At 45.2% G+C, this 72,089-nt stretch overlaps 3 protein-coding genes across 4 annotated transcripts in view; 2 read left to right on the top strand and 1 right to left on the bottom strand.

The window, feature by feature from the left end:
- rcn1 (reticulocalbin 1, EF-hand calcium binding domain) overlaps nt 1–5,193 on the top strand; it is a 16,801-nt gene extending 11,608 nt beyond the window's left edge. Inside the window, exon 6 of the mRNA XM_064988350.1 lies at nt 3,899–5,193. Coding sequence (XP_064844422.1) covers nt 3,899–4,006 — 108 coding nt within the window. The 3' untranslated portion in view covers nt 4,007–5,193. The remainder of the gene's footprint in view (nt 1–3,898) is intronic.
- A 31,472-nt stretch (nt 5,194–36,665) lies between these two features.
- Nucleotides 36,666–52,226, bottom strand: wt1b (WT1 transcription factor b). Of its 2 annotated transcripts, none has more exons than XM_064988329.1 (9): nt 51,385–52,226; nt 45,006–45,128; nt 43,862–43,961; nt 40,448–40,525; nt 39,541–39,649; nt 39,224–39,371; nt 39,014–39,103; nt 38,355–38,447; nt 36,666–37,732 (listed from the first exon to the last, which is right to left on the bottom strand). In XM_064988329.1, the coding sequence occupies exons 1-9, from the start codon at nt 51,812–51,814 to the stop codon at nt 37,611–37,613; spliced, it is 1,293 nt and encodes a 430-aa protein (XP_064844401.1). In that variant the 5' UTR covers nt 51,815–52,226; the 3' UTR covers nt 36,666–37,610. The 2 variants fall into 2 exon arrangements, with proteins under 2 accessions (XP_064844401.1, XP_064844409.1); XM_064988337.1 differs by having other exon boundaries at nt 38,364–38,447.
- A 17,168-nt stretch (nt 52,227–69,394) lies between these two features.
- Nucleotides 69,395–72,089, top strand: part of eif3m (eukaryotic translation initiation factor 3, subunit M) — a 9,827-nt gene continuing 7,132 nt past the window's right edge. The window contains exons 1-5 of the mRNA XM_064988315.1: nt 69,395–69,529; nt 70,371–70,503; nt 70,913–71,051; nt 71,276–71,399; nt 71,790–71,884. Coding sequence (XP_064844387.1) covers nt 69,488–69,529; nt 70,371–70,503; nt 70,913–71,051; nt 71,276–71,399; nt 71,790–71,884 — 533 coding nt within the window. The 5' untranslated portion in view covers nt 69,395–69,487. The remainder of the gene's footprint in view (nt 69,530–70,370; nt 70,504–70,912; nt 71,052–71,275; nt 71,400–71,789; nt 71,885–72,089) is intronic.

Raw genomic sequence — 72,089 nt, 5'->3', positions numbered from 1 at the left:
TAACCAGTATGAGTCAGACCAGGACAAGGTACTGATCCTATAACCTAGTCTACGAGTCAGACCAGGACAAGGTACTGATCCTATAACCTAGTCTGAGTCAGACCAGGACAAGGTTGTGAGGACAGACCAGGGTGATCCTGTGATCCGAGTCAACCTGTCATAGTCTGAGTCAGACCAGGACAGGTAGTGATCCAGGATAACCTAGTCTAGTCTGAGTCAGACCAGGACACGGTACTGAGGTCTGAGTCAGTGATCCTGAGTCAGATAGGACTACTGATCCTGTAACCTAGTCTGAGTCAGACCAGGACAAGGTACTGATCCTATAACCTAGTCTACGAGTCAGACCAGGACAAGGTAGTGATCCTATAACCTAGTCTGAGTCAGACCAGGACAAGGTACTGATCCTGTAACCTAGTCTACGAGTCAGACCAGGACAAGGTAGTGATCCTGTAACCTAGTCTACGAGTCAGACCAGGACAAGGTAGTGATCCTGTAACCTAGTCAACGAGTCAGACCAGGACAAGGTAGTGATCCTGTAACCTAGTCTGAGTCAGACCAGGACACGGTACTGATCCTATAACCTAGTACGAGTCAGACCAGGACAGGACAAGTCAGACCAGGACAAGGTAGTGATCCTATAACCTAGTCTACCTGTCGAGTCAGACCAGGACAAGGTAGTGATCTAGTCTGAGTAACCTAGTGATCTAGAGTCAGACCAGGACAAGGTACTGATCCTGTAACCTAGTCTACGAGTCAGACCAGGACAAGGTATTGATCCTATAACCTAGTATGAGTCAGACCAGGACAAGGTACTGATCCTATAACCTAGTCTACGAGTCAGACCAGGACAAGGTACTGATCCTATAACCTAGTCTGAGTCAGACCAGGACAAGGTTGTGATCCTTTAACCTAGTCTACGAGTCAGACCAGGACAAGGTAGTGATCCTATAACCTAGTCTGAGTCAGACCAGGACAAGGTAGTGATCCTGTAACCTGAGTCAGACCAGGACACGGTCTGATCCTATAACCTAGTCTACGAGTCAGACCAGGACAAGGTAGTGATCCTGACAACGAGTCAGACCAGGACAAGGTAGTGATCCTGTAACCTAGTCTGAGTCAGACCAGGACAAGGTAGTGATCCTGTAACCTAGTCTGAGTCAGACCAGGACAAGGTAGTGATCCTATAACCTAGTCTGAGTCAGACCAGGACAAGGTAGTGATCCTGTAACCTAGTCTGAGTCAGACCAGGACAAGGTAGTGATCCTATAACCTGAGTCAGACCAGGACAGTCTGATCCTGTAACCAGGACAGACCAGGTAGTACTGATCCTGTAACCTAGTCTACGAGTCAGACCAGGACAAGGTAGTGATCCTATAACCTAGTCTGAGTCAGACCAGGACAAGGTACTGATCCTGTAACCTAGTCTACGAGTCAGACCAGGACAAGGTAGTGATCCTGTAACCTAGTCTGAGTCAGACCAGGACACGGTACTGATCCTATAACCTAGTCTACGAGTCAGACCAGGACAAGGTAGTGATCCTGTAACCTAGTCAACGAGTCAGACCAGGACAAGGTAGTGATCCTATAACCTGAGTCAGACCAGGACAAGGTAGTGATCCTGTAACCTAGTCAACGAGTCAGACCAGGACAGGACAAGTCTGAGTAGGTACTGATCCTATAACCTAGTCTACGAGTCAGACCAGGACAAGGTAGTGATCCTGTAACCTAGTCAACGAGTCAGACCAGGACAAGGTAGTGATCCTATAACCTAGTCTACGAGTCAGACCAGGACAAGGTACTGATCCTATAACCTAGTCTGAGTCAGACCAGGACAAGGTAGTGATCCTATAACCTAGTCTACGAGTCAGACCAGGACAAGGTACTGATCCTATAACCTAGTCTGAGTCAGACCAGGACAAGGTAGTGATAACCTAGTCTACGAGTCAGACCAGGACAAGGTAGTGATCCTATAACCTAGTCTACGAGTCAGACCAGGACAAGGTACTGATCCTATAACCTAGTCTGAGTCAGACCAGGACAAGGTAGTGATCCTATAACCTAGTCTAGTCAGACCAGGACAATACTGATCCTATAACCTAGTCTACGAGTCAGACCAGGACAAGGTAGTGATCCTATAACCTAGTCTACGAGTCAGACCAGGACAAGGTACTGATCCTATAACCTAGTCTACGAGTCAGACCAGGACAAGGTAGTGATCCTATAACCTAGTCTACGAGTCAGACCAGGACACGGTACTGATCCTATAACCTAGTCTACGAGTCAGACCAGGACAAGGTAGTGATCCTATAACCTAGCTACGAGTCAGACCAGGACAAGGTACTGATCCTATAACCTAGTCTACGAGTCAGACCAGGACAAGGTAGTGATCCTATAACCTAGTCTACGAGTCAGACCAGGACAAGGTACTGATCCTGTAACCTAGTCTACGAGTCAGACCAGGACAAGGTACTGATCCTGTAACCTAGTCTACGAGTCAGACCAGGACAAGGTAGTGATCCTGTAATCTAGTCTACGAGTCAGACCAGGACAAGGTACTGATCCTGTAACCTAGTCTACGAGTCATACCAGGACAAGGTACTGATCCTATAGCCTAGTCTGAGTCAGACCAGGACAAGGTAGTGATCCTATAACCTAGTCTACGAGTCAGACCAGGACAAGGTACTGATCCTATAACCTAGTCTGAGTCAGACCAGGACAAGGTAGTGATCCTATAACCTAGTCTACGAGTCAGACCAGGACAAGGTACTGATCCTATAACCTAGTCTACGAGTCAGACCAGGACAAGGTAGTGATCCTATAACCTAGTCTACGAGTCAGACCAGGACAAGGTAGTGATCCTATAACCTAGTCTACGAGTCAGACCAGGACAAGGTAGTGATCCTATAACCTAGTCTACGAGTCCTGATCCTATAACCTAGTCTACGAGTCAGACCAGGACAAGGTAGTGATCCTATAACCTAGTCTACGAGTCAGACCAGGACAAGGTACTGATCCTGTAACCTAGTCTACGAGTCAGACCAGGACAAGGTAGTGATCCTATAACCTAGTCTATGAGTCAGACCAGGACAGGTACTGATAACCTAGTCTACGAGTCAGACCAGGACAAGGTACTGATCCTCTAACCTAGTCTGAGTCAGACCAGGACAAGGTAGTGATAACCTAGTCTGTCAGACCAGGACAAGGTACTGATCCTATAACCTAGTCTGAGTCAGACCAGGACAAGGTAGTGATCCTATAACCTAGTCTACGAGTCAGACCAGGACAAGGTACTGATCCTATAACCTAGTCTACGAGTCAGACCAGGACAAGGTAGTGATCCTATAACCTAGTCTACGAGTCAGACCAGGACAAGGTACTGATCCTGTAACCTAGTCTACGAGTCAGACCAGGACAGGGTACTGATCCTATAACCTAGTCTACGAGTCAGACCAGGACAAGGTACTGATCCTGTAACCTAGTCTACGAGTCAGACCAGGACAAGGTAGTGATCCTGTAACCTAGTCTACGAGTCAGACCAGGACACGGTACTGATCCTATAACCTAGTCTACGAGTCAGACCAGGACAAGGTAGTGATCCTATAACCTAGTCTACGAGTCAGACCAGGACAAGGTACTGATCCTGTAACCTAGTCTACGAGTCAGACCAGGACAAGGTACTGATCCTATAACCTAGTCTACAAGTCAGCCCAATATGACAAACGATTGTTTAAGTTTTCACTCCTCTTTACCAATTTTCTGGCTGGTAATATTATGTAGGACACTTTTTTTATAATGTCTTAGCTGTCAAAATGGAGGGATTGAATTTCAAGTGTTAGTTCTTTAGTGGTAGGAGATCTAATCGACTCTTTGTAAACCTGACTGGGTTCTCTCTTCTCAGGACACAATGCTGACCAAGGAGGAGATCCTGGAGAACTGGAACATGTTTGTAGGAAGTCAGGCCACCAACTATGGAGAAGACCTGACCAAGAACCATGATGAACTCTGAGCATAGTTTATTGTTGTGTTTGTGGCAGGGCGGTCGGACCTCAGCTGAGCATCGTCAACCTCGACCACAAACTTGTCTGGTCCTCAGCCTTATCCTGCTAAATGTCATCCGTTGAACACAAACATAGTTCCAACGCTGCAGTAACCCCCCCGAGGGGAGGGGCCAAGGAATAGTCTGTTCCTACCACTGACGGTCCAGGTCCTCCTGAGCGGCTGGACCGGGTTTGGTCCTGTTTCTGACATTTAGGAACAGTGATTGACCACACCCAACCTCCTTGCGACTGCCTTTGACGTTGCTTATCAGCCAGACTCCCATCTGGTTTAGCAGCCTTTTACATCTCTATACACAGATCATCACATCACCATATTTGACCGTTTGATCATTTCCCTTATTGTCTTTTCTTTCAACCTTACATGATTTTAGCAGAGATGAGAACATAGGGTTGATCTTCAGGAATATTTGATTTGATTGTGGTTCCAATGTGAAAACGAAGCACAACCTAGAATACTCTAATTCTATTTATTTAGTCATTTAACTTGAGGAGGTGAAGAAGCCTGGGATGTATAAGAGTTAGACAGAGGTCAATGTGTGTTTACGAAGGCTGCCTACTTGTTGAACTTGTCAGATATCACTACACACGTTGTTTTTATACAGTGGACACATATGTTGTTTTTGTTTTGCTGGCCAGTAAAGACTATTTTATAAATCAGATATTTTGTGTAGTGCTCTTGGATTTGCGAGCTTCCTGTTGTTTTAGGATCTCTTACTAACACCCATCTAAATGATATGCTCTTTGCACGCATCTTTTCCCTATACAGTCTGTGAAAACATTCATTTTAATCACTTTTGCTTAGTTCGCTTGTTTGTTTTATACACTTAAGGCCTGTGTAAAAATGTAATATGAGTTTCATGCAAAATAACCAGGCCATTGTCATGATGAAAATGTAAGTTTAGCCTTTTCGTTGTTATGGGAGTTTTGGAGTGATGTAAAATGACTTGAAACGCAGAAGAGGGGTTCCAGAGTACTGTATGTGTGTCCTCCATTACCTCAAAGCTGCTTCTCATATTGACACTATTGTTCACGTCGTAAGATGGGACTTCCTGTTAGATCACTTCCTCTTGTACCATGCCAAATGTACTCCCTTGTGTATATTCATGTTTTAGAAAAAGAAACCAATTTTCCCATTCTTGTCTAGTTTGTATCTCTATGACGACTCACATATTTTTTTATATGTACCTTTTTTTCTCTGTATGAGAAGTTAAGCCAAGGTTTGTCTCTGTATGAGAAGTTAAGCCAAGGTTTTTCTCTGTATGAGAAGTTAAGCCAAGGTTTGTCTCTGTATGAGAAGTTAAGCCAAGGTTTTTCTCTGTATGAGAAGTTAAGCCAAGGTTTTCTCTGTATGAGAAGTTAAGCCAAGGTTTGTCTCTGTATGAGAAGTTAAGCCAAGGTTTGTCTCTGTATGAGAAGTTAAGCCAAGGTTTTCTCTGTATGAGAAGTTAAGCCAAGGTTTTTCTCTGTATGAGAAGTTAAGCCAAGGTTTGTCTCTGTATGAGAAGTTAAGCCAAGGTTTGTCTCTGTATGAGAAGTTAAGCCAAGGTTTGTCTCTGTATGAGAAGTTAAGCCAAGGTTTGTCTCTGTATGAGAAGTTAAGCCAAGGTTTTTCCAGAACCTAGGAATAAACCTAGAGAGGAACCAGGCTATGAGGGGTGGCCAGTCCTCTTCTGGCTGTGCCAGGTGGAGATTATAACAGAACATGGCCAAGATGTTCAAATGTTCATAAATGACCAGCAGGGTCAAATAATAATAATCACAGTAGCTGTCGAGGGTGCAACAGGTCAGCACCTCAGGAGTAAATGTCAGTTGGCTTTTCATAGCCGATCATTGATAGTATCTCTACCACTCCTGCTGTCTCTAGAGAGTTGAAAACAGCAGGTCTGGGACAGGTAGCACGTCCGGTGAACAGGTCAGGGTTCCATAGCCGCAGGCAGAATAGTTGTAACTGGAGCAGCAGCACGACCAGGTGAACCGGGAACAGAAAGGAGTCATCATGCTAGGTAGTCATGAGGCATGGTCCTAGGGCTCAGGTGCTCTGAGAGAGAAAAAGAAAGAAAGAGAATTAGAGAGAGCATACTTAAATTCACACAGGACACCGGACAGCAGAAATACTCCAGATATAACAGACTGACCCTAGCCCCCCGACACAAACTACTGCAGCATAAATACTGGAGGCTGAGACAGGAAGGGTCAGGAAACACTGTGGCCCCATCCGATAATACCCCCGGACGGGGCCAAACAGGCAAGATATAACCCCACCCACTTTGACAAAGCACAGCCCCCACACCACTGGAGGGATATCTTCCACCACCAACTTACCATCCTGAGACAAGGCCGAGTACAGCCCACAAAGATCTCCGCCACGGCACAACCCAAGGGGGGCGCCAACCCAGACCAGAAGATCTGCTGTTACAAGTTGTTCCATATAGGTCTCTGCTAAGCTCAGTTGTAGGATTGGTACCTCTTGTTTGAGTTTAGGGCCTGGGAAAGGGTACAGTCATAAACACGGTCTGGCAGAGAGCTGGAGAGATTGGGTATCATTTGAAGCAGGACAAACACACAGAGAAACAAACACCAATTTAAACACCTTTCACATCCCACACACAAAATAGGCTTTATGTTTTTTCTGTCTGTGTCTTTCTGTCTGTCTATGTCTGTCTATCTGTCTGTGTCTGTCTGTCTGTGTCTTTCTGTCTGTCTATCTGTCTGTGTCTCTGTCTGTCTGTGTCTGTCTCTCTATCTCTGTCTGTCTGTCTGTCTGTCTGTCTTGTCTGTCTGTGTCTGTCTCTCTGTATCTATCTATCTGTCTCTATCAATCTCTCTGTCTGTCTTTCTGTCTCTGTATCTATCTCTTTCTGTCTGTGTCTGTCTCTCTCTCTTCGTCTCTCTCTGGTGTATAAACACCACTAGCAGTTACCCTCACTCTCACGCTATTTTCTTTCTCTCCTCTTGTTCTTAGTCTTGCTCTCACGCTTTCTATTTCTCTCTGACACAGGCGAGCACTCAGCACAGCTGTGATCAGAGCTTAACAAGTCATTCTATTGTCTTGGATGACTCAAACAGCCTGTCATTTCCCACCATTACAGCTACTGGAGACCTGTTAAGACCCCTATCCCGTAGCTACAGGTGTACCTGTTAAATATCAATCCTTGTGTGTGAGACCGACCAGCTTACTGGCTGCTACTGCTTGGCTACAGGCCAAACGGTCCACGGGGCCACTGACTTGCTAATTGATTTTCCACTACAGGTTGCTGAAGTGTGTGTGTGTGTTTATATACACACAAGCACTGGTGTGCTTGCCGGTTCGTTGGCATGCCTCCACTAATGTTTGTACATCTGTCTATTTGACTGAGTGAGTGTTAAAACACGAGACACGGGTGTTCTGTTGACACTGTCACTGACTAAATGAAACACACACACACTGTTAGCAGGGATCGGGTGAATCTGACTACAGTCGCTCCTGGCTGTTCCAGTGGAACTCTCCAATGTAACTGAGAAAGCCACCCAGCATGGTCTGTCCCCTCTGTCCTCTCATGTGGAATATACGGGTGGAGACGTGTGTCTGTTAGCATGACAAGTGGAGCAGGACCAATGTGATGAAGCTCATTAGGAACTAGAGATGGCTGTGTACTGTGTGTGTTAGGCTGTCATTCTGTTTTAATAGAGGGCCTTGTTGCAGATTCCATGGAACGCCATAGAATAAGAGGTCATCTTGTATGCTAGCATTTCTTACCAGGCACTCTGGAATGGGGATAAGGCACCGAATGTCTTTGAGGTGGTTTAATATTGTGGAAGCTAGGTATCTTAAGGTGGCGGTTTAGTTTTATGTTGTGGAAGCTAGGTGTCTCGAGGTGGCAGTTTAGTTTCATATTGTGGAAGCTAGGTGTCTCGAGGTGGCAGTTTAGTTTCATATTGTGGAAGCTAGGTGTCTCGAGGTGGCGGTTTAGTTTCATATTGTGGAAGCTAGGTGATGGTTTAGTTTCATATTGTGGAAGCTAGGTATCTTAAGGTGGTGGTTTAGTTTAATTTTGTGGAAGCTAGGTGTCTCGAGGTGGCGGTTTAGTTTCAAATTGTGGAAGCTAGGTGTCTCGAGGTGGCGGTTTAGTTTCAAATTGTGGAAGCTAGGTGGAAGCGAGGTGGTGGCTTAGTTTCATATTGTGGAAGCTAGGTGGAATCCTGGTGTCTCGAGGTGGTGGTTTAGTTTCATATTGTGGAAGCTAGGTGTCTCGAGGTGGCGGTTTAGTTTCCTATTTTGGAAGCTAAGTGTCTCGAGGTGGTGGTTTAGTTTAATATTGTGGTAGCTTGGTGTCTCGAGGTGGTTGTTTAGTTTCATATTGTGGAAGCTAGGTGTCTCGGTGTTGGCTTAGTTTCATATTGTGGTAGCTAGGTGACACGGTTAGTTTAATATTGTGGTAGCTAGGTGACACCTTTAGTTTAATATTGTGGTAGCTAGGTGACACAGTTAGTTTAATATTGTGGTAGCTAGGTGATGCGGTTAGTTTAATATTGTGGTAGCTAGGTGATGCCGTTAGTTTAATATTGTGGTAGCTAGGTGATGCCGTTAGTTTAATATTGTGGTAGCTAGGTGATGCCGTTAGTTTAATATTGTGGTAGCTAGGTGATGCCGTTAGTTTAATATTGTGTTATCTAGGTGACTATGTTTTATGCTTGGTATTTTAATTGACATTCCTTTGACATTTTCCAAGTTTAGTGAATCTGTGACCAGCAGTGAATTTGTATATAATCCCATTCTAGTTGGCTGATGTTGAGTATTTCATAAATAACTAACAGGTAAACCATTTCTAGGAATCCCATGTTGTAACCCATGAATAGTGATTCGTTTAGGGATACATTTAAATGTCTGACATTCGACACCGATTTTGAGTAATTGTCTTTTTTAAATAAAAATAAAAACATTTTAGTAATTTAGGAGACACTTAACCCTAACTGCTCCTGTAAATCGCTCTGGATAAGTGCCTTGGTCAAGGACATATCGACAGATTTTTCACCTAGTCGGTTCAGGGATTCAAACCAGCGGCCTTTAGGTTACTGGCCAAACACTCTTAACTGCTAGGCTACCTGCCACCTCTGTGGAATATGGAAATACGAACAAATATAAGTGCCTGGAGTGATATCTGAATGTCCTACTTCCTCTTGGGTCTTCACGAAGAGAGACATTACACTTTATAATGGTTGGTTTTTCTGTGGTTTAGTAAATCATTTGAGGTCTGGAGTCAGGCATTTAAATAATCCCGGTATAAAAATACTAAGTAGTTTAATATGACGATCCACACAACGTGTGTGTGTGAGAGGTTCTTTGGTATATATTCTTTGGTTTCTTTGTACGCTCACCTCGCAGTTATGTTTAACAGCCTGCTGTTTGAAAGCAGGCTGTTAATCATTCACACTGTGTGTGTGTGTACAGGCATGCTCTCAGAGGGCTCTCATATAAGTGTCTTTATGGAACAGCCCCTCTCCAGTGATGATAATGAGCCCTGTGGGTGAGGAGGAGGGGGGAGGGGGGAGGGGTAATGGGCATATTAATGCTGTCAGCCCCTCAAACTCACAAGCACACACTCATTTTTACACACACAAACACAAAGTAAGCCTACATCATACCACTGAAACAGTGATGGTGTTTTCTAAGAAACTGTAGGCTTTTAGATTTGGGGCGAGGGCCAACCAAAGCAGTAAAAAAAGGCTTTTAGATTTGGGGCGAGGGCCAACCAAAGCAGTAACAAAAGGCCTTTAGATTTGGGGCGAGGGCAAACCAAAGCAGTAACAAAAGGCCTTTAGTTTAGGGGCGAGGCCAACCAAAGCAGTAACAAAAGGCCTTTAGATTTGGGGCGAGGGCCAACCAAAGCAATAACAAAAGGCCTTTACTTTTGCGGCGAGGGCCAACCAAAGCAGTAACAAAAGGCCTTTAGTTTTGGGGCGAGGGCCAACCAAAGCAGTAACAAAAGGCCTTTAGTTTTGGGGCGAGGTCCAACCAAAGCAGTAACAAAAGGCCTTTAGTTTAGGGGCGAGGGCCAACCAAAGCAGTAACAAAAGGCCTTTAGTTTTGGGGCGAGGTCCAACCAAAGCAGTAACAAAAGGCCTTTAGATTTGGGGCGAGGGCCAACCAAAGCAGTAACAAAAGGCCTTTAGTTTTGGGGCGAGGTCCAACCAAAGCAGTAACAAAAGGCCTTTAGTTTTGGGCGAGGTCCAACCAAAGCAGTAACAAAAGGCCTTTAGATTTGGGGCGAGGGCCAACCAAAGCAGTAACAAAAGGCCTTTAGTTTTGGGGCGAGGGCCAACCAAAGCAGTAACAAAAGGCCTTTAGTTTTGGGGCGAGGTCCAACCAAAGCAGTAACAAAAGGCCTTTAGATTTGGGGCGAGGTCCAACCAAAGCAGTAACAAAAGGCCTTTAGATTTGGGGCGAGGGCCAACCAAAGCAGTAACAAAAGGCCTTTACTTTTGGGGCGAGGTCCAACCAAAGCAGTAACAAAAGGTCTTTAGTTTAGGGGCGAGGGCCAACCAAAGCAGTAACAAAAGGCCTTTAGTTTTGGGGCGAGGGCCAACCAAAGCAGTAAAAAAGGCCTTTAGATTTGGGGCGAGGTCCAACCAAAGCAGTAACAAAAGGCCTTTAGATTTGGGGCGAGGTCCAACCAAAGCAGTAACAAAAGGCCTTTAGATTTGGGGCGAGGGCCAACCAAAGCAGTAATAAAAGGCCTTTAGTTTTGGGGCGAGGTCCAACCAAAGCAGTAACAAAAGGCCTTTAGTTTTGGGACGAGGGCCAACCAAAGCAGTAACAAAAGGCCTTTAGTTTTGGGGCGAGGTCCAACCAAAGCAGTAACGAAAGGCCTTTAGTTTTGGGGCGAGGGCCAACCAAAGCAGGAACAAAAGGCCTTTAGTTTTGGGGCGAGGGCCAACCAAAGCAGTAACAAAAGGCCTTTAGTTTTGGGGCGAGGTCCAACCAAAGCAGTAACAAAAGGCCTTTAGTTTTGGGGCGAGGTCCAACCAAAGCAGTAACAAAAGGCCTTTAGATTTGGGGCGAGGGCCAACCAAAGCAGGAACAAAAGGCCTTTAGATTTGGGGCGAGGGCCTACCAAAGCAGTAACAAAAGGCCTTTAGATTTGGGGCGAGGGCCAAACAAAGCAGTAACAAAAGGCCTTTAGATTTGGGGCGAGGACCAAACAAAGCAGTAACAAAAGACCTTTAAACCAGTGGAAGACAAATCAGTAACAAAAGCCTTTAGATTTGGAAAATGTGTCTTGAGCCAACCAAAGCAGTAACAAAAGGCCTTTACCATTAGCCACCAATACCATTCCTCTCCTGTCTTTAACAAATCTCTTTTCTTCCCTCTCTCCATCTATTCTCAAAATATTTTTTCTTTCTTTAGGCTGTGGATACCAAAGCCCAGGGTTGTAACAAAAGGTCCTTTAGCTCCTTTGACCCTTCCTCTACCAAAACAGACCCCTATCCTGAACAAAGGCTGGAACTAGTTTAACAGACCCCTATCCTGAACAGAACTAAAAGGCCTTTAGTTTTGGGGCGTTCATAACAACCCCAATCCAGAACAAAGGTCTTTAGAACTACCAAGGTGCACATAACAGACAAAAGGCCCTATCCTGAACAGTAACAAAAGGTTTAGAACTACAGTAACAAAAGGCCTTTAGTTTTGGGGCAAAGGTCATAACAGTAACCCCTATTTAGAACAGAGGTCTAGGACCAAAGCAGTAACAAAAGGCCTTTAGATTTGGGGCGAGGCCAACTCAAAGCATAACAGACCTTTAGTTTTATCCTGAACAAAGGTCTAGAACTACCAAAGCTCATAACAGACCCCTATCCTGAACAGAGTCTGGAACTACCAAGGCAGTAACATAACAGACCCTTTATCCTGAACAGAGGTCTGGAACTACCAAAGCAGTAACAAAAGGCCTTATCCTGAAACAGAGGTCTGCAGAACAAAAGGCCTTTAGATATCCTGAACAGAGGTCTGGAACTACCAAAGCATAACAAAAGACCCCTATCCTGAACAGAGGTCTGGAACTACCAAGGCAGTATACAAAATCCTGAACAGAGGTCTGGTCCAACTACCAAGGTGCTCATAACAACCCTCTATCCTGAACAGAGGTCTGAACAGAGGTGCTCATAACAGACCCCTATCCTGAACAGAGGTCTGGAACTACAAGGTGCTCATAACAGACCCCTATCCTGAACAGAGGTCTGGAACTACCAAGGTGCTCATAACAGACCCCCTATCCTGAACAGAGGTCTGGAACTACCAAGGTGCTCATAACAGACCCCTATCCTGAACAGAGGTCTGGAACTACCAAGGTGCTCATAACAGACCCCTATCCTGAACAGAGGTCTGGAACTACCAAGTGCTCATAACAGACCCCTATCCTGAACAGAGGTCTGGAACTACCAAGGTGCTCATAACAGACCCCTATCCTGAACAGAGGTCTGGAACTACCAAAGGTGCTCATAACAGACCCCTATCCTGAACAGAGGTCTGGAACTACCAAGGTGCTCATAACAGACCCCTATCCTGAACAGAGGTCTGGAACTACCAAGGTGCTCATAACAGACCCCTATCCTGAACAGAGGTCTGGAACTACCAAGGTGCTCATAACAGACCCCTATCCTGAACAGAGGTCTGGAACTACCAAGGTGCTCATAACAGACCCCTATCCTGAACAGAGGTCTGGAACTACCAAGGTGCTCATAACAGACCCCTATCCTGAACAGAGGTCTAGAACTACCAAGGTGCTCATAACAGACCCCTATCCTGAACAGAGGTCTAGAACTACCAAGGTGCTCATAACAGACCCCTATCCTGAACAGAGGTCTGGAACTACCAAGGCGTTCATAACAGACCCCTATCCTGAACAGAGGTCTGGAACTACCAAGGTGCTCATAACAGACCCCTATCCTGAACAGAGGTCTAGAACTACCAAGGTGCTCATAACAGACCCCTATCCTGAACAGAGGTCTAGAACTACCAAGGCGTTCATAACAGACCCCTATCCTGAACAGAGGTCTGGAACTACCAAGGTGCTCATAACAGACCCCTATCCTGAACAGAGGTCTGGAACTACCAAGGTGCTCATAACAGACCCCTATCCTGAACAGAGGTCTAGAACTACCAAGGTGCTCATAACAGACCCCTATCCTGAACAGAGGTCTGGAACTACCAAGACCACACTAACAGACCCCTATCCTGAACAGAGGACATCTGCATATGGTTGAATATAACAGTTACTATCTATCCAGGAACAGAGGACAACTGCATTTGGTTGAATATAACAGTGTTACTATCTGAACTTCCAGGTCTATAGGAATCTGCATAGGTTGAATAACAGACCCCTATCCTGTCTTCCAGGTCTGGAATCTACATATGGTTGAATATAACATTACTATCCTGAACAGAGGTCTAGGAATCTGCATATGGTTGAATATAACAGTTACTATCTGGGTCTTCCAGGTCTATAGGACATCTGCATTTGGTTGAATACCATACAGTATTACTATCTGGGTCTTCCAGGTCTATAAGGACATCTGCATATGGTTGAACTACAGTGTTACTAGGTGGGTCTTCCAGGTCTAACAGACATCTGCATATGGTTGAATATATACGGTATTACTATCTGGGTCTTCCAGGTCTATAGGACATCTGCATATGGTTGAATATATACAGTGTTACTATCTGGGTCTTCCAGGCCTATAGGACATCTGCATATTGTTGAATATATACAGTGTTACTATCTGGATCTTCCAGGTCTATAGGACATCTGCATATGGTTGAATATATACAGTGTTACTATCTGGGTCTTCCAGGTCTATAGGACATCTGCATATGGTTGAATATATACAGTGTTACTATCTGGGTCTTCCAGGTCTATAGGACATCTGCATTTGGTTGAATATATACAGTGTTACTATCTGGGTCTTCCAGGTCTATAGGACATCTGCATATGGTTGAATATATACAGTGTTACTATCTGGGTCTTCCAGGTCTATAGGACATCTGCATATGGTTGAATATATACAGTGTTACTATCTGGGTCTTCCAGGTCTATAGGACATCTGCATATGGTTGAATATATACAGTGTTACTATCTGGATCTTCCAGGTCTATAGGACATCTGCATATGGTTGAATATATACGGTGTTACTATCTGGGTCTTCAAGGTCTATAGGACATCTGCATATGGTTGAATATATACAGTGTTACTGTGTGGGTCTTCCAGGTCTATAGGACATCTGCATATGGTTGAATATTCATATTTAAACTTTATCTGTTTGACTCTTATCCTCAAAGACAGATGCAGTTTGCTGTTGTTGCTCCATTCAGATGTATGTGTGCGTATGTGTGTGTGTGTGTGTGTGTGTGTGTGTGTGTGTGTGTGTGTGTGTGTGTGTGTGTGTGTGTGTGTGTGTGTGTGTGTGTGTGTGTGTGTGTGTGTGTGTGTCAGCGTGCTCTAGTACCCTCAAACTCAACTCTGGACCTGGAAGCCAGTTCCACTGCGTTTTTTCATTGGGTGTAATTAATGATAATGTAGAACAGAACCAGCAGGCTCCAGACCTGGTAGGGTCAGAGTTCAATACCTCTGCTCTGGTATTTGCTTCCTTAAGTATGAACCTTTGCATGTTTTATGTTTTTGACGACAAAGTCTGAAGTGGAGGTTTCAGTCTTTTATATGTCACCTGTGGAGAGATCTCAATACTGAGAGATGTCAGAATGACCCTGTATCTCTCCCTTATAGGACTTTACTCAGAATGACCCGGTATCTCTCCCTTATAGGACTTTACTCAGAATGACCCTGTATCTCTCCCTTATAGGACTTTACTCAGAATGACCCGGTATCTCTCCCTTATAGGACTTTACTCAGAATGACCCGGTATCTCTCCCTTATAGGACTTTACTCAGAATGACCCTGTATCTCTCCCTTATAGGACTTTACTCAGAATGACCCTGTACCTCTCCCTTATAGGACTTTACTCAGAATGACCCTGTATCTCTCCCTTATAGGACTTTACTCAGAATGACCCTGTATCTCTCCCTTATAGGACTTTACTCAGAATGACCCTGTATCTCTCCCTTATAGGACTTTACTCAGAATGACCCTGTATCTCTCCCTTATAGGACTTTACTCAGAATGACCCTGTATCTCTCCCTTATAGGACTTTACTCAGAATGACCCTGTATCTCTCACTTATAGGACTTTACTCAGAATGACCCTGTATCTCTCCCTTATAGGACTTTACTCAGAATGACCCGGTATCTCTCCCTTATAGGACTTTACTCAGAATGACCCTGTATCTCTCCCTTATAGGACTTTACTCACAATGACCCTGTATCTCTCCCTTATAGGACTTTACTCAGAATGACCCTGTATCTCTCCCTTATAGGACTTTACTCAGAATGACCCGGTATCTCTCCCTTATAGGACTTTACTCAGAATGACCCGGTATCTCTCCCTTATAGGACTTTACTCAGAATGACCCGGTATCTCTCCCTTATAGGACTTTACCCAGAATGACCCGGTACCTCTCCCTTATAGGACTTTACTCAGAATGACCCGGTATCTCTCCCTTATAGGACTTTACCCAGAATGACCCTGTATCTCTCCCTTATAGGACTTTACTCAGAATGACCCGGTATCTCTCCCTTATATGACTTTACTCAGAATGACCCTGTATCTCTCCCTTATAGGACTTTACTCAGAATGACCCTGTATCTCTCCCTTATAGGACTTTACTCCATCTAGTGGAGAAGATATGGAAGTGCATCATAGCCTGTCTTACCATTTTTACCCATCTGTACATCATGAGCTTTACACCCCTGCCTATTATGGAATGAGGTCCTTTTGGACCTTCTTCAGAGGGACCTGGGTTCAGTTTCATAAAGCTTCTACCCCACTTATTAATTTATTCCCTCACTAACTCTGTTCTTCATTTATTACATAGGAGGATAACACTGAAACTTTCCTTGCATATGATCTAACTACAGAAGAACATGATGAGGGGAAAGGAGAGAAGACGAGATGAGAGAAGATGAGATGAGAAGATGAGATGAGAGAAGATGAGATGAGAGAAAGCAAGATGAGTAAGGAGAGTAGACGAGATGAGAGAATACGAGATGAAAGGAGAGAAGACGAGATGAGATGAGGAGAAAGGAGAGAAGTTGAGATGAGAGAAGACGAGATGAGATGAGGAGAAAGGAGAGAAGATGAGCTGATAGGAGGGAAAAGGAAAGGAGAGAAGATGAGATGAGAGAAGATGAGATGAGAGAAGGCGAGATGAGAAAGGAGAGAAGACGAGATGAGAGAAGATGAGATGAGAGGAGGAAAAAGGAGAGAAGACGAGATGAGAGGAGGAGAAAGGAGAGGAGACGAGATGATAGAAGATGAGATGAGAGGAGGAGAAAGGAGAGGAGGAGAAAGAAGAGAAGAAGAGATGAGAGAAGACAAGATGTGAGAAAGGAGAGAAGACAAGATGAGAGAAGACATGATGAGAGAAGATGATAAGAGAGGAGAAAGGAGAGAAGGAGAAAGGAGTGAAGAAGAGATGAGAGAAGACGAGATGAGAGGAGAAAGGAGAGGAGGAGAAAGGAGAGAAGACGAGACGAGATGAGATGACGAGATGAGTGTGTTTGTGTGTGTGTGTCTGTTTGTGTGTCTGTTTGTGTGTGTGTGTGTGTGTGTGTGTGTGTGTGTGTGTGTGTGTGTGTGTATCTGTGCACTCTCTCTAGGGACCATCCCATTGTTCCTTTTTTCTCCGACAGACTCACGGTGTTTTCCTCTCCTGTCTTCCCTCCCTCCCCCATCTCTCTTCCATCTCTTCTCCCTGTGTGAGAATGTAACCCTCCCGGGCCGCATCTGAGCTCGGGCCCCCGAAGGCCCTACAGTCCCAAAGCTCCAATCCCCAGCAGCCCCTCAGGTTCCCCACTCTACCATAGGGAATTCCAAGGCCCCCCAGGCCTTCAGACTATGGAGCAGCAGCCCAGCACAGGGGAGCCAGCCCAGAGGGGGAAACGTGTCTGGGAATACAACTAATGCTTCAGTGAGCATGGAGGCAGCTCTTGATAGTGCCTTCTGTTGGTGGAGCTCTGCATGTGTCTGGGCATAATCTGAAGGAGGGCATTTTGCATACACATATGCAGATGTAGGATCTTCATTTGAGACAGTTTGCTACAACATTACATTTTTAATCATTCTGCAGCCACAGGAAATGTGCATTATTATGTGGATTATAATTAATGGACATTTGTGTACGTGTTGATATATTTTTCATAAGGGAAAAAAACGTAATTCAAAATGGAAATTATAAACTTCAGAAGCCTTTTTAACCTCAAAAACACTAAAAGTTTTACAAAGGAAAGTTCTCCTGCAACAGGGTGATCAAATGAAGATCCTCCATCTGTATCTTTGCCTATTTGAGTGGCCTGGTAGTGTAACCATAACTTAGGCTTGTTATACTTGAATGAATGAGCAGCAGAAAATGTCCATCACTCTGAAAACTCCAATGTATTTAACTGATTTGTGTTGATTTATAAACTGGGTGGTTGGAGCCCTGAATGCTGATTGTCTGAGAGCTGTGGTTTATCAGAATGTACACCCCAGGTATGACAAAACACTTATTTTTACTGCCCTAATTACATTGGTAACCAGTTTATAATAGCAATAAGTCACCTCGAGGCTTGTGGTATATGGCCAATATACCACGGCTAAGGGCTGTGTCCAGGCACGCCGTGTGGCGTTGTGCATAAGAACAGCCCTTAGTCGTGGTATATTGGCCGTATACCACGCCCCCTCGGGCCTTATTGCTTAAATATTGTACAACACAAATTCCACCATCTTGTTCCTAATTAAAGAGAAGAAATAACCCATAAATACACGTTACTCTCCACTAGTCCTGTTAGCTCCCTCCCAATACACATTACTCTCCACTGTAGTCCTGTTACCTCCCTCCCAATACACATTACTCTCCACTAGTCCTGTTACTTCCCTCCAAATACACATTACTCTCCACTGTAGTCCTGTTACCTCCCTCCCAATACACATTACTCTCCACTCTTCAGATATCACACAGCCCTCTTCAAATACACACTCTCCACTGTAGTCTGATACCTCCCTCCCAGATATCACACAGCCCTCTACTCTCCACAGTCTTCAGATATCACACAGCCCTCCAGATATCACACACATTACTCTCCACCTCTTCAGATATCACACAGCCCTCTTCAGATATCACACAGCCCTCTTCAGATATCACACAGCCCTCTTCAGATATCACACAGCCCTCTTCAGATATCACACAGCCCTCTTCAGATATCACACAGCCCTCTTCAGATATCACACAGCCCTTTTCAGATATCACACAGCCCTCTTCAGATATCACACAGCCCTCTTCAGATATCACACAGCCCTCTTCAGATATCACACAGCCCTCTTCAGATATCACACAGCCCTCTTTCAGATATCACACAGCCCTCTTCAGATATCACACAGCCCTCTTCAGATATCACACAGCCCTCTTCAGATATCACACAGCCCTCTTCAGATATCACACAGCCCTCTTCAGATATCACACAGCCCTCTTCAGATATCACACAGCCCTCTTCAGATATCACACAGCCCTCTTCAGATATCACACAGCCCTCTTCAGATATCACACAGCCCTCTTCAGATATCACACAGCCCTCTTCAGATATGACACAGCCCTCTTCAGATATCACACAGCCCCTCTTCAGATATCACACAGCCCTCTTCAGATATCACACAGCCCTCTTCAGATATCACACAGCCCTCTTCAGATATCACACAGCCCTCTTCAGATATCACACAGCCCACTTCAGATATCACACAGCCCTCTTCAGATATCACACAGCCCAGATCTTCAGATATCACACCCTCTTCAGCCCTCTTCAGATATCACACAGCCCTCTTCAGATACCACACACAGCCCTCTTCAGATATCACACAGCCCTCTTCAGATATCACACAGCCCTCTTCAGATATCACACAGCCCTCTTCAGATATCACACAGCCCACTTCAGATATCACACAGCCCTTCAGATATCACACAGCCCTCTTCAGATATCACACAGCCCTCTTCAGATATCACACAGCCCTCTTCAGATATCACACAGCCCTCTTCAGATATCACACAGCCCTCTTCAGATATCACACAGCCCTCTTCAGATATCACACAGCCCTCTTCAGATATCACACAGCCCTCTTCAGATATCACACAGCCCTCTTCAGATATCACACAGCCCTCTTCAGATATCACACAGCCCTCTTCAGATATCACACAGCCCTCTTCAGATATCACACAGCCCTCTTCAGATATCACACAGCCCCTCTTCAGATATCACACAGCCCTCTTCAGATATCACACAGCCCTCTTCAGATATCACACAGCCCTCTTCAGATATCACACAGCCCTCTTCAGATCTTCAGATATCACACAGCCCACTTCAGATATCACACAGCCCTCTTCAGATATCACACAGCCCTCTTCAGATGACACAGCCCTCTTCAGATATCACACAGCCCACACAGCCCTCTTCAGATATCACACAGCCCTCTTCAGATATCACACAGCCCTCTTCAGATATCACACAGCCCTCTTCAGATATCACACAGCCCTCTTGGAGATATACACAGACTTCAGATTTCTATTACTCCCACTGCCACTTTTTAGATTTAAGTTTCTAGAATACTTAGATCCAGCCGGTGTCAATTCACACAGTTTCCCAGATATCACACAGCCCTCTTCAGATATCTCCTTACAGCCCTCTTAGATAAGCACTAGGGCCTCTTCAGTACTGTATGCATCAGATTGTCTTGTAGATACCAGCACATTGGATATCATTCAGCCCTCTTGCATTGACAGGCACTCTTCAGATATCACACAGGCCCATACTCTACACAGACAGTGACGCCATATACACAGCCCTCTTCAGATATCAGAGCTTCAGTATCCCTATACACAGCAAATAGACCATTGCCATATATGGATATCACACAGCCCTCTTCAGATTCACACAGCCCTCCTCTCTGTGCACACAGCCCTCTCCCATCAGTCACTTTGAACTGGACTGTGTTTACAGCATGAGTGCTCACAGCAGATTCACTTGATTTGAGATCACAAGATATCAAGAGCTGCATGTATCACACAGCCCTCTTGTGTACATTTCTTCAGATATTCTTTGCTAGTTAGTGAGTTACTAGCCCAATTATAGCTCAGAATTTGTCTGATTCTCTGTAATAATGGTATGTGAAGAATTATGAATTGTATTTATAAATTGGTTTCTTGCCTCAAACAACACAACATTTTCAGTCACCTCCTTGTCAGAAGGACAAGTGGATTAACAGGCTAATGTCAATCCCTACAGTGTTTTTTTCAGAAACGTTTTATGGAATGTAGGCCTACATTGAACACCACACATTGGCTGCTACTGTAGGCTGAACAATAGAACTGCTATTTCCATGTTAAAATGTTATGGGATGCATTTTCTCCATTGTTGTTGATGTTAGACCACTATGATAGGCCTACATTATGATCAAATAACCACAGATGTCACGTTCTGACCTTTATTCACACAGCCCTCACCTTTTTGTCTTTATTTAGTATGGTTCAGGTGGACAGTCTCATGTTTGCCCTCTTTCTATCACATTTTTTCTATTTCTGTGTATCACACAGCCCTGATATGGTTCTCAATCAGAGGCAGCTGTTTATCGATATCACACACCCCTGATTGAGAACCATATTTCAGGTAGCTCTGGGTTTCACTGTTGGTTTGTGGGTGTTTGTTTCCTGTGTCAGTGTTTGTGCCACACAGGACTGTTTCAGTTTATCAGATTCACTTTGTTATTCTTGTATTGTGTCATGTTCAGTTTATACTATTAAAACATGGACACTTCAGTCCACGCTTCAGATTCTTTTTGGTCCGATCCAGCTGCTACACCTCTTCAGAACTCTTCAGAGGAAATCTGTAGTTACAACAGAAGCCTACTTGGCCACTGTTCATAAGCCCTCTTCAGAACACAGCCCTGCTCAGATATCCCCCCACTCAGATTCACACAGTGAAATATGCATTTTTGTCCCCCAGGTTTATCACACATGGAGTTTGGTACCAAACAGTCACAGGCTACAGTAACCTTGCTTTACACCATGCCCTGCTTCTGCTCTCCGAGTGGTTGACAGTCACACAGGCTGTTTGGAGAGGTTATCCAGCTGGATAAACATTTCACAAGGTTAAAGTTTGCGCTCAGCAGACCTGAAATTTGCTCAGTGCCCCAAAAAATTTGAGGGAACATTGGTGATTCAACCTGAAAACAGATTTATAGGCAGTACATGAGCATTTCATAACTACTTCTGACAACAACAGCAAGTTTAACTCTGTAGTATATGGTGCATTCGGCTCCTAAAAGATATTCAGACCGCTTGACTTAAATAGATTGTTTTTTTTCCCACTCATCAAACTACACACATCTTCAGATATGGCCCATAACTGAAATATCACATTTACATAACTAGGTGCCAGGTTTCCTCCAGATATGACGCTTGGCATTCAGGCCAACAGCCCTCTTCAGTTCAACAGCCCTCTTATTTTCATCAGACCACAGAATCTTGTTTCTCATGGTCAGAGTCCCTTTTAGGTCAGCCTTTTGGCAAACTCCATGTGGGCTGTCATATGCCTTTGACTGAGGACACAGGCTTCAATCTGGCCACTCTGCCATTAAGTCCAGCCCTCTGCTGATCCAACACCTCTCTTCCAACAGCATCTGGTCTCCCACACATGGACCAATCACCTACCCTGCTTAGCTTTGAAGGTAAGCCAGCAGTCAGGATGTTCAGCTGGGTGACTGGGCAGATAAAAGCTCTTCAATTTTTGACCACAGTGTTCAGACTGGGACAATGGAGTGGGACATCCACTCAGAAGATCACAATGTTCAGACTGGGACAATGGATTGGGACATCCTCTCAGAAGACCACAGTGTTCAGACTGGGACAATGGAGTGGGACATCCACTCAGAAGATCACAATGTTCAGACTGGGACAATGGAGTGGGACATCCTCTCAGAAGATCACAGTGTTCAGACTGGGACAATGGTCAGTGGGACATCCTCTCAGAATATCACAGTGTTCAGACTGTGGGACATCCCTCACAGATCACAGTGTTCAGACTGGGACAATGTGTGGGACATCTTCTCTCAGACAGTTCATCACAGATGGGGGGTTCACACTGGGACAATGGAGTGGGACATCCTCTCAGAAGATCACAGTGTTCAGACTGGGACAATGGGGTGGGACATCCTCTCAGAAGTGTTCAGACATCACAGTGATCAGACAGATCACAGTGTTCTGGGACAATGGAGTGGGACATCCTCTCAGAAGATCACAGTTCAGACTGTTCAGATATGACTGAAGCCCCACACAGACAATGGAGTGGGACATCAGCTCTCAGAAGACACACAGTGTTCAGACTGGGACAATGGGGTGGGACATCCACTCAGAAGTCAGTCACAGTGTTCAGACTGGGACAAGTCTCCTGCTGGGGAGTGGGACATCCTCTCAGAAGATCACAGTGTTCAGACTGGGACAATGGAGTGGGACAGATATCACCTCAGCCCACCGGCAATGAAGAAACACTCAAACTTTAGCACGCTGTATTATTCTATACAGACACAGAACAAGATACACAGAGTAAAATATCTTCAGATTTCATGTCTTTGGTGTGTTCTGATTTACCCAGCCCATCTGCTCCCCATTGTGTATGTCTTAGTGTGTGTGTGTGTGTGTGTGTGTGTGTGTGTGTGTGCAGGAACACAGGTAGTTGTGTCAGTCAGCCTGTGAAGAACTCTGTGCTCCTCAACCCACTAACATTCCAGTCAACTGGTTCAGTTCTTTAACCTCTGTGTACACCAGGACCTGCTCTGCTCCTCTACCCACTCACATTCAGTCAACTGGTTCAGTTATAACCTCTGCTATACACCAGGACCTGCTCTGCTCCTCAACCCACTCACATTCCAGTCAACTGGTTCAGTTCTTTAACCTCTGATGTACACCAGGACCTGCTCTGCTCCTCAACCCACTCACATTCCAGTCAACTGGTTCAGTTCTTTAACCTCTGATGTACACCAGGACCTGCTCTGCTCCTCAACCCACTCACATTCCAGTCAACTGGTTCAGTTCTTTAACCTCTGATGTACACCAGGACCTGCTCTGCTCCTCAACCCACTCACATTCCAGTCAACTGGTTCAGTTCTTTAACCTCTGATTTACACCAGGACCTGCTCTGCTCCTCAACCCACTCACATTCCAGTCAACTGGTTCAGTTCTTTAACCTCTGATTACACCAGGACCTGCTCTGCTCCTCAACCCACTCACATTCAGTCAACTGGTTCAGTTCTGATTTTAACCTCTGACAGTACTCCAACTGGGGGTGTTCTTTAACCCTCTGAGATACCCACAGGACCATTCCAGTCAACTGGTTCAGTTCTTTAACCTCTGATGTACACCAGGACCTGCTCTGCTCCTCAACCCACTAACATTCCAGTCAACTGGTTCAGTTCTATAACCTCTGATTTACACCAGGACCTGCTCTGCTCCTCAACCCACTAACATTCCAGTCAACTGGTTCAGTTCTTTAACCTCTGATTTACCCACTCTTCAGATATCACCAGGACCTGCTCTGCTCCTCAGCCCACTCACATTCCAGTCAACTGGAGAATAGCTGGATCAATGGAAGAAGGTGTAGGTCCGTGTCTTTTACGGTGTGTGTGATCAGGGCCTTTTGATAGCACTAACCAAGATTTTGCCATGGAGTGTAGAAAAATGTTGCATTTTTAAAGCAAGTTTTTTTTGCAATTCTCACATTTCTGCCATAGGGAGGAGAACAAATGTTACAGTTTTATAACACATTTCATGCAATTATACACATTTTACCATGAATTATGCCATGCTACTTTGATATCTGAGTGAGAATGACTAACCAAATCAACGGGGCCCCCTGGAGGTCAGGGCCCCTGGGCAGTCAGTCTGCTGTGGCCCCGGCTCCAAAAAAACAACATTCGGCCATGATTACTACAAGTTTAGATAGCTGGCTAGACTATCAAACAATTGTGAGCTGATATGGCTAATTCAGTGACTGTCAGTGACTGACACAAGATAAGAACTGATAAACGATGCACAACCACAATTCTAAATTGCACCTGGTGTAGTGTTACCTCTCTGCTCCCCACAGTCAGTCTCCTGCTGGGGGTGTAGTGTTACCTCTCTGCTCCCCACAGTCAGTCTCCTGCCTGCTGGGTCTCTGCTTCAGTCAGTCTCCTGCTGGGGGTGTAGTATACTCTCTGCTCCCCACAGTCAGTCTCCTGCTGGGGGTGTAGTGTTACCTCTGCTCCCCACAGTCAGTCTCCTGCTGGGGTGTAGTGTTACCTCTCTGCTCCCCACAGTCAGTCTCCTGCTGGGGGTGTAGTTACCTCTCTGCTCCCCACATTGCAGTCAGTCTCCTGCTGGGGGTGTAGTGTTACCTCTCTGCTCCCCTCTGCTGCAGTCAGTCTCCTGCTGGGGGTGTAGTCAGCCTGCCTCTCTGCTCCCCACAGTCAGTCTCCTGCTGGGGGTGTAGTGTTACTCTCTGCTCCCCACAGTCAGTCTCCTGCTGGGGGTGTAGTGTTACCTCTCTGCTCCCCACAGTCAGTCTCCTGCTGGGGGTGTAGTGTTACCTCTCTGCTCCCCACAGTCAGTCTCCTGCTGGGGGTGTAGTGTTACCTCTCTGCTCCCCGCAGTCAGTCTCCTGCTGGGGGTGTAGTGTTACCTCTCTGCTCCCCACAGTCAGTCTCCTGCTGGGGGGGTGTAGTGTTACTGGGGGTGTAGTGTTCTCTGCTAACCCCCCACAGTCAGTCTCCTGCTGGGGGTGTAGTGTTATCTCTGCTCCTGCTCCCCACAGTCAGTCTCCTGCTCCCCACAGTCAGGGGGTGTAGTGTTACCTCTCTGCTCCCCACAGTCAGTCTCCTGCTGGGGGTGTAGTGTTACCTCTCTGCTCCCCACTCAGTCTCCTGCAGTCAGTCTCCTCCCCAGCAGTCAGTCTCCTGCTGGGGGTGTAGTGTCCCCAACACCTCCCTGCTCTGCTCCCCACAGTCAGTCTCCTGCTGCTGGGGGTGCTCTCTGCTCCCCACAGTCAGTCTCCTGCTGGGGGTGTAGTGTTCTCTGCTCCCCGCAGTCAGTCTCCTGCTGGGGGTGTAGTGTCCCCCTCTCTGCTCCCCTGCAGTCAGTCTCCTGCTGGGGGTGTAGTGTTACCTCTGCTCCCCACAGTCAGTCTCCTGCACTGTTACTCTCTGCTCCCACAGTCAGTCTCCTGCTGGGGGTGTAGTGTTACATCTCTGCTCCCCACAGTCAGTCTCCTGCTGGGGGTGTAGTGTTACCTCTCTGCTCCCCACAGTCAGTCTCCTGCTGGGGGTGTAGTGTTACCTCTCTGCTCCCCACAGTCAGTCTCCTGCTGGGGGTCAGCTCCCCACAGTCAGTCTCCTCTCTGCTCCCCTGCAGTCAGTCTCCTGCTACAAGTGGACTCTGCTACAAACTCCAGTAAGACTCTCCCACACTCCTCTGTCTTCTTCTGATCTCCCCTCCATACTGAGTACATCCCCACAGAGACAGACCAAAGAGAAGCACTGCTTAATCAGAGTACAGTGGGATTAGCAGAGAGAAAGCCCCCAGGGATATCAACCCAGATCTCACCAGCCCAGGCCCACAATGACTGACCCATGACCCAGACATAGAAGGCCATTTTAATATTTCTAGTTTAGTTTGGCGTGTATCCATGTCCATCTCAGAAAGGATTCAGGGGGTGGAGTTGTCAGTCTCCTGCTGGGGGTGTAAAGTCTCCTGCTGGGGGTGTAGTGTGTGTGTGTGTGTGTGTGTGTGTGCCTGCAGTGTGTGTGCCTGTGTGTGTGCAGTCAGTATGTGTGTGTTTCTGGCTGCACCATGTAATCAGCCTGATGGCCAGTCCTTTTAAGAGGTATTACAACTATAAGTCAGTATATACACTGAGTATACAAAACTTATGAACACCTGCTCTTTCCATGACATTCCACTGACCAGGTCATCATTAATCAGTGTAGATGAAGGGAGGAGACTGGTTAAAGAAGGATTGTTAAGCCCTGAGACATGGATTGTGTCTGTGTGTTATTCAGAGGGTGACTGGGCAAGACAACATATTTAAGTGTCTTTGAACTGGACATGGTCCAGTAGGTGTCAGAGCACACCGGTTTGTACCAGTCACAGAACTGCAATGCTGCTGGGTTTTTCACGCTCAACAGTTTCCTGTGTGTATCTAGAATGGTCCAACCGCCCAAAGGACATCCAGCCAACTCTGACACAACTGTGGGAAGCATTAGAGTCCAAATGGGCCAACATCCCTCATTGGAACTGCAGTGTTACCTCTCTGCTCCCCACAGTCAGCTTGACACAACCCTCTAACATTCCAGTCCAACCCCCGACAAATGGAGCCCTCATCCTTAACCCACATAGAGCCAGTCAACTGGGGGCAGTTCTCATTAACCCACACATAGAGCCATACAGCAGCCCTCTGCTCATTAACCCACACAGATTCATACAACAGCCCTCATCATTAACCCACACAGAGCCATACAGCAGCCCTCATCATTAACCCACACAGAGCCATACAGCAGCCCTCATCATTAACCCACACAGAGCCATACAGCAGCCCTCATCATTAACCCACACAGAGCCATACAGCAGCCCTCATCATTAACCCACACAGAGCCATATGAAGGGGAGGAGCAGCCCTCATCATTAATGATTGTGTATTTTAGAGCCATACAGCAGCCCTCATCATTAACCCACACAGAGCCATACAGCAGCCCTCATCATTAACCCACACAGAGCCATACAGCAGCCCTCATCATTAACCCACACAGAGCCATACAGCAGCCCTCATCATTAACCCACACAGAGCCATACAGCAGCCCTCATCATTAACCCACACAGAGCCATACAGCAGCCCTCATCATTAACCCACACAGAGCCATACAGCAGCCCTCATCATTACAGAGCAGCCCTCATCATTAACCCACCAGAGCCATACAGCAGCCCTCATCATTAACCCACACAGCCATACAGCAGCCCTCATCATTAACCCACACAGAGCCATACAGCAGCCCTCATCATTAACCCACACAGAGCCATACAGCAGCCCTCATCATTAAGCCCCATCACCCACAGAGCCATACAGCAGCCCTCATCATTAACCCACACAGAGCCATACAGCAGCCCTCATCATTAACCCACACAGAGCCATACAGCAGCCCTCATCATTAACCCACACAGAGCCATACAGCAGCCCTCATCATTAACCCACACAGAGCCATACAGCAGCCCTCATCATTAACCCACACAGAGCCATACAGCAGCCCTCATCATTAACCCACACAGAGCCATACAGCAGCCCTCATCATTAACCCACACAGAGCCATACAGCAGCCCTCATCATTAACCCACACAGAGCCATACAGCAGCCCTCATCATTAACCCACACACAGAGCCATACAGCAGCCCTCATCATTAACCCACACAGAGCCATACAGCAGCCCTCATCATTAACCCACACAGAGCCATACAGCAGCCCTCATCATTAACCCACACAGAGTCTCCATACAGCAGCCCTCATCATTAACCCACACAGAGCCATACAGCAGCCCTCATCATTAACCCACACAGAGCCATACAGCAGCCCTCATCATTAACCCACACAGAGCCATACAGCAGCCCTCATCATTAACCCACACAGAGCCATACAGCAGCCCTCATCATTAACCCACACAGAGCCATACAGCAGCCCTCATCATTAACCCACACAGAGCCATACAGCAGCCCTCATCATTAACCCACACAGAGCCATACAGCAGCCCTCATCATTAACCCACATAGAGCCATACAGCAGCCCTCATCATTAACCCACACAGAGCCATACAGCAGCCCTCATCATTAACCCACACAGAGCCATACAGCAGCCCTCATCATTAACCCACACAGAGCCATACAGTCAGCCCTCCATTAGCCAGCAGCCCTCATCATTAACCCACACAGAGCCATACAGCAGCCCTCATCATTAACCCACACAGAGCCATACAGCAGCCCTCATCATTAACCCACACAGAGCCATACAGCAGCCCTCATCATTAACCCACACAGAGCCATACAGCAGCCCTCCATTAACCCACACAGAGCCATACAGCAGCCCTCATCATTAACCCACACAGAGCCATAGAGCCATACAGCAGCCCTCATCATTAACCCACACAGAGCCATACAGCAGCCCTCATCATTAACCCACACAGAGCCATACAGCAGCCCTCATCATTAACCCACACAGAGCCATACAGCAGCCCTCATCATTAACCCACACAGAGCCATACAGCAGCCCTCATCATTAACCCACACAGAGCCATACAGCAGCCCTCATCATTAACCCACACAGAGCCATACAGCAGCCCTCATCATTAACCCACACAGAGCCATACAGCAGCCCTCATCATTAACCCACATCAGAGCCATACAGCAGCCCTCATCATTAACCCACACAGAGCCATACAGCAGCCCTCATCATTAACCCACACAGAGCCATACAGCAGTCCCAGCCCTCATCATTAACCCACACAGAGCCATACAGCAGCCCTCATCATTAACCCACACAGAGCCATACAGCAGCCCTCATCATTAACCCACACAGAGCCATACAGCAGCCCTCATCATTAACCCACACAGCAGCCCTCCATTAACCCACACAGCCATACAGCCCTCATCATTAACCCACACAGAGCCATACAGCAGCCCTCATCATTAACCCACACAGAGCCATACAGCAGCCCTCATCATTAACCCACACAGAGCCATACAGCAGCCCTCATCATTAACCCACACAGAGCCATACAGCAGCCCTCATCATTAACCCACACAGAGCCATACAGCAGCCCTCATCATTAACTGCCACACAGAGCCATACAGCAGCCCTCATCATTAACCCACACAGAGCCATACAGCAGCATCCTCATCATTAACCCACACAGAGCCATACAGCAGCCCTCATCATTAACCCACACAGAGCCATACAGCAGCCCTCATCATTAACCCACACAGAGCCATACAGCAGCCCTCATCATTGCTCCACACAGAGCCATACAGCAGCCCTAGAGCCATCATTAACCCACATAGAGCCATACAGCAGCCCTCATCATTAACCCACACAGAGCCATACAGCAGCCCTCATCATTAACCCACACAGAGCCATACAGCAGCCCTCATCATTAACCCACACAGAGCCATACAGCAGCCCTCATCATTAACCCACACAGAGCCATACAGCAGCCCTCATCATTAACCCTCTCAGAGCCATACAGCAGCCCTCATCATTAACCCACACAGAGCCATACAGCAGCCCTCATCATTAACCCACACAGAGCCCCATCATTAGCCATAGAGCAGCCCTCATCATTAACCCTGCAGAGCCATACAGCAGCCCTCATCATTAACCCACACAGAGCCATACAGCAGCCCTCATCATTAACCCACACAGAGCCATACAGCAGCCCTCATCATTAACCCCACACAGCAGCCCACACAGCAGCCCTCATCATTAACCCACAGAGCCATGCAGCAGCCCTCATCATTAACCCACACAGAGCCATACAGCAGCCCTGCATCATTAACCCACATAGAGCCATACAGCAGCCCTCATCATTAACCCACACAGAGCCATACAGCAGTCCTCATCATTAACCCACACAGAGCCATACAGCAGCCCTCATCATTAACCCACATAGAGCCATACAGCAGCTCCTCATCATTAACCCACACAGAGCCATACAGCAGTCTCCTCATCATTAACCCACACAGAGCCATACAGCAGCCCTCATCATTAACCCACACAGAGCCATACAGCAGCCCTCATCATTAACCCACATAGAGCCATACAGCAGCCCTCATCATTAACCCAGCCACAGAGCATCATTAACCCACTAGAGCAGCAGTCTCCTCATCATTAACCCACACAGAGCCATACAGCAGTCCCTGCTGGGGGTCATTAACCCACACAGAGCCATACAGCAGCCCTCATCATTAACCCACACAGAGCCATACAGCAGCTCCTCATCATTAACCCACACAGAGCCATACAGCAGTCTCCCATCATTAACCCACACAGAGCCATCATTAACCCACACAGAGCCATACAGCAGCCCTCATCATTAACCCACACAGAGCCATACAGCAGCCCTCATCATTAACCCACACAGAGCCATACAGCAGTCCCTCATCATTAACCCACACAGAGCCATACAGCAGCCCTCATCATTAACCCACACAGAGCCATACAGCAGCCCTCATCATTAACCCACACAGAGCCATACAGCAGCCCTCATCATTAACCCACACAGAGCCTGCTGGGGGTGTAGTGTTACAGCAGCCCTCATCATTAACCCTGGGGGTGTAGAGCCATACTCAGCCCTCCCACACAGAGCCATCAGTCAGCCCTCATCATTAACCCACACAGAGCAGCCCTCATCATTAACCCACACAGCCATCAGTCTCCTCATCATTAACCCACACAGAGCCATACAGCAGCCCTCATCATTAACCCACACAGAGCCATACAGCAGCCCTCATCATTAACCCACACAGAGCCATACAGCAGCCCTCATCATTAACCCACACAGAGCCATACAGCAGCCCTCATCATTAACCCACACAGCCCCATACAGCAGCCCTCATCATTAACCCACACAGAGCCATACAGCAGTCCCTCATCATTAACCCACACAGAGCCATACAGCAGCCCTCATCATTAACCCACACAGTCAGCCTGGGGGTGTATACTGCAGCCCAGTCATCATTAACCCACACAGAGCCATACAGCAGCCTCATCATTAACCCACACAGAGCCATACAGCAGCCCTCATCATTAACCCACACAGAGCCATCCCAGCAGCCCTCATCATTAACCCACACAGAGCCATACAGCAGCCCTCATCATTAACCCACACAGAGCCATACAGCAGCCCTCATCATTAACTCCACACAGAGCCATACAGACAGACCTCATCATTAACCCACATAGAGCCATACAGCAGCCCACATCATTAACCCACACAGAGCCATACAGCAGCCCTCATCATTAACCCACAGAGCCATACAGCAGCCTCATCATTAATCCCCACAGAGCCATACAGCAGCCCTCATCATTAACCCACACAGAGCCATACAGCAGCCTCATCATTAACCCACACAGAGCCATACAGCAGCCCTCATCATTAACCCATTACAGAGCCATCCAGCAGCCACTGATCATTAACCCACATAGAGCCATACAGCAGCCCTGAGACATCATTAACCCACACAGAGCCATACAGCAGCCCTCATCATTAACCCACACAGAGCCATACAGCAGCCCTCATCATTAACCCACACAGAGCCATAGAAGACATCCAGCCAACTTGACACAAGCCATTAGAGTCCAAATGGGCCAGCATCCCATTAACAGCCCTCATCATTACACCTTGTAGAGCCATACAAACCCACAGCCCTCATCATTAACCCACACAGAGCCATACAGCAGCCCTCATCATTAACCCACACAGAGCCATACAGCAGCCCTCATCATTAACCCACACAGAGCCATACAGCAGCCCTCATCATTAACCCACACAGAGCCATACAGCAGCCCTCATCATTAACCCACACAGAGCCATACAGCAGCCCTCATCATTAACCCACACAGAGCCATACAGCAGCCCTCATCATTAACCCACACAGAGCCATACAGCAGCCCTCATCATTAACCCACACAGAGCCATACAGCAGCCCTCATCATTAACCCACACAGAGCCATACAGCAGCCCTCATCATTAACCCACACAGAGCCATACAGCAGCCCTCATCATTAACCCACACAGAGCCATACAGCAGCCCTCATCATTAACCCACACAGAGCCATACAGCAGCCCTCATCATTAACCCACACAGAGCCATACAGCAGCCCTCATCATTAACCCACACAGAGCCATACAGCAGCCCTCATCATTAACCCACACAGAGCCATACAGCAGCCCTCATCATTAACCCACACAGAGCCATACAGCAGCCCTCATCATTAACCCACACAGAGCCATACAGCAGCCCTCATCATTAACCCACACAGAGCCATACAGCAGCCCTCATCATTAACCCACACAGAGCCATACAGCAGCCCTCATCATTAACCCACACAGAGCCATACAGCAGCCCTCATCATTAACCCACACAGAGCCATACAGCAGCCCTCATCATTAACCCACAGAGCCACAGCAGCCCACATCATTAACCCCATAGAGCCATACAGCCCTCATCATTAACCCACACAGAGCCATACAGCAGCCCTCATCATTAACCCACACAGAGCCATACAGCAGCCCTCATCATTAACCCACACAGAGCCATACAGCAGCCCTCATCATTAACCCACACAGAGCCATACAACAGCCTCATCATTAACCCACATAGAGCCATACAGCAGTCCTCATCATTAACCCACACAGAGCCATACAGCAGCCCTCATCATTAACCCACACAGAGCCATACAGCAGCCCTCATCATTAACCCACACAGAGCCATACAGCAGCCCTCATCATTAACCCACACAGAGCCATACAGCAGCCCTCATCATTAACCCACAGACAGCAGCCATTACAGCAGCCCATTAACCCACACAGAGCCATCATTAACCCACACAGAGCCATACAGCAGCCCTCATCATTAACCCACACAGAGCCATACAGCAGCCCTCATCATTAACCCACACAGAGCCATACAGCAGCCCTCATCATTAACCCACACAGAGCCATACAGCAGCCCTCATCATTAACCCACACAGAGCCATACAGCAGCCCTCATCATTAACCCACATAGAGCCATACAGCAGCCCACATCATTAACCCACACAGAGCCATACAGCAGCCCTCATCATTAACCCACACAGAGCCATAGAGCAGCCCTCATCATTAACCCACACAGAGCCATACAGCAGCCCTCATCATTAACCCACACAGAGCCATACAGCAGCCCTCATCATTAACCCACACAGAGCCATACAGCAGCCCTCATCATTAACCCACACAGAGCCATACAGCAGCCCTCATCATTAACCCACACAGAGCCATACAGCAGCCCTCATCATTAACCCACACAGAGCCATACAGCAGCCCTCATTAACCCACACAGAGCCATACAGCATTAACCCACACAGAGCCATACAGCAGCCCTCATCATTAACCCACACAGAGCCATACAGCAGCCCTCATCATTAACCCACACAGAGCCATAGAGCAGCCCTCATCATTAACCCACATAGAGCCATACAGCAGCCCTCATCATTAACCCACACAGAGCCATACAGCAGCCCTCATCATTAACCCACACAGAGCCATACAGCAGCCCTCATCATTAACCCACATAGAGCCATACAGCAGCCCTCATCATTAACCCACACAGAGCCATACAGCAGCCCTCATCATTAACCCACACAGAGCCATACAACAGCCTCATCATTAACCCACACAGAGCCATACAGCAGTCCTCATCATTAACCCACACAGAGCCATACAGCAGCCCTCATCATTAACCCACACAGAGCCATACAGCAGCCCTCATCATTAACCCACACAGAGCCATACAGCAGCCCTCATCATTAACCCACATAGAGCCATACAGCAGCCCTCATCATTAACCCACACAGAGCCATACAGCAGCCCTCATCATTAACCCACACAGAGCCATACAGCAGCCCTCATCATTAACCCACATAGAGCCATACAGCAGCCCTCATCATTAACCCACATAGAGCCATAGAGCAGCCCTCATCATTAACCCACATAGAGCCATACAGCAGCCCACATCATTAACCCACATAGAGCCATAGAGCAGCCCACATCATTAACCCACATAGAGCCATACAGCAGCCCACATCATTAACCCACATAGAGCCATACAGCAGCCCTCATCATTAACCCACACAGAGCCATACAGCAGCCCTCATCATTAACCCACATAGAGCCATACAGCAGCCCTCATCATTAACCCCACAGAGCCATCATTAACCCACACAGAGCCATACAGCAGCCCTCATCATTAACCCACACAGAGCCATACAGCAGCCCTCATCATTAACCCACACAGAGCCATACAGCAGCCTCATCATTAACCCACACAGAGCCATACAGCCCTCATCATTAACCCACACAGAGCCATACAGCAGCCCTCATCATTAACCCACACAGAGCCATACAGCAGCCCCTCATCATTAACCCACATTAACCCACACAGAGCCATACAGCAGCCCTCATCATTAACCCACACAGAGCCATACAGCAGCCCTCATCATTAACCCACACAGAGCCATACAGCAGCCCTCATCATTAACCCACACAGAGCCATACAGCAGCCCACATCATTAACCCACATAGAGCCATACAGCAGCCCTCATCATTAACCCACATAGAGCCATACAGCAGCCCACATCATTAACCCACACAGAGCCATACAGCAGCCCATCATTCATTAACCCACACAGAGCCATACAGCAGCCCTCATCATTAACCCACACAGAGCCATACAGCAGCCCTCATCATTAACCCACATAGAGCCATACAGCAGCCCTCATCATTAACCCACACAGAGCCATACAGCAGCCCTCATCATTAACCCACATAGAGCCATACAGCAGCCCACATCATTAACCCACATAGAGCCATACAGCAGCCCTCATCATTAACCCACATAGAGCCATACAGCAGCCCTCATCATTAACCCACACAGAGCCATACAGCAGCCCACATCATTAACCCACATAGAGCCATACAGCAGCCCACATCATTAACCCACATAGAGCCATACAGCAGCCCACATCATTAACCTACATAGAGCCATACAACAGCCCTCATCATTAACCCACACAGAGCCATACAGCAGCCCACATCATTAACCCACATAGAGCCATACAGCAGCCCTCATCATTAACCTACATAGAGCCATACAACAGCCCTCATCATTAACCCACACAGAGCCATACAGCAGCCCACATCATTAACCCACATAGAGCCATACAGCAGCCCACATCATTAACCCACATAGAGCCATACAACAGCTAACATTGACTCATGTTTTATTAAGCTACATGCTATAACAGGATCACTGCTGCCCTGCACACACACTGACACACAACTCCATCCACATCATGCATTACTTCACAGGCCTGAGCAAACTGCCTCTCTGCATCATGTGGTGTAGACACAGACACGCTATACACTCAAAGCCCCTCACAACTGGGGTGTATCAGTTCAGAATGTGATGGATCTGGACTAGGGAAGGTTCTGGTCTGGTCACAACAGAGGGTAACATCAGCTTTAGCCCTCCTCCTTTTCATTCCACAATCTCAGATCAATCTGACACAGTAGAATTTGGCCCCTGATTTTCACTGACAGGCAGACACTGCCCTCATGTGGCAGGAGGGTGTAACATCAGAGCATTTAAATTACTCGGGTGTCAGGAATGGGGGATCATGGTGAACATACAGATCTCGGCCAGGTTTCAATCCGTGGAGCGTTGTGGACAACGCGCCATTTAAAGGTATTTCCGATTGAGTCGACATGTGAAGCGTTCACCATGAATGCGAACGTGAGAACAGATCGATAGATTGGATAGAATCCCGGCCTTAGACCTTGATATATGTAGGCATGTGTGGTGATGGGACCCAACCAATGGTGTTTATATGTGGTGATGGGACCCAACCAATGGTGTTTATATGTGGTAATGGGACCCAACCAATGGTGTTTATTTGTGGGGACCCAATGGTGTTTATATGTGGTGATGGGACCCAACCAATGGTGTTTATATGTGGTGATGGGACCCAACCAATGGTGTTTATATGTGGTGATGGGACCCAACCAATGGTGCTTATATGTGGTAATGGGACCCAACCAATGGTGTTTATATGTGGTGATGTGATCCAACCAATGGTGTTTATATGTGGTGATGGGACCCAACCAATGGTGTTTATATGTGGTGATGGGAACCAACCAATGGTGTTTATTTGTGGTGATGGGACCCAACCAATGGTGTTTATTTACCCAACCAATGGTGTGGTGATGGGACCCAACCAATGGTGTTTATATGTGGTGATGGGACCCAACCAATGGTGTTTATATGTGGTGATGGGACCCAACCAATGGTGTTTATTTGTGGTGATGGGACCCAACCAATGGTGTTTATATGTGGTGATGGGACCCAACCAATAGTGTAGATGTCTCTCTAGAAACAAGGGCGATATTGAAGTACATCCAGAGGAATGCATGTTTCTCTTCTAATTTATAGGGGTCCATATGTTCCTGGTTTTGGAGATGTGTGTGGGAGATTTAGGAGGGGGAGACCTGCACCTTGTCCGGGTCACGGAGGGGTTGTGTTATCTCAGTCTGAACCCCGTTGGCTCCTCCTAAGGGTAAGATGTCTTGATATGAAATATGAGACAACACCACATACCAAAAAACGACACAACAACACTGACCAAAAGATCAACATTTAATACATTTGAACAGTACAAAAATACAAAACGACTGTTTAAAAAGGAAAGCAATGAGTCATATATACACAAAGGAAGTGACATTTTACACTGTAGGCACATAAAACACATGTACACATTTCCTCCAGCAATCACAGTATCATTTTCTGTTTTACTCGTTGTCTCGTTGGACAGAGTGACATTGTCTGTTTCCTAACTCCAGTTTACATGGTCGAGCTCCAGTATATACAGGTCTAGGATCTTAATTTGATATGCAGGAAATGTCAAACTTGTTTGAGGTTTTAAAAGGCTTATAATTTCCAATTTGAAATTTCAGACTTGATTTTCCCTTACAGAAAATATATCAACCCCAACTTAAATGTCTATGAATTATAATCCACATAATAATTCCCATTTCCTGTTGCTGCCGTATTATTTTCTTGCTGTAGCAAACCGTCTCAAATTAAGATCCTACATCTGTAGTAAAACATTTATGGCAGAAAAATGAACATAAAGCCAGTGCAATTATAATACAACAACCAAATAATAACAATTGATGTTCTTCTCACCCAGACAGCAGATTCTTAATCATGGCTCAGGATGAAGCTGGTTGTGTACATAAGAAAAATATCAACTATTTGATTTCTAACAATAAAAACAGGGAATCCTAGTGCTGGGTTATCAGGGGTTGAAGCTACAGTAACCGTTGATATTCATTGGCTGATGTGACATAAATCTGAGGTGGCATTGATCTATTCGTCTTCCATCCAAAGGGGTGCATGGTGAAACTATGTTCTTTAGTTGGAGCAATAGAGGCCATATTTGAGTTGTACTTTCCACTTATGGCACTCGGTGGGCTTAGGTCCAGTCATCATTGTTGCTCAGATGGCTATGTGTTTGGTACGGTCCAATCCAGTCCTGTCCAGTCCAAACCGGTTTAGTACTGGTCAGATGGCAGACTGTAATTTGATCAGGTTCCTCTGGTGCATGCTGTGGTGGCGAACTAACTCATCAGACCTGGCAAACTTCTTCTGACAGCTGGACCAGCGGCATGTAAAGGGCTTCTCACCTGAGAGGAGGAGAAGAGAGGAGAGGATAAGAGAGGAGAGGAGGATAAGAGAGGAGAGGAGAGAAGGAGAACAGAGGAGAGGAGAGAAGAGAGGAGAGAAGAGAGGAGTGAAGGAGAAGAAAGGAGGAGAAGAGAGGGGGAGAAGAGCGGAGAAGAGGATGGAGAGAGGAGTAGAATAGGGGAGAGGAAAAGAGAGGGGAATAGAAGAGAAGAGAGGAGGAGATGAGAGAGGAGGAGAAGAGATGAGAGGAGGAAGAGAGGAGGAGAATATGGGAGAAAATGAGAAGAGAGGAGAGGAGAAGAAGAGAGGGGGAAACAAGAAGGGAGAAGAGAGGATTGTCAGTGGTGGCGATGATTTAGTGGTGAAAAAAATCTAATCTGTTATTTAAATCTACAATTAATAAAAGCTTCATAATTGTATACACTCATTATTATGGTTACTAAGGTAATCATTAGGCCTACTGGCTATTTAATTAGTTGTATTTCATTAGGATCCACATTAGATGGAGCTACCACAGCAACTACTCTTCCTGGGGTCCACATCATAGAAGCAGTGTAGTGACCAGGATAATTAACACAGTAGAAAAGCAGAGGAATAGGTAGAAAATAAAGGTATACGCACTTGTTTTACCTGTATGTGTCCGAGTGTGTGTCTTAAGATGGTCTGACCGTGAAAACTTTCTCTGACACGTCTCACACTGGAATGGTTTCACTCCTACACAGAGAGAGGTGGAGAGAGGGGGGGGAGACATGTGGGGTTAAGAGTTTATAAAGATTATTTTTACTCTGGGTAAAGAGAGAAGAGTTGGAGAGAGCAAGAGAGATAGAGAGAGCAAGAGAGAGAGAGAAGCTGAGAGACAGAGAGAGAGAGAGAAGCTGACAGAGAGAGCGAGACAGAGAGAGCGAGACAGAGAGAGCGAGACAGAGAGAGAGACAGAGAGACAGAGAGAGAGACAGAGAGAGAGACAGAGAGACAGAGAGAGAAGCTGAGAGACAGAGAGACAGAGAGAGAAGCTGAGAGACAGAGAGAGAGAAGCTGAGAGACAGAGAGAGACAGAGAGAGACAGAGAGAGAGAAGCTGAGAGACAGAGAGAGAGAGAGAGAAGAGAGACAGAGAGAGAGAGAAGCTGAGAGACAGAGACAGAGAGAGCGCGACAGAGAGAGCGAGACAGAGAGAGAGAGACAGAGAGACAGAGAGAGAGACAGAGAGAGAGAGACAGAGAGAGACAGAGAGAGAGACAGAGAGACAGAGAGAGAAGCTGAGAGACAGAGAGTTCTGACCTGTGTGTCTGCGTTGGTGTCTCTTCAGTTGATCTGATCTGGAGAATCTCCGTCCACAGTCTGTGAAGTCACACTGATACGGCTTTTCTCCTGCAACCATAATCATCATCATCACCATCATCATCCTCATTATCACAACCACCAGGCCAGTGAGAAGCATGTTAAGCAAATGACTGTTGTCTGTATGTTGTCTATATGAGGTGTACTGACCCGTGTGTTTCCTGCCATGCATCTGCAGGTGGGAAAGTTTGAAGTATCTCTTATTGCAGCCGGGGTAGGCACACACAAACGGACGCTTCTCATTGGTCTCTGATGACCTCACCACAGACGGTGTGATACCAGGCACCCGCCGCACATCCTGAGAGAGAAAGAGAGAGAGAAATAAAGAGAGAGAGGTAGAGAGAGAGAGATAGAGGTAGAGAGAGAGAGAGAGAGAGAGAGAGGAAGAGAGAGAGAGAGACTAGGTGAGAGAGTAGGTGAGTGTGTGTGTGCGCGTGCATGAGTGTTTATGCGTGTCGGACCCTGACCTGTAGTCCTCTGTAGAGGCCGTGTGTGTGGATGTGGTACTGGGCACTACAGCTGAGGACCACCGGAGGAGGGGGGGCCGTGGGGTCACTCTCATATCCTGTCCCATGACTGTAAGGGCAGCAGAGGTGAGGCTGGGGTGAGCACAGTGCAGTACCATGACAACAAGACTGAATATCTAACAACATGCTACTATAACAGTCAGTGATGTCACACTTCTTCCAGTTAATCCTGTTGGAGTGAGAGGGAGGGTGGTGGACAAGGGTCAGAGAGGGATGCTTCTATCTGTTATCCTCATACCTTCATCCTGTCCTCTGTTCAGGGACATATCAGTTCCTACTCCTGTGTTGGTCTTGGTGAGGGGTTGTAAAAATGGGGAAGAGAGAGAAGTGAGAGAGAAAGAGGGAGAGAAAGAGGGAGAGACAGTGAGAGAGAGAGAAAGAGGGAGAGAAAGAGGGAGAGACAGTGAGAGAGAGAGAGAGAAAGAGGGAGAGAAAGAGGGAGAGACAGGGAGAGAGAGAGAAAGAGAGGGAGAGACAGGGGAGAGAAAGAAAGAGGGAGAGAAAGAGGGAGAGACAGTGAGAGAGAGAGAAAGAGGGAGAGAAAGAAGGAAAGACAGGGAGAGAGAGAAAGAGGGAGAGAAAGAGAGAGACAGAGGCAGCAGCTGTGTATTCATTTCATTGTACTCTCATCCCCGTCTTTCTATCCCCCTGGGCAGCAGACCAAATCTTACCTCCCTCCTCCCATCCTTCTCTTCCTCCTCCATTACCTCCCTGACTATGGTCAAGGCTCCGCTAAATAAATATAATACAAGAAGCTAAACACACACATACACACAACACACACATACAACACACACAACACACACATTGATGGACCATGCAGACCACAGTCCACCCAGCTTGGTACCTTTTGATGGTGGACAGTGTGTTAGCAGGGTTCCACGCTACACACTCCAGCTGAGAGGCCATCTGGTACAAGTTATCACTGAGAAAAGCACACAGACAGAAAGATTACAGGTTATCACTGAGAAAAGCACACAGACAGAAAGATTACAGGTTATCACTGAGAAAAGCACACAGACAGAAAGATCACAGGTTATCACTGAGGAAAACACACACAGACAAAAAGATTGCAAGTTATCACTGAGGAAAACACACAGACAGAAAGATGACGAAAACCCACACAGACAGAAAGATGACAGGTTATCACTGAGGAAAACACAGAAAGATCACCTGTTATCACTGCAGGTTATGAGGAAAACACAGAAAGATGAGGAAAACACACACAGACAGAAAGATCTGTTATCACTGAGGAAAACACACAGACAGAAAGATGACAGGTTATCACTGAGGAAAAAAACACAGAAAGATTACAGGTTATCACTGAGGAAAACAACACACACAGACAGAAAGATTACAGCTCCACATTATTTACTGTATTACACCATTTTGAAGCATTAACAAAAGCTTTATCTCGGTTAACGCAGAACTAAAATCTTGCATAATGTGGTTTACTTAGTCTGTCCACGAGACATCAACACAAGCTATACTGATATGATTTGGGGGTGCGTAATGGCTGGATAATTTGCTTTTACGGTCAGAAAACCCCTCCCTCCCCCTCCCCCTCCCTCCCTTCCTTGTTTCTGGATAATGAAGACATGACAGTATGGGAAACCCCACATACTTCCTTCATGAACACATCCAGTCCACAAAGAGCTCATTAGAAACCCTGGGCTGTGAAGCCATTAGTCACATTGGCAGATGATTACACTGGCTACAACACACACACACAGAGAGAGAGACGTGATACACACCCACAGGCATTGAGGGTGAGTGTGACCGTGCCTAGTACATGGTGAACCAGTGCATGACATCACTCTGTCCTCACAGTATCATTACTAGAGGAGGAGGGGATGGAGTTGGAGGAGGAGGTGGAGGAGGAGGTGAGGGAGGAGGAAGAGACGGCGGAGGAGGAGGAGGTGGAGGAAGAGGTGGAGGTGGAGGAAGAGGTGAGGGAGGAGGAAGAGACGGCGGAGGAGGAGGAGGTGGAGGAAGAGGTGGAGGTGGAGGAAGAGGAGGAGGAGGAGGAGGAGACGGCAGAGGAGGAGGAGGAGGTGGAAGAAGAGGTGGAGGTGGAGGAGGTGGAGGAGGAGGTGGCTGAGGAAGAGGTGGAGGAGGTGGAGGACAGTGTACAATATCCTGTACATCAGTGGAGGCTAGTGAGGGGAGGAAGGCTGATAGTAATGGACATAATGGAGTGGATGGAATGGAATGAATGTTTCCATGTGTTTCATTCCATTCCAGCCATTGCTATGAGTCGTCCTCCCCTCACCAGCCCCCACTGGTGTATAGAAAACATAAATGACCTGTGTGACATACCAGGGTCAGTTGTACTGTATGAGGCAGCACTGTTGAGAAGCAGGCTGATGATAAGTGTGTGGGTGTGTTAGTGTGGGGGGGTTGATCTGATGGTTCCTAGCTCTGGGATAGGAGATGAAAGGCTATAAAGGGAGAATGGACTCTTCTCTTCCTCTCTTATCAGAACCTGTTCCTGTAGTTTGAGTTCCTTCTGTTGCCTCTCTCCAAAAACAAACTGAGGTCAGAATTTGAAGAATCCTGGCTCAGTTTGCCTGCTGAGCTGTTTTGGGTTAAAGAAATCCCCCCATGTTACAGAAAAACAAATGGACTGACATGTGAGTCCCCTCTCCTCCCCTTCCACCCACCACTTTACCTCTCCCTCTCCTCTCACTCTCCTCCCTCTCCTCTTCCTCTCGTCTCCCTCTCCTCCTCTCCCTCTCCTCTCCCTCTCCACCCCTTCCACCCACCACTTCACCTCTCTCCTCCTCTCCCTCTCCTCCTCTCCCTCCTCCCCTTCCACCCACCACTTCACCTCTCTCCTCCTCTCCCTCTCCTCTCCCTCTCCTCTCCTTCCACCCACCACTTCACCTCTCCTCTCCTCTCCTTCCACTCTCCTCTCCTATATTCCCACATTTTACCTGTTGTTTTTCCTCTCCATTTCCATCCTCTCACATTCCTTCTATGACTCATACCCCTTCTATGACTCTGTACCGGTACCCCTGTATATAGCCTCCACATTGACTCTGTACCGGTACCCCCTGTATATAGCCTCCACATTGACTCTGTACCGGTACCCCCTGTATATAGCCTCCACGTTGACTCTGACTCTGTAGCCTCCCATTGACTCTGTACCGGTACCCCTGTATATAGCCTCCACGTTGACTCTGTACCGGTACCCCCTGTATATAGCCTCCACGTTGACTCTGTACCGGTACCCCCTGTATATAGCCTCCACGTTGACTCTGTACCGGTACCCCCTGTATATAGCCTCCACATTGACTCTGGTACCCCTGTATATAGCCTCCACATTGACTCTGTACCGGTACCCCCTGTATATGACCTCCACATTGACTCTGTACTGTATATAGCCTCCACATTGTACCCCCTGTATATAGCCTCCACATTGACTCTGTACCGGTACCCCCTGTATATAACCTCCACATTGACTCTGTACCGGTACCCCCTGTATATAACCTCCACATTGACTCTGTACCGGTACCCCCTGTATATAGCCTCCACATTGACTCTGTACCGGTACCCCCTGTATATAACCTCCACATTGACTCTGTACCGGTACCCCCTGTATATAACCTCCACATTGACTCTGTACCGGTACCCCCTGTATATAACCTCCACATTGACTCTGTACCGGTACCCATTGTATATTGCACCACCATTGTTATTTACTGCTGCTCTTTAATCATTTGTTATTCTTATCTATTGTTTTTTTAGGTACTTTATTAAAACTGCATTGTTGGTTAAGGGCTTGTTAGTAAGCATTTCACTGTAAGGTCTACTACACCTGTTGTATTCGGCGCATGTAACAAATAACATTTGATTTGATTTGATTTAGCTCTGTGTACAGTCTCAGACGTACACCTCCTTCATTCCCTGGTGATCTCACTTCCTTCCTACCCTGGTGATCTCACTTCCTTCCATTGGTCATAAGGTCCTCCTCCCTCTCAAAGACAGACTGACATTTGATGAGCTCATCAAAGGCCATTGAAAAAATATATATATATTATTATCTCTATAGGACTTCCTGGTTGAAATATAAATACAGTACAATGAGTATCTATCTGTGATCATCACTGGAGTCAGATCCTAAATAACTATGCAGTCAAAATGGTATCCTATGAACGGTAGCACAAACATGTACAGTGTAATGCTATGAGAGTCAGGCGTATGGATCTCAAGCTAAGGGGACCCAAGGTGATGAGGAGGTTTGTGAACAGAAAGGTACCTGTTATAGTTCCTCAGCAGTAGAGCCTGGCTGGTTGGACAGTTCTCTGAGGGGGGGTGGCAACCAAACATGGAGGGAGGGGCCGGGTACTGCTGGTCACCTGCATAGCATACAGTAAATGAACCAGACAAACAAACCAATGAATTAGCATAAAGACCTGTTGGACAGTAGTTACAGCATGATGAAACCTCATGCTCAATATAACACCAGATTGGTCTGTTTATCAGCTGACTATCTCTGCAGGAGCTATATCCCCAGGAGTCGGACACGGACGGACGGAAAACGGACGGACAGGACAGACAGACAGACAGACAGACAGACAGACAGACAGACAGACAGACAGACAGACAGACAGACAGACAGACAGACAGACAGACAGACAGACAGACAGACAGACAGACAGACAGACAGACAGACAGACAGACAGACAGACAGACAGACAGACAGACAGACAGACAGACAGACAGACAGACAGACAGACAGACAGACAGACAGACAGACAGACAGACAGACAGACAGACAGACAGACAGACAGACAGACAGACAGACAGACAGACAGACAGACAGACAGACAGACAGACAGACAGACAGACAGACAGACAGACAGACAGACAGACAGACAGACAGACAGACAGACAGACAGACAGACACCAATAAAACACGTGTCCTCTGAACAATGATCAAAACAGCAGTCCGCCCAGAGGTGGTAAACCAATCCATCTCCTTTTAAAGGACCTTCATAGCTCCTTCTCTGGCTCAGTTGTGGATTGGTCCCCTGGTGGCGGTCAACATTCCACCAAGTCTCTCATAAAGCTGTTTCCTTATCATTTCCAGAGCCAGTATATTCATTTGACCAAAATGAAAAGAAAACATACACAGCCTTGAATAAGAGCATAGCGAGAGGTGGTGTTAAAAACAGAGAGAGAGGTTGAGGGGAGACAGGGAGAGAGAATGGATGATAGTCATTTATAGCCCTGTAACCTCTGGGTGGCTTCCTTACTAACCTTGCTGAGACCTCAGAGTCTTCATTGTTTGTGAGGTTAACTTTCACATGCTGCACACACACACACACACAAATACTAAAACACGCACACACTATCATACACACAGGTGGACAGGAAGTGTTAAGGACAGTGAATGTTACCCATGGTAGTTGGAGGGGACAGGATGTCCTCGTGTTTGAAGGAATGACTGGAGAACTGAGGGGAGTGGTGAGACGGAGTGTGACCGTAGCTGGGAGCCCCATCCAGACCTACTGTCCCATAACCTACAGAGAAAAGACACATTATAAAGACAATACTTTCTCAGTTTCACCGTCATGGCAACATTTTGGAGGAAACTGTGAGTCTCCGGGAGCCGGACGGATGTCTGAATCCTCATAGCAACATCACTGTAGTAAGTTTATGACACCACTGAACCCCGTCTCCCTGGAAGGTTTTCATTCACGGTTTCAGTAAAGCTGGAGAGGAAAGTTGGCATCCAGAGATTATGAAGATCAGTAAATCTAAGGACCAAGTGGTGTGTGTCTGCACTTGCTCATACACACAAACGCACAAGCACACACACTCACACACACACAAACATGCACATAATCACGCACACACACTTGCACATGCACACACACTCACCCACACATGACATTAGCAGGACAGGAGTCAAGGGGAGTGTTGGACAGTTCCTGAGGAGACTCACCTACACGTCTCTAAATCACTGGAGCCCTTAAAGTCCCACACTGACCCTCAGACCACTTCATCAAAAACTACTTTCCACAGAATCAACAAACTCTCAGTGCTCAGTGGGTCTGAGCCTCACATTACCAATCACACAGGCTAAACCCTATGAGCCTCACATTACCAATCACACAGGCTAAACCCTATGAGCCTCACATTACCAATCACACAGGCTAAACTATATGAGCCTCACATTACCGATCACACAGGCTAACCCCTATATGAGCCTCACATTACCAATCACACAGACTAAACCCTATGAGCCTCACATTACCAATCACACAGGCTAACCCCTATGAGCCTCACATTACCAATCACACAGGCTAAACCCTATGAGCCTCACATTACCAATCACACAGGCTAAACCCTATATGAGCCTCACATTACCAATCACACAGACTAAACCCTATGAGCCTCACATTACCAATCACACAGACTAAACCCTATGAGCCTCACATTACCAATCACACAGGCTAAACTATATGAGCCTCACATTACCAATCACACAGGCTAAACCCTATATGAGCCTCACATTACCAATCACACAGACTAAACCCTATGAGCCTCACATTACCAATCACACAGGCTAAACCCTATGAGCCTCACATTACCAATCACACAGGCTAAACCCTATATAAGCCTCACATTACCAATCACACAGGCTAAACCCTATGAGCCTCACATTACCAATCACACAGGCTAAACCCTATATGAGCCTCACATTACCAATCACACAGGCTAAACCCTATATGAGCCTCACATTACCGATCACACAGGCTAAACCCTATGAGCCTCACATTACCAATCACACAGGCTAAACCCTATGAGTCTCACATTACCAATCACACAGGCTAAACCCTATGAGTCTCACATTACCAATCACACAGGCTAACCCCTATATGAGCCTCACATTACCAATCACACAGGCTAAACCCTATATGAGCCTCACATTACCAATCACACAGGCTAACCCCTATATGAGCCTCACATTACCAATCACACAGGCTAACCCCTATATGAGCCTCACATTACCAATCACACAGGCTAAACCCTATGAGCCTCACATTACCAATCACACAGGCTAAACCCTATGAGCCTCACATTATCAATCACACAGGCTAAACCCTATATGAGCCTCACATTACCAATCACACAGGCTAAACCCTACATGAGCCTCACATTATCAATCACACAGGCTAAACCCTATGAGCCTCACATTACCAATCACACAGGCTAAACCCTATATGAGCCTCACATTACCAATCACACAGGCTAAACCCTATGAGCCTCACATTACCAATCACACAGGCTAAACCCTATATGACTAATGGAAGTATGAAACAATACTGAAAATAGACTATCGTTGTTGACAAATTATCATATTTATTGCTGTTGTCAAATTTGATAAAGTCAGCACACAGGAAACAGAGAAATTAAATATAAATTGAGATAAATATCAGTTAAACATTCCCCTGACTTATCTTCTGGGGTCAGATCTTGGGGGAACAAGACCAAATACTATTGGGACTAATAAAAGACCCCAAATACTATTGGGACTAGTAAAAGACCCCAAATACTATTGGGACTAATAAAAGACCCCAAATACTATTGGGACTAATAAAAGACCCCAAATACTATTGGGACTAATAAAAGACCCCAAATACTATTGGGACTAATAAAAGACCCCAAATACTATTGGGACTAATAAAAGACCCCAAATACTATTGGGACTAATAAAAGACCCCAAATACTATTGGGACTAATAAAAGACCCCAAATACTATTGGGACTAATAAAAGACCCCAAATACTATTGGGACTAATAAAAGACCCCAAATACTATTGGGACTAATAAAAGACCCCAAATACTATTGGGACTAATAAAAGACCCCAAATACTATTGGGACTAATAAAAGACCCCAAATACTATTGGGACTAGTAAAAGAGTTTTCTCCATTGGAAGTAAAAGTGCTCTCAAGGTCTGGATAATTGTCACGATAGTCGTAAGCATACTCACACCAAAGCGCAGCGTGATATGGGTTCCACATCTTTTATGATAAGTGAACCGCACAACAAAACAACAAAGAATAACCGAAACGTGCCGTTCTGGAGTGCTCACAGGCAACAACACAAAAAACAAGATCCCACAAAACACGTTGGGGAAATGGCTGCCTAAATATGATCCCCAATCAGAGACAACGATAAACAGCTGCCTCTGATTGGGAACCATACCAACATAGAAATAAACAACCTAGATAGGAACACCCCGACCTAACCGAAATAGAGAATAACAAGGCTCTCTATGGTCAGGGCGTGACAATAATAAAGTAAGGCTAAGTGTTAGTCTGTAAAAAGGGTGTTTGAATGTGAGGTGTTTTTGAGGAAACTACATGAAAACACTCAAACATTATCACACACAGAACACATAACATCAAATGTTACAACATTCCAGAAATCCTAAGAATCAGGCGTGTGTTTTCGTGTGTGTGTGTGTGCGTGTGTGTGTGTGCGTGCTTGTGTGTGCGTGCTTGTGTGTGTGTGCATGCATGGATGAACACGCGCGTGTACGATGCGTGCATTAGTGCGTGCTGTGCACACGTGTGTTATTAATTTCTATGGCACAGACAGTGACAGTCCAAGGTAATGTCCTTTTCCCACGCCCTGTATGGCTACTATACTGTTAGCTTTACTAGTCAACATCTTCACACCTCTTTAAACAACTTTTGAAGGCTTCATAGAGCATACATAAAGGCTTCATAAACACTACATAAATGCTTCACTAATCATCTTTAAGCTTATCTCATGCTCTGTAAATGGTGTATGAACATACATAGTGTGTTTTGTCACATTTGGCAATTCAACCTACAATGGTTTTATCACCCTTTATACACCTATAGAGTATGACATACGCTTATAAATGATTTGTGAAGCGTTTATGTAGTGCTTATGAAGCCTTTATGTATAGTATATAAAGCCTTTATAAGGTCTACTTTGTTTAAGGGGGGACCGAATAAACAGTAATATGACTGTAACTAGACACAGTGAGAAACTGTACAACTGGGAAAAGTAGACAGGAAAATGTTGTCTTCCTAACAGGTTCATTTAAATCAGGAAACATTATGACAGGAATGTTTTATATGATCATTTGTCATCATACTGCATTAGTATTTTAGTTTGTCAAAAAATATGATTACATTGTCTTGACTGAGGGGATACACTAATAATGTAGCTAAACTGGGAAGATATGATTACATTGTTTTGACTGAGGGGAAACACTGATAATGTAGCTAAACTGTGAAAATATGATTACATTGTTTTGACTGAGGGGAAACACTGATAATGTAGCTAAACTGGGAAGATATGATTACATTGTTTTGACTGAGGGGAAACACTGATAATGTAGCTAAACTGGGAAGATATGATTACATTGTTTTGACTGAGGGGAAACACTGATAATGTAGCTAAACTGTGAAAATATGATTACATTGTTTTGACTTAGGGGAAACACTGATAATGTAGCTAAACTGTGAAAATATGATTACATTGTTTTGACTGAGGGGAAACACTGATATTGTAGCTAAACTGTGAAAATATGATTACATTGTTTTGACTGAGGGGAAACACTGATAATGTAGCTAAACTGGGAAGATATGATTACATTGTTTTGACTGAGGGGAAACACTGATAATGTAGCTAAACTGTGAAAATATGACATCATATGAATTCCTCCCTTAATGGACTGAATCCTAATTTGAGATTAGTGCACATGGTAGGTCTGTCTTTCATATGCACGTCAATGCTGTATTTACTTCGGCCCATTATGAATTTGAATTTGAGTTGAACAATTAATTAGGGAAAAGTGAACATAAAATTGTATTATGAAGTTGGTGGTTCGAGCCCTGAATGCTGATTGGCTGAAAGCCGTGGTATGTCAGACCGTATATCACAAAACATGAATTTGTATTGTTCTAATTATGTTGGTAACCAGTTTAAAATAGCAATTAGGCATCTCGGGGGTTTGTGATATATGGACAATGTACCACGGCTAAGGGCTGTGTCCAGGCACTCCACGTTGTGTCGTGGATAAGAACACTCCTGTACTGTGGTATATTGGCCATATACCACACCAACTCGGGCCTAATTGCTTAATTAAACAACATTTTGTATTATAAATAGATTTTGTGAACAACAAGTTTATCATGCTTATTATCATAGCTATAATAATGTTGTACCATAATAATGTTGTATGTGTCTGTCGTTGACAACATTATTTTGTGATAGCTAGGTAGAAATAGATTCCGTTCATTATGTCAGGGATTACTATGATGAAAAAATGTTCCTGTTTATGTCATTTAAAAAAAAATATTGTGATTTTTTTACAAACAAAAAAAGTAAATGCAGAATGATGAGAAATTATCGAATTAACTTAAATAGCTGATGGTTTGAAATTAGCTGAATAAAAAAGAAGACTGTCCAGAAGTACAACATCAAAACAATATTCATTTATAAGTTTTACAAAATACTGTCCAGAAGTACAACATCAAAACAATATTCATTTATAAGTTTTACAAAATATTGTCCAGAACTACAGCATCAAAACAATATCCATTTGTAAGTTTTACAAACAGTTGATAAAAGGTTTTGTAATATTTGTTGTGTTATTTAGATTTAGATTCCAAGATTATTTCAACCTAAAAAAGTACTGGGGGATAAAGGGGAAATCTGCAGTTGCTAAATCCATTTCGGGATTTATAAATGATGTACACATTGATTCTTCAATAATATAATTTATAAATGCCTCATGAGCTTAGTTCAACTGTCCTACCCCATCAGAACCCAACATATAATCTTGTTTTGCTACAATGTTTGTAAATAAAGTAAATGTAAATAAACACTACAGTATATAGCCTCAAATCATAGTGAAAACTATCATTTGTATATCATGGATGGCCAGTTCTTGCATCCATAGCTCTGTCTATGTATTTGAGAGAGGTTACATTTCTCCAGCCCCATCCCTCAGCTTTTAACCAAAACAGGGATGGGGAAAACACGTTGTTATTGTTTCAACCGCTAATTGCCCCTTTAACTTGGATATTACAATCAACAATACATTTACAGCTGTATTTAAATTAGGTCATTTTTTTTAAACACAGCTTTCTGTATTATTATGTTTCATTATTTTGAAGCACTATGTTCTTTGAGAATCAAAGTGAAAGTGAACGTGTTGAACACAGGTTGAGGCAGACCTCTCGGCCATATTGTTGCATTAACTCTGTGAGTCGGGCCAGCGATGGGAAAACTGACTGCTCTCATCCCTGTACAGGGCAGAACGACCCTGGCCAGTACAAAACATCCTGTTCAGACACAACACTGTGGACAAGGCCCAAACATCAACTCTGGACAACTACACCCAATGCAAATAGACACAGTCCAGCACATACACACAATGACCCAGGAAGTACGGCATGGCCACATGAGAAATTCACAGACACACTCCGTCACTGACATCAGACAGGGTTGGTGCAACGCTGATGGCCCAACAATCAATCAATCAAATGTATTTATAACGCCCTTTTTACATCAGCAATTGTCATAAAATGCTTATACAGAAACCCAGCCTAAAACCCCAAACAGCAAGCAATGCAGATGTAAAATAACTTTGGCCTTGAGTGGTGAGGAGTAGACAGCTTAGCTTGAGCTGAATTCAAGAGATGCTGCAGAGGATAGAGTGAGCCCGGAGAGGGTCAATGAGGTGGCTATAGAGGAGGAGAGAGGGGAGCAGAGAGCAGCCTTACCCTGGTTCCTGTGGGTCGGCGGGCTGTCCACACAGCCTGGGAGGTAGGCTCCATTAGGAAACACCCTGGACTGGCTTGGAGCTGGCTCACCGAAGGCCCCAACCCGACAGGGGCTTGTCCCAGTGAACTGGCCAGAGAAGTGCAACGTGAAGGCCCCCAGGCCACAGTGAGGGTCCTCCAGAGGGTCCGTGGAGCCCCAGCCAGGCTCCTGCTTGATGAGGGAGTGGTGGGAGGGCAGGGAACCGTAGGGAGAGCCAGGGTGGAGGTCCAGGTAAGGTGCCCACTGAGGGGCACCCCCAACGGGCAGGCCACAGCCCCCGCTGCTCACTGGTAGGGAGGGTACGGAGGGCACCGGGGGTAAGAGAGAGCTCAGGTCTCGCACCTCGGAAACCATAGACCCCATCATCCCATACGGCTCTGTCAGCATCATGGAGGATGGCAGGAGATGGACCCTGAAAAACACAACCCCTGAGAGGCAGAGACTTGAACAGACTCCTGAGGCGCAGAGAGGAGGATAGTCGAAAAATAGAACTATATATGGGTGTGAGAGCCTCCTTAGGAACAGTGAAGAAAAAGATTGAAAAAAATAGTCAAGGCAAATTCTCTTCGATGCGATTTAACCCGGAACTGAACGCAGAGTCAAAAAGTCCACCAACGAACCATCTTTTTCCACTTGGATCCTCTCTGTTTCAGTCCATTTCAGCGATCGTCCAATGGAGTTGTAGAGTGTTCAGGTTGTCAGTTCAGTGGACAGGCCAGAGAGTGTAGTATCACAGCCGTGTGGATGCTGTGCTTTGTGGGAGTGTGTGTACTAGTAACAGTGCCTTGAGTGTGATGTCTGGTTTTCCTTACACTGCTGAAGGCTCTACTGCCTTACTCACAGGCCAGGGGGAGGAGCAAGGACCGAACGGCAGAAAGGATGACTCCTTCACTTTATCCACTACAGGCATACCATAGAGATAGATAGAGGACTCTATTGCCCAAAAGCTCATTTTAACATGGGCAGCACTATGGAGGACTTTCACCATTTTGAAGTTGTCAACTGGTTGGGACTTCCTGTGGGTTAAGGAAGGTCGCCAGGAGGGATCAGCCAATTCATTTTATTTGTGAGCAAACATTCCATAACTGCAGGGGGCAAATCTTTGACCAGATAGGGGATGGCAGGTAACCTAGCAGTTAAGAGCTTTGAGCCAGTAACCAGAAGGTCACTGGTTCAAATCCCTGAGCCGACTAGGTGAAAAATCTCTCGATGTGCCCTTGAGCGAGGCACTTAACCCTAATTGCTCCTGTAAGTCGCTCTGGGTAAGAGCATCTGCTAAATGTAAAATTGTTTGTACCTGTTTAAACAACAATCTCCCGGTGGCAGTACGCACCCTTTCAGTTTGTTTACCGACTCATAGAAGTAGAATAGAACGGACTACTTCAAAATGGAAGTGGCCTCAATGGCCCTGCCCATCATAATGGGACAGATAGAATGATGTGATAAGTCTATGAGACGCATGCACTCACTAAGCTGTGTGTGTTTGTGTGTTTGCATTTTTCATCACTTTTGATATAAACTTCTAAACATGGATCATTCTAAACATGGATGTTCTCAACATGGATAGTTCTATACATGGATCATTCTAAACATGGATGTTCTCAACATGGATAGTTCTATACATGGATCATTCTAAACATGGATCGTTCTATACATGGATCATTCTAAACATGGATCGTTCTAAACATGGATGTTCTCAACATGGATAGTTCTATACATGGATCATTCTAAACATGGATGTTCTCAACATGGATGTTCTCAACATGATCATTCTAAACATGGATCGTTCTAAACATGGATGTTCTCAACATGATCATTCTAAACATGGATTGTTCTAAACATGGATGTTCTCAACATGGATAGTTCTATACATGGATCATTCTAAACATGGATCGTTCTAAACATGGATGTTCTCAACATGGATAGTTCTATACATGGATCATTCTAAACATGGATCGTTCTAAACATGGATCGTTCTAAACATGGATCGTTCTAAACATGGATGTTGTCAACATGGATAGTTCTATACATGGATCATTCTAAACATGGATGGATGGATTAAACATGGATGTTGTCAACATGGATTGTTCTATACATGGATCATTCTAAACATGGATCTTCTAAACATGCATTCCCTAAATGTCATTTTATTCTGACACGTTTCACACACAGAAAAGTCTTAGGTCCGCTACATATGAGCTTATTGGACATTTTACAATTACAGTTAACTTTATCAGGCTATTAAAATATGTTAAGCAGTTAAAATTCTGTTTTGTTGGGTACAAATAACCAAAATACAGCATTTTCAATCAAAGCCTACTGTTTGCTCTACGATATTGTCCACTTATTTTGCACAACTTTGTTATTCTTTTTAATATAAAGATTTATTAGCCGTGTTCCGTTGGAGCATTTTGTTGCCAAAGCTTCGTGTAAAACTTGCTGACAGCTTTGGGAGAGCTTGAAGCGAGGGCCCAGCTGCTCCTCAGTGCGCGGGTGTTTCATCCACATTCCTCAAGAGACGTATTTGCTGCTAATAAGCACAAAATACAGAAGATCCGCTCACAGTCAACATAAAAAAATCTACAAATAATACTTGTGTCGATAGATAAATTCCATTATCATCGAAAAATGTATCAAACTATTACAAAATATAGCGTCTAAATAACGCCTAAATATAGTTTATTATCAGACTGTTTAAACAAATTACAAATAATTCCAGGTTAAAATTAGGATAGGGCTAAAAATATTTCCCGGTCATTCTTTTAATTACTTATTAAATCATACAATTATTACGAATCTATATTGTTATATATGCCTACTTACTTACTGTGTAATGGGTAAAATGCACAATCCCCTTAAATACAATTTTAAGAAATATGTAGGCCTAGTGTAATGCTCCGGGTGTCGTGGGTGTGGAGTCAAACGCAGGAGACAGAGAGTTCAATGCTGTGCTCTTTAATTGCACCAACGCACCACAGGGTGCTCACAATAATAACGGCCCCAAAACACAGGGAATGAAAAATGACTACTGAAAAATGCACGACCAGGAACTAACACGTTCCTCTACAACAGAGCCGAAGGTTACAATAAATAATCCCGCACAACAAACAGGCGGTCCGGCTGTCTAAAGAAGCCCAACTAATCATTACAAACAGGTGCTACCAATAACCATACAAGGAGGGGGAGGAAAGACAATCAGTGGCAGCTAATAGGCCGGTGACGACGACCGCCGAGCGCCACCCGACCGGGAAGGGAATCCACCCTCGGTCGGACTCGTGACACCTAGTCTGCAATGAAAAACAATTGTTCATATTCACTTCTTCAACTAAATTAAACTGAAACAAATTATTTACTGGCTGAATTGGATAGTTTGAATTGGATGGGACCTTATTAAAAATATATTGAAGTTTATGACAGCATCTTTGCTGCTGCTGCTTTTATTACTATATTGGTTGGCTTGCCAAGGGATGTTTATCTTTGACTAGAGAGGTGATGACCCAGGTCTGGATGGACTGGGACAAAGAGGAATGGAGCGACAGGATTCTGGAATTCTGGAAAACTCCATAGCTTCTGAAGATTCATGAAGATTCAAAGGTTTCCCCTCACAGCAAATTGTCCAGTGTTAAATCAACACTGAGAGTGTCAAATGTAACACTGGTCCAGTGTCTCTACTAATCCACACTTTTCAGGTCAACACCTTTCAAGTGAATTGTAGAGTTTCCACCCGTAACTGTATTTGATAGTCTTCTGTGTTGGGTTCTAATGGGGTTAAACAGTCTTCTGTGTTGGGTTCTAATGGGGTTAAACAGTCTTCTGTGTTGGGTTCTAATGGGGTTAAACAGTCTTCTGTGATGGTTTCTGATGGGGTTAAACAGTCTTCTGTGTTGGGTTCTGATGGGGTTAATCAGTCTTCTGTGTTGGGTTCTGATGGGGTTAAACAGTCTTCTGTGTTGGGTTCTGATGGGGTTAAACAGTGTTCTGTGTTGGGTTCTGATGGGATTAAACAGTCTTCTGTGTCGGGTTCTGATGGGGTTAATCAGTCTTCTGTGTTGGGTTCTGATGGGATTAAACAGTCTTCTGTGTCGGGTTCTGATGGGGTTAATCAGTCTTCTGTGTCGGGTTCTGATGGGGTTAATCAGTCTTCTGTGTTGGGTTCTGATGGGGTTAATCAGTCTTCTGTGTTGGGTTCTGATGGGATTAAACAGTCTTCTGTGTTGGGTTCTGATGGGGTTAATCAGTCTTCTGTGTTGGGTTCTGATGGGATTAAACAGTTGAACTAACCCCATGAGGCATTTCTAAGTTACTTGTATATTCTTCAAGAATCAATAGGTATATATTATGAATTTAAAAGTTAAAAAAATAGATGTAGCAATCGCAGATCCGTTCTTTACGATACATGACCCTAAACATGAGGCTCTTAATGATGATAACGTATTGAAAGAATGTGAAAGTAATCCAGTGGTTGCTACAGCCCAGATGAAGGGAGTTAATGAGAAGCTCCACACCCTGTTTCTCCTCTCATGACTGTGGCTAGCGGTGCACTGAAAAGCCACTTGATTGGTTATGTCTGACTTTACTCTGCATGGGTCTGGGGTGTGGGCTAGGCCCTAGTAGGATGAGTGCCTGCCTCGGGGAACTGCTACCCAGGAATTGAGTGAAGTTAGTGGGCCGCTTCTCGTCACCACCTCCTCTCCTACCACCACCTCCACTATGTGTAATTTCAGTCTTGTACTCCAGAGAAAGTCACTGACCCCTGATTGAACTGGGGGAAGGGGAGCAGGAGCAGTCTGCCCAGTGTGTCAGAGTGGGCTCTGTTTTATCATTATCCAGGGGATTAAAGCTACTGGAGAAAGTCCTCAATTTGGCATTAGACTGAGAAATACATACAGCAGACTCTCACAACCCTGTAGAAGTGAAGAAATCAACATATCTGGGTGAGAAGACACTGAATTAAATGAACTTCATTTATCCTTGTAGGAACATTGTTTCTGGGCTGAAAGCGGTGATGCAGACAACATACACCAACAGACAGGACAGATTCTTACATTAACACACTTCCTGTTGCTGGACTCAAAAGACATGTAGTGCTGATGAAGCATTGCTGCTGTTATTCTGTTTCAGACAGAGTGACGCAACACTATGGCCTGGATGAAGAACTGTTCTTTCCATGTTTTCCCTTTTCACAACGTTTGCCAAGAAAGTGTCACAGTTCCTATATATGTTGGTTGTTGTGGTGAAGAGACGGGGGGACTGGACACACAGAGGCTGATTCACGGCTTGAGTTACAGGGACATATTTACTAAGAGTTTGCACCATGACTGCACCATGACCTCCAGTTATGTAGTAATTGGTCATTAATAAATTCATATTTACGATAAATCCAACACCATTTAAATCTATTCACATCCTTGAAATGATAAGGTTGTGGTGATGAAAAGAACAGTATGCTCTCTGACTCACTATTTCTGGGACAAAAAAATTGTGCAAACGCAGCTTTCTCTCCCGAAGGAGCACAAAGACATTCTGAAGACGTCCAGGCGGCCATTTTAACAAATTACAGCAAAAGAAAAAGAATGGATCCCAATACAATTCTAATGTATTTCTTCCCATCCACATCAAACAACAAATTATCTAGTGTACTAATATATATAGAAACCCAGTGTACTAAGCACAGAGAGGTGTTCCTGACTCTAATATAGAAACCCAGTGTACTAAGCACAGAGAGGTGTTGCTGACTCTAATATAGAAACCCAGTGTACTAAGCACAGAGAGGTGTTCCTGACTCTAATATAGAAACCCAGTGTACTAAGCACAGAGAAGTGTTCCTGACTCTAATATAGAAACCCAGTGTACTAAGCACAGAGAAGTGTTGCTGACTCTAATATAGAAACCCAGTGTACTAAGCACAGAGAGGTGTTCCTGACTCTAATATAGAAACCCAGTGTACTAAGCACAGAGAGGTGTTCCTGACTCTAATATAGAAACCCAGTGTACTAAGCACAGAGAGGTGTTCCTGACTCTAATATAGAAACCCAGTGTACTAATCACAGAGAAGTGTTGCTGACTCTAATATAGAAACCCAGTGTACTAAGCACAGAGAAGTGTTGCTGACTCTAATATAGAAACCCAGTGTACTAAGCACAGAGAGGTGTTCCTGACTCTAATATAGAAACCCAGTGTACTAAGCACAGAGAAGTGTTGCTGACTCTAATATAGAAACCCAGTGTACTAAGCACAGAGAGGTGTTCCTGACTCTAATATAGAAACCCAGTGTACTAAGCACAGAGAAGTGTTGCTGACTCTAATATAGAAACCCAGTGTACTAAGCACAGAGAAGTGTTGCTGACTCTAATATAGAAACCCAGTGTACTAAGCACAGAGAAGTGTTGCTGACTCTAATATAGAAACCCAGTGTACTAAGCACAGAGAAGTGTTGCTGACTCTAATATAGAAACCCAGTGTACTAAGCACAGAGAAGTGTTGCTGACTCTAATATAGAAACCCAGTGTACTAAGCACAGAGAAGTGTTGCTGACTCTAATATAGAAACCCAGTGTACTAAGCACAGAGAAGTGTTGCTGACTCTAATATAGAAACCCAGTGTACTAAGCACAGAGAAGTGTTGCTGACTCTAATATAGAAACCCAGTGTACTAAGCACAGAGAAGTGTTGCTGACTCTAATATAGAAACCCAGTGTACTAAGCACAGAGAAGAGCTGATAATGCCACACAGCCATTTGTTACAGTGAGTCATCAGTTCCTCCATATCTGCCTGTGGCCTCTGCCAAATGCTTACAAAGTAAAACAAAACTCACTCTGAAAAATGTTCCTTTTTCTGCCTTCTCCTCTCTCACCACAGAGATAGTGACAGACAGTCAACAACATCAAAACAACTGAAGGTCCATTGTACTGTACACTTCAGCATATCAATAAGTATACACTTGGGGCAGCAGGTAGCCTAGTGGTTAGAGTGTTGGGCCAGTAACCGAAAGGTTGCTAGATCGAATCCCTGAGCTAACAAGGTAAAAGCTGTCGTTCTGCCCATGAACAGGCAGTTAACCCACTATTCCTAGGCTGTCATTGTAAATAACAATTTGTTCTTAACTGACTTTCCTAGTTAAATAAAGGTAAAAACAGTGTCCCTACAATCTCTCCAACATTGGCAAACCTCCAAAAGTTACCCAGCAAGCTAGAAAACACAATTTCCTATATTATTTTCATATCAACTCTCAACATACTTCAAAGTGAGCTGGGTATCAGAGTGGAGATAAGAAAAGGGGAGCTAGCATGAGACACAGCACTGGTCTAGAGGCTGGCTGATGGGTCACACTCCCTCCGGTCACCCCCACCTAATCTCCCTGCTTTAGTCTCTCAGTCCCCCACAACATGATACAGCAATGCTCTCTCTCTAGCTCTCTCTCTCTCTGTCTTTCTCTCCCATTCAACTCTCTCTGCCTCTCTCTCTGTCTCTGTCTCTCTGTCTCTCTCTCTCTCTCTCACAAACACAGGAGACAGCCTCAGATAGCACAAAGACAATATACTAGATGAAATAAAGTTAGTGCTGAATGACAAACTTCTGAAATGAAAACACGATAAGACCAGACGTCTGAAGTCCATAGTGAGTGTATCAAATGTGCCAAAATGTATCAATCAAGCCCTCAGAGTACATTTCAAGGGACGATAACTAGGGATATGTCAAAGGTCAGTATCACATGTGGTGATAGATGTTTGATATGAAACAGTGGATGATATGAAGGGAAGACTAAACTTGATGGTTTCCAATGAGAAGCTGTTTCCAAGAGTGTCTGGAGACACAACGAAGTACAGCATCTGTTGGAGCTGGCACAACTTCAGAGGAGGGGAAGGGAGAAGAGATACTGGGACTATTCAAGAGGACCAACATATAATATGTTGTAGTTGGACACTGGATTAGGCCCATATACTACTAGCAAGAGTGGTGCCATTCACACATCCCTCTATCCCTCTCTCTGCCCACGCTCCAGCTTCAACAGCCTGGAACTATAGTTCTTATTGAGGAAAAACTCCAGCTCCAAATTATAGTCTGGGAAATGGGACAGGATCCCTCCAAACCAGGGTGGACACAATCACCCAGACAGTGGATGGGATGACTGTGGGTCGTTATGTTGGCTAATTACTTGGTAAGAGTGATGGATACTTTTTAACCTAAACAATGTATACTAACATTTCTGACTCCCAGTACTCTAATACTGAGGCTCCATACTCCAGTACCATGCCTATCAGACTACAGTGCCTATCAGGCTACAGTGCCTATCAGACTACAGTGCCTATCAGGCTACAGTGCCTATCAGACTACAGTGCCTATCAGGCTACAGTACCTATGAGTCTACAGTACCTATGAGGCTACAGTACCTATGAGGCTACAGTACCTATGAGGCTACAGTACCTATGAGGCTACAGTACCTATGAGGCTACAGTACCTATGAGTCTACAGTGCCTATGAGGCTACAGTACCTATGAGGCTACAGTACCTATGAGGCTACAGTACCTATGAGGCTACAGTACCTATGAGGCTACAGTGCCTATGAGGCTACAGTGCCTATGAGGCTACAGTACCTATGAGGCTACAGTACCTATGAGGCTACAGTACCTATGAGTCTACAGTGCCTATGAGGCTACAGTACCTATGAGGCTACATTGCCTATCAGGCTACAGTGCCTATGAGGCTACAGTACCTATGAGGCTACATTGCCTATCAGGCTACATTGCCTATGAGTCTACATTGCCTATCAGGCTACATTGCCTATGAGGCTACAGTACCTATGAGGCTACAGTACCTATGAGTCTACAGTACCTATGAGGCTACATTGCCTATCAGGCTACATTGCCTATGAGGCTACAGTACCTATGAGGCTACATTGCCTATCAGGCTACATTGCCTATGAGGCTACGTTGCCTATCAGGCTACAGTACCTATGAGGCTACATTGCCTATCAGGCTACATTGCCTATGAGGCTACAGTACCTATGAGGCTACATTGCCTATCAGGCTACATTGCCTATGAGGCTACAGTGCCTATCAGACTACAGTGCCTATCAGACTACAGTGCCTATCAGACTACAGTGCCTATCAGACTACAGTGCCTATCAGACTACAGTACCTATCAGACTACAGTGCCTATCAGGCTACAGTACCTATCAGGCTACAGTACCTATGAGTCTACAGTACCTATGAGTCTACAGTACCTATCAGGCTACAGTGCCTATCAGGCTACAGTGCCTATCAGGCTACAGTGCCTATCAGACTACAGTGCCTATCAGACTACAGTACCTATGAGTCTACAGTACCTATGAGTCTACAGTACCTATCAGGCTACAGTGCCTATCAGGCTACAGTGCCTATCAGACTACAGTGCCTATCAGACTACAGTGCCTATCAGACTACAGTACCTATCAGGCTACAGTACCTATCAGGCTACAGTACCTATGACGCTCACTGGTTTACCACAGCAGGTGTTAGTGAGTCAGAGCTCTGCGAGGATACAGACGCCCATCATCAGCTCTTTACAGTAACATCCCACTGTCTTCACCCTGCCACACCACAACAGATGTTTCTGTCTGAGGAACACACCCTGCAAGTTCAACTGTGTTTATTAGTCATATACACATCATATACGTGGAGTAGAAAAGTACTTAAGTGAATAAAAGAGTAGTAGAAAATAAAAGCTTGATGAATAATAATAAGATACTAATATAATACAACAAGATACTAATATAATACAACAAGATACTAATATAATACAACAAGATACTAATATAATACAACAAGGCACTGATATAATACAACAAGATACTAATATAATACAACAAGATACTAATATAAAACAACACGATACTAATATAATACAACAAGATACTAATATAATACAACAATGCACTGATATAATACAACAATATACTAATATAACACAACAAGATACGAATATAATATAACAAGATACTAATATAACACAACAAGATACTAATATAATACAGCAAGATACTAATATAATACAACAAGATACTAATATAACACAACAAGATACTAATATAATACAACAAGATACTAATATAATACAACAAGATACTAATATAATACAACAAGATACTAATATAACACAACAAGATACTAATATAATACAACAAGGCACTGAAACGAATTGAAGCAGGATATTTATACATGTTCTGGGGTATTGTGCAATATTAAATAGACATTGTGCAGTAATATACTATACATCAGCAAGTATCTGAGATAGCTTGTGTGGTTTTCCTTCTTCTGCAAAGTCCTTTTACCTGTTACCTACTGGGAGTTTGGATGTATTTTGATGATGATGATGGTGATGATGATGGTGATGATAATGGTGATGATGATGATGATGATGGTGATGATGGTGACAATGATGGTGGTGATGATGATGGTGATGATGGGGTGGTGGTGGTGATGATGATGGTGATGATGATGGTGGTGATGATGGTGACAATGATGTTGATGGTGGTGGTGATGATGGTGATGATTAAGATGATGAAGATAATGATGGCTAGGGGAAAGTGTGTTGGAAAATGTCAGAAGTGGTTTTAAAAGTGGTCCACATGTCACAGTGAAGGAGATGGCTCAGCACATATCAGTTTACTGTGTTCCAGTAAGAGGCCAGTTGTTTTCTTACTGACCTCACCTAGAGTGCCAAGGAAGCAGCACACATATAGATCCACCCACTCTCTCCCCTTTTACTAAGCTTATTTCTAAGAAATCCTGACGGATAGTGAAAATGAGGATGATGTTATTTGATATTTCTAAATCAGTGCTTTCCGAGTATTCAGACCCATGAGACAGGTTGTCAGCACAGTCATCCAGAGACAATGTGTTGTGCTTCTGGGTCTGATTCTTATCTTAGTGTGACCAGTTTCCTGAGGTCATTCGCCAGTGGAAGTTGATTAAATAAATGGCACAGTTCAGGAGAACATCTCAAAGTCAAGTATTTAACATGCATCAAGGTATACTGGGAAATGAATACACCACTCAACAACAGGGTATTTATCTGCTGTAATTACATTTCTGATCAAATCAAAACAAGTGTAGACCTTACATTGAAATGCTTACTTACAAGCCCTTAACCAACAATGCAGTTTTATGAAAAATACCTAGAAAAAAGTTAGAAATAAATGAAACAAACAATTAAAGAGCAGCAGTAAAATAACAGTAGTGAGGCCATGTACAGAGTCAACGTGCCGGGACACCGGTTAGTCAAGGTAACTGAGGTAATATGTACAAAAAGGTAGAGTTATTAAAGTGACTATACATAGATAATAACAGAGAGTAGCAGCAGCGTAAAAGGGGGGCAATGCAAATAGTTGGGGTAGTCATTTGATTAGATGTTCAGGAGTCTTATGGCTTGGGTGTAGAAGCTGTTTAGAAGCCTCCTAGACTTGGTGCTCTGGTACCGCGTGCCGTGCGGTAGCAGAGAGAACAGTCTATGACTAGGGTGGCTGGAGTATTTGACCATTTTTAGGACCTCCCTCTGACACTGCCTGGTATAGAGGTCCTCGATGGCAGGAAGCTTAGCCCCATTGATGTACTGGGCTGTATGCACTACCCTCTGTAGTGCCTTGCGGTTGGAGGCCAAACAGTTGCCATACCAGGCACTGATGCAACCCAGGATGCTCTCGATAGTGCAGCTGTAGAACCTTTTGAGGTCTGAGGACCCATGCCAAATACTTTCAGTCTCCTGAGGGGGAATAGGTTTTGTTGTGCCCTCTTGACTGTCTTGGTGTGCTTGGACAATGTTAGTTTGTTGGTGATGTGGATGCCAAGGAACTTGAAGCTCTCAACCTGCTCCATTACAGCCCCGTCAATGAGAATGGGGGTGTGCTCGGTCCTCCTTTTCCTGTAGTCCACAATCATCTCCTTTGTCTTGATCACATTGAGGGAGAGGTTGTTGTCCTTGCAGCACACAGTCAGGTCTCTGACCTCCTTCTTATAGACTGTCTCGTCGTTGTCGGTGATCAGGCCTACCACTGTTGTGTCATCAGAAAACTTAATGATGGTGTTGGAGTCGTACCTGGCCGTGCAGTCATGAGTGAACAGGGACTACAGGAGGGGACTGTTACCTACCCTTACCACCTGGGGGCGGCCCGTCAGGAAGTCCAGGATCCAGTTGCAGAGGGAGGTGTTTAGTCCCAGGGTCCTTAGCTTAGTAATGAGCTTTGAGGGCACTATGGTGTTGAATGCTGAGCTGTCAATGAATAGCATTCTCACATAGGTGTTCCTTTTTTCTAGGTGTGAAAGGGTAGTGTGGAGTGTAATAAAGATTGCATCGTCTGTGGATCTGACACTTGCCATTTGGTCAGCGCATGTTCGGAGTACACGTCCTGGTAATCCGTCTGACCCTGACCTGTTTAAAGGTCTTACTTACATCATCTGCAGAGAGCATGATCACGCAGTCGTCCGGAACAGCTGATGCTCTCATGCATGTTTCAGTGTTGCTTGCCTCGAAGCGAGCATAGAAGTCATGTATCTCGTCTTGTAGGCTTGTGTCACTGCTTTCCTTTGTAGTCTGTAATAGTTTGCAAGGCCTGCCACATCCGACAAGCGTTGGAGCCGGTGTAGTACGATTCGATCTTAGTCATGTTTTGATGCTTTGTCTGTTTGATGGTGTGTCGGAGGGCATAGGATTTTTTATAAGCTTCCAGGTTAGAGTCCCGCTCCTTGAAAGCGGCAGCTCTAACCTTTAGCTCAGTGCGGATGTTGCCTGTAATCCATGGCTTCTGGTTGGGGTATGAATGTACAGTCACAGTGGGGACGACGTCATCGATGCACTTAATGATGATGCCAGTGACTGATGCGATGTACTCCTCAATGCCATCGGAAGAATCCTGGAATATATTCCAGTGTGTGCTGGCAAAACAGTCCTGTAGTTTAGCATCTGCTTCATCTGACCACTTTTTTTATTGACCGAGTCACTGGTGCTTCCTGCTTTCATTTTTGCTTGTAAGCAGGAATCAGGAGGATAGAATTATGGTCAGATTTGCCAAACGGAGGGCGAGGGAGAGCTTTGTACACATCTCTGTGTGTGGAGTAAAGGTGATCTAGATCTTTTTCCCTCTGGTTGCACATTTAACTTGCTGATAGAAATGAGGTAAAACTGATTTAAGTTTCCCTTCATTAAAGTCCCCGGACACTAGGAGCGCTGCCTCTGGATGAGCGTTTTCCTGTTTGCTTATGGCTGTATACAACTCATTGAGTGCGGTCTTAGTGCCAGCATCGGTCTGTGGGGGTATGTAGACAGCGATGAAATATACAGATAAAAACTCTCTAGATAGTGTGGTCTACAGCTTATCATGAGATACTCTACCTCGAGACTTCCTTAGATATCATGCACCAGCTGTTGTTTACAAATATACATAGACCGCCACCCCAACGTCTGTGATCTGTGATGATATCGTATGCGTGCCACACTAAGCTCTAGTCACACAGTATCCCCCCAACAAAAAAATCTAAACATATTCCTTTTTCCTTCTCCTTTCTAAACTCAGTCTCTCTTTGTCGTCAATGAGTGTATGTTGTGTAAACACTCTATGATAACAAGAATCTGTCATTCCCAAGCCCCCTTCCCATTTCCGCTGCACTGACTGGGTCCTTCAGATGGGATTCTTAGCAGATTAGGGTTCCTTGTTCATGACATTAGGTTGAAACAGAGCACACATATTCCACAAAGGGGAATTAATGACCTCAGATAGCTCAATGCTAACTGTTCACCCACAGTTTGAACGTTAGCCAACTTCTTAGTGATATGGAGTTGGTATGTGCTCATTAAGAGATATGGCATGTGACTGATGTCAGTGTTTTATACCGTATGTTTCTTTTGTGGACATAGTTATGCCCAGTATGTAAATGAATCCTGGTAAAACCGTGGTCCTACGTGGCAGATTATGGTTTGAAATGCTATTCTCCTGAAGGTGTAAAATAAAAGTCCACATGTGGCTTCTGTGTGTGTGAAATAGGAAACTAATATTTAAATTAAAAATATTCTGTCACCTCGTTTAGGGTATCTTTTTTCTTTCCCAATCTGGCAGGTCAGAGGTCCATCAGATCGTGACTCCCTTTCTGTATTGATTATCTAGTGTCTGGCCAGATAAGGGATCACAGTCATTGAACCGCTATCTAAGCAGACCACAGACATGCAGCATCTATCAAGATACACACAGGCGAGCACAGACAAACATGCATGTGAAAACACACACACAGGGAGGCTGATCGTCATGGGGAATCATTCCGACTACGCCAAAGGTCATGTCTGATGCTTTGAGAGAAAACAAGTAATCAACTAGATGAACAACATAAGGTCTACATGTTTATTTTAGATGAAGTACATTGTGTGTGTGCAAGAGGTGTAGGGAGGGGTAGAATATGTAGGGGGGTCAGCATCATTGCATACTTCTATCATAACGCTGAAAAGTTATGATAGAATACATCTGCTTCTCACCATTACAATTCTACACCAAGATAGACCTCTGACTGGTCACACAATGGCATACAATACAATTTAGGATTAGTTTACCACCCTCAAATCCTAACCTGAACCATTAAAATAAAAAATATAATCACATTTTATTTGTTGCATGCGCCGAATACAACAGATGTAGTAGACCTTACAGTGAAATGTTTACTTACAAGCCCTTAAACCAACAATTCAAATAGTCTGGGTAGCTGTTTGATTAGCTGTTCAGGAGTGTTATGGCTTGGGGGTAGAAGCTATTAATTATTCCTTTTGGACCAAGACTTGGCGAATCGGTACCTACATACAAGATGAAATGGCAAAACCATAGAGACGTTTTTTAGGGGAAACTTGGTCTTATTCCAGTGCTCACTCAAGCGAGGCACTCTTTGATGAGGTCACTGCTAGTCTGATAGATGAGCCCAGGGCAGGGGATTGGAGAGTGGTTGGATAGGTGAGGAGGACAGTGGGAACCAGAGGGAGAAAGTTGGGCGGCCATGTTGTGTGATGATGATCATGAGAGCGATTTACGTGATGGGTTAGGGTTAGTAGGTGGGTAGGCTACACTTGGCTGAGAAAACAGACACCTAAACTAAATCCTCTCCTGATACAGCCTTTTCTTTTCACACCCCCATAATGTCAAAGAGAGGACGGTTCATCTCTACCATTGCTATAGCTGATGTCATTGAGGACATTCATTTATGCTGAATTTCTGAATAAGTCACACTCTGATAGCAGTGGGGCACAGCAAACTTAAATGATCTGCTACTCTGAAACAGTCATGTACCAACCATTTCCTGTGAACAAACTCTGACGATGAGTCACACACATACTGCAATAGCTAATGAGGCTGACTGACCAGTCATTTTCTACTGAAATGTGCGCTAACACTTCAATACACACAGACACACACACACACACACACACACACAAAATCTCTCACACACACACACACACACACACACACACACACACACACACAGACACACACACACACACACACACACACACACACACACACACACACACACACACACACACACACACACACACACACACACACACACACACACACACACATGCAGACAGACAGACACACACACACACACAAACACATGCAAGGCATATTGGGTCAGAGTGAGGTCAGCCTGGCTATGAGAAATAAGACAGACAGATTGTTACACAGTGGACCAAGTAATGTTCCAGTCCAATGAACCTGTAAGACCATGCCTCATAATGTCTGCAGCTTATACCCTGACCGCAGACTTCATTTGCGGTCAAATTTTGGTTTAATTTTCAACTAACGTGAATTCAACAAAACATTTCACCAGATCATTGGATTTAGGTTAAAAGTTGGGTGAAAAAAACATAAAAAATTCCCTTATGTTGATGACTTTTTGCAAATCCAATCAATTTTCCATGTTGATTCAACGTCATCACTTTGAATTTCTTTGTTGAAATGACGTGGAAACAACATTGATTCAACCAGTTTTTGCCCAGCGGGATCTAACCATAGGAAGACATGCCCTCTCTGTTACATACAGAGGATCATATCCAAACCTGGCGTTTTAATGCTTCTCCTAATAAAGACAAACAATGTCTCGTATGCATCTGGAGCTTCAAAACCATAAAAAATACACTTTTATTCTGCAGTTGAAATACAACAGGCACTTGACAACAGTTGTTAATCACCTAATGAAATGCTCAGAGTTACACAAGCGAGCACACTTTGGGAGTAGAAGCGGCCATAAATTCCTGGCTGTGACAGCCAAAGAGGGCAAGGAGAGAGTGAGGGGGAGCTTGGTGCTTGGTACCAGGCACTCTCAGGCTGATGAGTGTTACACATTGTACAGGGGCCATGGTGAAACACTCCACCGACCATTTACCCGTAGCGCCCTATTTAAGATCCTTATCCTACTAAACATAATAAAATGAACTTGGTTGGTCTAAACTTGGTCTAAACTGTAACTGCAACGTGAAATATCTGACTGGCAGACTCTCCAGGAATTATGGTCTGGCCGCTCTCTCTCTCCATTTCATGATGTGAAATTTTCCTGTAATCAAACAGGAATTACTTGTTATAAGCAAACTGTGACCTATGTGCAGTTCATATCTCACTGCTATTAGATCAGTTAAAGAGCCATTTCTATGCCACGTCAAAGTGTCTCAAATGGGCAACATACGTAGACATGGATTACAGCACACTGTTCTACACGTTATAGAGGAAGCAGTACTGTATGTCTGAGTAAAGTTGAGACAGTTAACCCACCAAGACTTGGTATCCAAGGTCAGGATAGTATCCGTTTTATGAGTCAGTGAAGAGGAAAGAAGAGAACACCATTGTTTGGGTGTGGAGGTTGGTTGGCTTTACTCTTAACCTGAAGATGTATGGCTTTTACACCCCAATAGCTTGTAACCTGAGCCAGCTTTTAGGGGCAATTGTATCTTCAGTTACTCTTAATCCCCCCCACCTCAATCACTCCAGGGGAAAGTGGCCTGCCTCTGTGGCTGACTAAATCACAGCATCCCACTTGATATACAGGCCCTGGTGCCATATCGCTGGGTCAGTGGGAGGGCTGTGTAAATGTGCTCCCCTCTGATGCTCACATTGTTTCCGGTGTCAACTCTGGGGAAAGTCATGGTGGTCCGAACAGAGAGGTAACTCAGCCAGATAACCTTCGTCCAAGGATCACCTCTACCACTGTAACTCTCAGCCAAGACATCCTGGGACTACCCCCCCAGATGATAGATTGATACCTGGATAAGAAGAGGAGAAAGGATGGCATGGACCATTGCAGTGGGTCTCGTTAACTTGTGACGCTGACCATACACTTTGAACCCAGTCTGTTCTTTTTGGAGCGCTCAAGCTGAGGTTATCCATTTCCAGATGGTGCATAAGTCATCTAGCAAAATAAACAGAACTATATGATTCCATTACCTGTTTCACACATTTAGTATCTCGGGAATCCTTATTGAAATCCTTCAATAAAAGTGTTTATCAACGAGATTGTAGGATGTTCTCAAAGAAACTGGGGCTTGGGGCTCCCGAGTGGCGCAGCGCTCTAAGGCACTGCATCTCAGTGCAAGAGGCATCACTGGTTTGAATCCAGGCTGTATCACTCCGTGATTGGGAGTCTCATAGGGCGGTGCACAATTGGCCCAGCGTCGTTTGGCCGGTGTAGGCCATCATTCTAAATAAGAAATTGTTCTTAAACTGACTTGCCTAGTTAAATAAAGGTTACATTTAAAAATGTAACAAGTGGTGGGGGGAACAAAAACTAAATGGTAACATTGTATCATAATTACATAATCAAACAGGAATAAAGATTACATCGTTTGGCCATATGTTGTAAATGTAGAGGTTAGGCTACCTAAGCATTTTGTATGAAACAATACGAGAAAACGTCCAGTCCAGCTGAATTATCACTACGGTCACTTTAACAGGATGACCCGGAAGTCCATCATGTTGGCCGGTCGTAAAGCGGTTTCTTTTCCGGTGGCCTCAGCGGTAGTGCGAGCGTGGATTTGATCTAGGCTCACTAAAATAATCATAAAATGAGTGTCCCAGCATTTATCGACATAACCGAAGAGGACCAGGTACGATTGAAGTGTTTTAGTAATTGTTAAAAAAGGATGAGCACACTCATGTCAATATGTAACGTTACGACAAAGGGTGACATGCCAGATAACATTAGCATGCTACCATTAGCCATATAATGAGTCAATGCCAATGATCAGTAAACTAGCTAGTTAGCCTAGCTGTTTGTTAGCTAGTATGCTAACTTTACAGCTGGATCCATTTTCACCCCCAGTTAAATTGATCTAGATCTCTTTGTAAACTTTAGCTATATCCCCATGATTTGTGTTTACTTAATTCAACATATTGCCAGCTGATGCATTTGTTTTACACGTAACTAGGAATGTAGGTTAGGTAACTAGCTAACAGTTAGTTGCAGTCTACAACATCAACAATTTATTTCAATGTTTGCACCTAATGTACCTAGTTAACTGGTTAGAATAGTTGACTAGCTTTGGATGAAGACACAAGCTAGTTGTAGTGTATAGATTAACTGCCAGCTGTAAGGCTTGGAGAAGGAAAATACGTCATTGTGCAGCCCTAATCAAATGTACAATTTAAATATCTTTAATGACAGCTGTTAAGTAGTGCATGTTTTGTTATTGGACTAAGTGTCATCGCTGTATCTGTAGTTTAATCTGGGGTGTATTCATTAGTCTGATTCCGTTGAAAACTTTTTACAACGGAAAACATGTACTGTTTACTCAAGGAACCAAACAGAAGCAAATGGGAAAGGACCCAATAGAAACTGTAGTTTCCGTTGCAGAACGTTTTACGTTTGGTTTCACGGACAAATGTTTCGCAACGGAATCCGACTAATAAATACACCCCTGTTCTTTTATAACGTGTTGTTGTTGACAGGCCTCAGAGCTCAGGGCCTACATCAAAGCCAAAGGAGCAGAGATCTCAGAGGAAAACTCGGAAGGTGGTCTCCATGTGGACCTGGCTCAAATCATCGAGGCCTGTGACGTCTGCCTCAAGGACGACGATAAAGGTGAGTGACACCAGGGAAACGCTAACCTATAGCCAGTGGCACTTCTAAAGGACTGCTCACATTGGTGACGTATCCATGTAGAGAAGGCAAACATGCCCAAGGCATCTACAGATGCACCTGTCTGCACGATGTCGGCACACACATGAACTGTAAACTGTCCTCTCTCACGCTTGTCTTTCTGTCTGTCAGCCCCTCCCCCTCCTTGTCTTGTTCCCTTAATTCATCTGCTGTTTTGACCTCTGCTGTTTTCCTTTCCATCTCTCTACCCATCCTGTCCTTTTTGTTTTCTCCTGGACCCCCACTTGTGTTTGTTTTTCTGTTTCCTCCTAAAAGTGGCTGGTGTGAATGAGTCTTGAATGATGATGAATGGTGTCATTGTGATTGATAGTTGTCTCTCTCCTCTCTGTAGAAGTGGAGAGTGTGATGAACAGCATAGTGTCGCTGCTACTCATCCTGGAGACGGAGAAACAGGAGACCCTGATCGAGAGTCTGTGTGAGAAGCTGGTCAAGTCCCGAGAGGGAGAGAGGCCTTCCCTCAGGATGCAGCTGTAAGTCCACACACTCATCTATCTCTGTTCTCTACTAGTCTCCCTGACCGGTGAAGTATGCATCCACCCACTAGATGCCTGGAGCACTCGGACATAGTGAATGGAGTCAGCGACCCAAGATTTGGGTTTGTTTATGCACTATGGAAGAAGTGTGACCCTTGTAAACACTAACCGTAAGCCATGTCTTAATGGTCAAGTTAACGTGTATGGTTTTGGTTGTGTAGGCTGAGTAACCTGTTCCATGGTATGGATGAGACAGCCCCAGTGAGGTACACAGTCTACTGCAGCCTCATCAAGGTAGCAACCACCTGCAACGCCATCGCTTTCATCCCCACGGACCTCGACCAGGTACGCTCACCGTGCACACTCGCCATACACTGTCACTCTCACCGTGCACACTCGCCATTCACTCTCACCGTGCACACTTGCCATACACTGTCACTCTCACCGTGCACACTCGCCATACACTGTCACTTTCACCGTGCACACTTGCCATACACTGTCACTCACACCGTGCACACTCGCCATACACTGTCACTCTCACCGTGCACACTCGCCATACACTGTCACTCTCACCGTGCACACTCTCCAAACACTGTCACTCTCACCGATGTGCTCATCCACTCCGCTCAGACCAGACTTTACCAGTCACATGTAAGGGCTCTGTGCAGGAACAAGACATTGTAGAGGAAGGATGATTGACGTTTCCATGGCTCTGCTTGTGTGTTTGTGGTTCAGGTGCGTAAGTGGATCACAGACTGGAACCTGAACACAGAGAAGAAACACACACTGCTAAGGCTGGTGTACGAGGCCCTGGTCGAATGTAAGAAGAGGTAACTAACTACACACAGCCTTGTGGTGTCTTCGACACAGTGTGGTGCCTGGTGGTGTCTTTGACACAGTGTGGTGCCTGGTGGTGTCTTCGACACAGTGTGGTGCCTGGTGGTGTCTTCGACACAGTCTGGTGCCTGGTGGTGTCTTCGACACTGTCTGGTGCCTGGTGGTGTCTTCGACACTGTCTGGTGCCTGGTGGTGTCT

The sequence above is a fragment of the Oncorhynchus masou genome, chromosome 2 (assembly GCF_036934945.1).
Source record: "Oncorhynchus masou masou isolate Uvic2021 chromosome 2, UVic_Omas_1.1, whole genome shotgun sequence".
NCBI classification, from domain to species: Eukaryota; Metazoa; Chordata; class Actinopteri; order Salmoniformes; family Salmonidae; genus Oncorhynchus; species Oncorhynchus masou.
This window is presented reverse-complemented; position numbering and strand designations above follow the sequence as displayed.

Coding starts and splice junctions, on each gene's coding strand:
- wt1b (XM_064988329.1), bottom strand. CDS start 51,814: ATGATGCTGACAGAGCCGTATGGGATGATGGGGTCTATGGTTTCCGAG. Junction 39,650..40,447: donor ACACTGTCCACCATCAAAAG/GTACCAAGCTGG, acceptor CTGCCCTTACAG/TCATGGGACAGGATATGAGA. Junction 38,448..39,013: donor ACACCAACGCAGACACACAG/GTCAGAACTCTC, acceptor CTCTCTGTGTAG/GAGTGAAACCATTCCAGTGT.